The sequence below is a fragment of the Wickerhamomyces ciferrii genome, contig 00014, assembly GCF_000313485.1.
Source record: "Wickerhamomyces ciferrii WGS project CAIF00000000 data, strain NRRL Y-1031 F-60-10, contig 00014, whole genome shotgun sequence".
NCBI lineage: Eukaryota > Fungi > Ascomycota > Saccharomycetes > Phaffomycetales > Wickerhamomycetaceae > Hansenula > Hansenula ciferrii.
This window is the reverse complement of record NW_011887726.1, coordinates 1-52,498: the sequence shown is the minus strand read 5'-3', so window position 1 is coordinate 52,498 and position 52,498 is coordinate 1. Positions and strand designations below refer to the sequence as shown.

The window sequence follows — 52,498 nt, the reverse complement described above, 5'->3', positions numbered from 1 at the left end:
GGTGATATCTTGAGGAACTTCAGAGCTGTTTGAAGAATTAGTTTTATTTATTGATATTGATGATTTATTCAAGGTTTCTTGTGATTGACTGACTGTTTGTAAAACAGTGTCTTTGTCTTGTGAAGACATTATAACTTATAATAAATTGATATTGATGAGATTGATAAGATCCTAAAGATACGATTCAAAAAAATCTAGGATTTTCACATCATTATATAGAGATCTTCAATCTCAACAAGCAGCTTCAGATTAGTTCATCGAATGCGATTAATCAATATGCATTCCTTCATCCACCTGGTTAAATTATACGTAGTACAGTGTACTTTCTTCAAAAATTGTGTGAAATTTCAAGGTCTCTAATCTTTTCTTTTCTTTTCACAATGCACTAAAACACACTTAAAAACACAACTTATAACTTGTTGTAACCAATAAGATGTGATTATACGGGTGTGTTAAGTTGTGTTTAGCTTTCCAAGTTCTTGGCTGAGTCTTTGTAAGCTTAATTCTCACGTATAAGTCTCGTGAAGTTCTTTTCCTCTTCTCTGCAGGGTTCTGTTGATATTGAGGTATCTCGGTGATTGAAAAAACGAAACAGCGGACATGAACCACATGGGCAATGGGCTTGGGCTCGAGATCTCAGGGTTTAGGCTGGTGAAGCTCTAGCTCGTTGAGCACTGGGTGGTTCATCGTACAAGCTATCGTTGTCTACTAGAGTTGTCGTTTATTATTACAATTTTCCGGTCTCCAAAAGACGATTAATTTAAATTACACCCTCGTAACAAGCCCTTGTACAGGACCGCAGGCAAGCGGACTGGGTTTCTAAAGAAAGTAAATTATTGAGCATAATATATTTTAACGGAGTTGCAAAACTTGTTTAATCATTACAGATATCTACTTGATAAAGCAGGCTTATACAGAATTACTTAGTGGCTGATGGAACTAAAAAGATCAATGAAGAGATCTAGTTGGTTAATGACGTTTAACGTTTGACGTTCATGCTTATAAGGCGAGATGGCGAGATCTTGTGATGATTTGGGTAATAGTCGACCATAACCCATTATAACAATTAGTTATATAAAGTGGGCAGTATTTAAATAATAACGTCGATTCAAGCAGAGATATGCCCATTTAATCCAAATAATTTTATAAGATCATTTAAGCTTAAACAGGTCCTAAGAATTTTGGCATGCGGACAAGATCTTTAATACAATATATTGCCATTTCTGATATTATATGTTTAGCCTAGCAGGCACTGGACATTAAGGGACATATACAATTAAGATCTTTGAATCTTTAAACGTCTTGGTATGAAAGTCAATTTGTTTCATATATGAGTTTTGACATACTTTGACCAATGTTTTTAAGGCCGTTTGGCATAACACTTATAATAGATGCTATTGATAACTTAACTTAATCATCAATCATTTGTAACTATGAACTAAATGATATAGCTAGAAAATGCCGAATGTACGTTGGTACTCAATATAAGTAAAGTTCTAGCATTTAATTCAATTCAAGTTCATGAGTATACATACACCTTACACCATGGTGCTATTGTCCATGGCTATGTGAATTTTGTATTTAAATAGCACCAAGTCAAGATATTTTGACAGAATATTTATCGAAGTGTGTATTCTATTATACAAAATCATGATATTGCTCGTCTGAGCAATCTTTACTTTTGTTATTTTGTACTCAAATCTTGCTTATATATGACAGAATCTATGTGTCACTATTAACTACTGGGATTACATAATCTATATAAAAATGAAAACGCGCGAAATTTAAAATTAAAAAAAAAAATATTAAAAAAGACGCGTATTTTTACCAAAATTTTAAACGTGAATTTATTAAATACTCATAGACATTATCCTTTAATTAATCAAAAGATCACATCTATTATTTGCTATCATACACAGTGGAAATAATGTCTGGTGCTAATACTAAAAGAACACTTGTGGAAATAGAGAACTCTGCTGATCCTCACAAGAAGGCAAAAGTAATTGCTGGATCAGATTCAACACCACAAGGAACAATTGAAAATTTACATCATGAAGCTCATTCTTTACCTGTTGCCTTACAATCAAGTCAAGATGATCAACATATTCATCAATCACAAAGTTTCAAAGCTAAGAATGCTATGGCTCAAGTGGAACCTTCTAAATTTGAAAAAGAATTACTTTCAATGAGTAATGATATAAATATTAAAAATCAAACTGCTGAAGATCAAATATGGGAAAGACCAACTTTACCTGTGGATTGGAAACCTGAAACCCATGATATCACATTCCAACAATTAGATGCTGAAGAAGCTTTAACTGAAGGTTCATCAGCTGTAAGATTCTTTGGTGTTACTCAAGAAGGTTATTCAGTTCTTTGTAATGTTACTGGATTTTTACATTATTTTTATGTACCTGCACCATTAAATTTTAGAAAAGAACATTTATTAAGTTTTAAAAATTATTTACAGCAAAGTTTTGAAGGTGTATTGGATATAGAATTATGTTTTAAAGAATCTATTTGGGGTTTTAATGGGAATCAAAAAGTTTGCTTTTTGAAAATTATTGGTGTAAATGCTAAAGATATACCCAAAATTAGATCTGGTTTTGAAAAAGGTATGGTTTCATGGAATGGGATGTTTAATTCAAATGGTGATGGGACAATGACTTATGATAATATTCAATATTTATTAAGATTAATGATTGATTGTAAAATTACCGGTATGAGTTGGATTACATTACCAAAAGGAACATATACCCCAGTGGAAACTGGTTTGAAAACTTCAAGATGTCAATTAGAAGTCAACATTGATTATAAAAGTTTAATTTCACATCCTCCAGAAGGTGAATGGCTTAAAATGGCTCCTTTACGTATTTTATCATTTGATATTGAATGTGCTGGTAGAAAGGGGATTTTTCCTGAAGCTGAACATGATTCAATCATTCAAATTGCAAATGTTGTATCAAGATCAGGTGAATCAAGACCTTTTGTTCGTAATGTTTTCACTGTTAATTCATGTTCTCCAATCACAGGTTCTGAAATCTTTGCACATGAAGATGAAAGAGATATGTTATTAGAATGGAAAGATTTTGTTAATAAAGTTGATCCTGATGTTATTATTGGTTATAATACCACAAATTTTGATTTACCATATTTATTGGATCGTGCTAAGGCTCTTGGGTTAAGAGATTTCCCATATTTTGGTAGATTAATAAATATCAAACAAGAGGCAAAAGATTCTGTTTTCAGTTCAAAAGCTTATGGTACAAGAGAATCAAAATCTATAAATATTGATGGTAGAATGCAATTAGACTTATTACAATTCATCCAAAGAGAATATAAATTAAGATCTTATACATTAAATTCAGTTTCTGCACATTTTTTAAATGAACAAAAAGAAGAAGTTCAACATTCAATTATTACAGATTTACAAAACGGTAATAGTGAAACAAGAAGAAGATTAGCTGTTTATTGTTTAAAAGATGCTTATTTACCAATGAGATTATTAGAAAAATTAATGTGTCTTGTTAATTATACTGAAATGGCAAGAGTTACTGGTGTTCCATTCTCTTTCTTATTAACAAGAGGTCAACAAATTAAAGTTATTTCTCAATTATTTAGAAAATGTTTAGAAATTGATCTTGTTGTTCCAAATTTACAACAAGGTGGATCTTCTGATGTTCAATATGAAGGTGCCACTGTTATTGAACCTCATAGAGGTTATTATGATGTCCCAATTGCAACTTTAGATTTCAGTTCTTTATATCCAAGTATTATGATGGCACATAATTTATGTTATACAACATTATTGAATAAACCAACTATTGAAAGACTAAAATTAGAAAAAGATAAAGATTATACTGTTTCTCCATCTGGTGATTTTTTCGTTAAAACTTCACAAAGAAAGGGAATTTTACCAATAATTTTAGAAGAATTATTAAGTGCAAGAAAAAAAGCCAAAAAAGATATGAAAACTGAAACTGATCCTTTTAAAAGAGATGTTTTAAATGGTAGACAATTAGCTTTAAAAATTTCTGCAAATTCTGTTTATGGGTTTACAGGTGCTACTATTGGTAAATTACCATGTTTAGCTATTTCTTCATCAGTTACTGCTTTTGGTAGAGGTATGATTGAAAAAACTAAACAAGAAGTTCAAGATAAATATACCATTGCAAATGGTTATGATTATGATTCTGAAGTTATTTATGGTGATACTGATTCTGTTATGGTTAAATTTGGTTATAAAGATTTAGAAACTTGTATGAAATTAGGTGAAGAAGCTGCAGATTTTGTTTCAACTAAATTTTTAAATCCAATTAAATTAGAATTTGAAAAAGTTTATTTCCCATATTTATTAATTAATAAAAAAAGATATGCTGGGTTATATTGGACAAATACTGAAAAATTTGACAAGATGGATACAAAAGGTATTGAAACTGTTAGAAGAGATAATTGTCGTTTAGTTTCAAATGTTATTACTAAAATTCTTGAACTTATCTTGGAGAAAAGAGATGTTAAATCAGCTGAAAATTTTGTTAAACAAACCATTGCTGATTTATTACAAGATCGTGTTGATATGCAACAACTAGTCATTACAAAAGCTTTATCAAGATCTGATTATGCAAATAAACAACCTCATGTGGAATTAGCTGATAGAATGAGAAAAAGAGATGCTGGTTCAGCTCCAACTATTGGTGATCGTGTTGCTTATGTTATTATAAAAACTGCAGGTAATAAAAGTTATGAAAAATCTGAAGATCCATTATATGTTTTAGAACATAATTTACCAATTGATTCAAAATATTATTTAGAAAATCAATTAGCAAATCCTTTAACAAGAATTTTTGAACCTATATTAGGTGAAAAAAAGGCAAAAGAATTATTAACGGGTTCACATACAAGAACAGTTACAATGGCATCAGCAACAACAGGTGGATTAATGAGATTTGTTAAAAAAGTTGAAACTTGTAAAGGTTGTAAAAATCCATTACCAAAAAATAATCATGGTGCCTTATGTGATAATTGTAAACCAAAAGCTGGTAAATTATATAGTGAAGCTTTAGCAGGAATGAATGCTCTACAAGTTAAATTTGCAAGATTATGGACAAATTGTCAAAGATGTCAAGGTTCTTTACATCAAGATGTTTTATGTTCAAATAAAGATTGTCCAATTTTTTATATGAGAAAAAAGGCACAAAAAGATGTTATTGCCCAATCTTTAGAACTTCAAAAATGGAATGATACGTTATGGTAATGAGTTTATATATATTATTTAGGTTATGTTTTTTCTAATTCATATTTATTTATAATGATTTGCAAAACATTTTGTACAATATAATTAAATCGCTATACTATTTAAGCCTGGGCTACAAATGAAAAATTATCTATAATACATATTTATTATTTCACATTAATTCGTAACTAATTGGGCCTATTTGGAGGTCTATCATTTCTGCGCAGCAATGGTATATCATCATCATCAACCACTGGAGTATTTAGATAGTTGTTTCTTTTCAGTAGAGGTGTATCATCGTCATCTTCACCATCACTAGTTAAATCAATTACTGTTGAATTCACTCTTGCCAATTGTGGATATTTAGGTTCATGTGATTGTGCTAAAGATGAAGTTGGGTTTGGTGCGATGTTAGGTTGAGGCGCTGATGGGTTATTTAATGTTGTTCCTTGTACTGGTGGTAATTGTTGTGATGGTTTTTGAATAGTTGGTGATTGTTGTTGTGACCTTTTAACATTTTCTGGAGCACTTTGATTTGAAACTTTTCTCTTCTCTCCAGACATTGGACGTTTTGATGGAAGGAAAACATTAGGCATAGTACGTGATTTTGAAATTTGATTTGATTGATTATTAATGACATTATCAGCCTTCTTTTTAAATAGACTGTTGGTATCAACACTTATACCCAAAATCCCGCTGGTTGTAGGTGGTGGAGTTGGAGTTGGGTTACCAGATAAAGTTGGTGTGGCATTTGCAACATGAGGACTTGATTTATTTGATGGATTTGATGAAGCTGGGTTTGAATTACCAGTAGAGTTAATACCTTGGTCTTGTGGTGGAGCAAATCTAGATGGTGAGAAAGCTGTACTGTTTGATCTTAACAGACTGTTATTTGACCAGCTTGGTATATTAACGGAAGGTAAAGGAGCGCTATTAACTTTTGTAGCAGATGATGAGCTTTCTATCTTTTCAGCGTCAGGGTCAACAAATAAACTTCTAATTTGTGGTGACTTCCTTGTCTCCTGAGGGTTTGATTGTTGTTGCTGTTGTTGATCTTTTTGTTGAGGTTGTACAGATGGTTGAGATGATTGAGCTGGTTGAGGTTGTTCATTAGGCTGGTTAGCTTGAACTGGTTGTGGTTGAGATTGAAGACTATGTTGTTGAGGTTGTTGTTGAGGTTGAGTTTTAGGCTCTGAACTTGGATTTTGACTTGTGGAGATTGGTGCACTGTCAACTTTCTTAGCTAAATCATCAGTTTGATGAGATTGGTAATTTTGTACTTGATTTGATGATTCATTGGTTTGAGCTTGAACTCTGGATTCAGGTCTAGATACTGGACCATTTGAATTTGAAACACTTGGTCTATTATTCAAATTTTCTCTCAGTTTTTGAACATTTTGTAGAGCACCTGGATGGCCGTAATTTGGAGGAGTATTAATAGTATTAGCTCTATTCAAACCATGTTTCTGTTGATAATCATCCAAACTAGCTTTTAAAGATGATTGTTGAGCAGTTTGGCCTAAAGAATGATCTGGATTTGACAAAACTCTTCTTTGATTGATACCTTGTGTATTGTTAACCTTAGGTGCAAGATCTGGCAGCTTTCTAGCCGCTTGGTTTTGAACTGTTGAACCATTACTTCCATCTGCAACATTCAATGGTGATGGTATTTGAGGTCTTTGTGACTGTTGATTTGGTTGTTGATGGACTTGCGGTTGTTGATGTTGCTGTGGTTGCTGTTGAGCACCATGTAAAGGATATGTTGCTCTTGAAGTTTGATTAACACTAAATTGATGAGTACTTTGTCCTTGTGTATCAACACGCTGTTGGTTCTGTGGGCCAGTATTCATCAAATAATTGAATTCTTGATTTCCATATAATGAAGGTGCAGGACCTTGAAAGTAACCTCTCAGACCTCCACGTTGTTGATTATAAGCATGTTGGGTATGCATTGGATTAATAGGTCTAAACAGGTCTGGTTGAGGATTTGTAGATAATCTATCAAATCTTTGATGAGGTGGTAAAGCTGGTGGTAAAGATGGACTAGGTCTTGAAATTGGAGTTCTACCAGCTCTATGGATTCTTTGTTTCAACTGTTCAAGTTCTTTCATTTCTTGTTCATAAATGTCCAGTGGTCTTGTAGGTTGTCGAGGTGCAGAAATTTGAGGTGAAGTTGAAGTAGTAGTTTGAACCGGTGAATTTTGAGCGTTCAATGGAGATGCTGCTGATGATGAACTATCACCATTCCTTTGTATTTGAGCATTGTTATTCACTTGTGGAGCTTGATTCAGTGGAGAGTTAACATTATTGGTTGAAGCTTGACCACTTGATCCTGGAGATCCCGATTGTGTAGTTGATTGAGCTGGAGCAGTTTCAGTGTTATGAGCTAATGGAGATGATAATGAAGTATTATTTATAGTAGCAGCGTTATTTTGCAATGGTGGTGATTGAGGTGGTGCCTTTCTTATCAATGGATTGTGTTGCTGTTGAGTGTGTTGAGGATTACTTTGAACTCTAAAAACAGTTGATGGTACAGGGGCTTGTTGTGGTGAATTAATATTAGAAGGTGATTGAGGTGATAAGGGAACTTGATTTTGAGGAAGTGAATGGCTCAGTATATCAAATTGACGTTGTTGAGCAGAAGGTTGAACTGATGGTGGTAACTGTTGTGATTGAATATCTGATTGTGGTTGTGGTAATATCCTTGATGCATTGGATTGATTATTGGGGCTTTGGTTCCCATTATTATTATTATTTGAGACAACATTATTCTGGTGTGTAGAATTACCTGTAGGAGCCTGAATAACTCTAGATGTTATATTATTTTGATGTTGAAGCTGAGATTCACCAGGTTGAGTAGATTGAGCAGGTTGAACAGTCTGCGCAGGACGTTGAGTTTGTTGATGTTGATGTTGAGCTTGTGCAGGAGCTTCACCTACTTGAGCTCGAAAAGGCTGTTGAGAATGCTGAGGTACTTGATGTTGTTGAGGTACTTGCTGTTGTTGATGTTGCTGTTGAGGTTGTTGAGGTCCCGCATGTTGAAACGTTTGAAGCTGAGGAGCTTGAGATCGTGGAGCTTGATGTTGTTGTTGAGCATTCTGATGAGATAATTGACTCTGTTGTTGAGGCTGTTGATGTTGTTGTTGTTGAGGTACATGATGTTGAAATGTCTGAAGTTGAGGACCTTGGGACGGTGTTCCTTGGTGGTGCTGTTGAGGTGCTTGCTGTTGATGAGGTTGTTGTTGTTGTTGATGTTGATGCTGTTGAACGTTATGATGTGCACCTTGTTGTTGTTGAGCTTGATTATTATTTATATTATTTGGTGTTGTTGATGGTGGAACCTGTGATTGTGGAGCTGGTTGTGGAGCTGGCTGTGCCTCTGGTACAGGTCTATGTTGAGGACCTGGAGTTGGAACTGATACTGGTGTTGGTTGTTCATCTTCATCTTCATCACTATCTAGAGAAATAATTTCTGGTTCATTAGCAGGAGTTGGAGCTTTTGAAGCATTTTTAGATTCTTGTTTAATATGATCATTTGGTGAAGCTGATCCTGGACCTTGTGATTGTTTTTTATGGTTTGGACCTTCATCTTCTTCATAAATTGGTTTCCAAGAACCATCTAAATCAATTTCAACAGTTTCAACATCTTCACTTGTATTTTTCATAATCTCCATGACATAATCATCTATTGCAATATCTTTAACTTTTACAGGTATTGAACAAACTGGACAAGTCCAAGTTGATGCTTGTTCTTGTAAATAAATAAATGATAAAGCATCAAAACATGGAACATGTTTACATGCGATTGATTTAGCTGGATATTTAAATCTTGTGAATGATAATGGACATTTTAATGATAATCTTGTTGAAACTTCTTGAATATCATCATCATCACCTTCATTTTGGAAATCTTTTAAAGTTTTCTCTTTAACAATATGAGGATTTGATAGAATTTTTTGTAAAATTTTATCAGGTGAAACTTCTTCAATTAAATAACAAAAAATTAAATAATCAGTCTTAGTGAAAGCATAAACCATATTCAGTGAATTTTGATGTTTTGGAGGTGAAATATGTGGTGTTAAATTAGCAGGTCTTGCAGTACCTGGTTTATTTTTCAATCCTTTAACATTATCTTTTATTTGAACTCCATTAAAATGAATTTCCAGTGGTTGTGGGAATTCAACCACAGTATCAGTTGAAGGTTTATTTTTATCATAAGCACCACAAAGTAAAAAAAGTTTAAATTTAGAAGATTGTTTTAATAATTCACAATCTTGTTCACTTAATTGAAATGATACATGACCTGTACCTCTTGAATTTGGAGCTTTTAAACAAACACCAGCATTTGGAGTAACTAATTTTTTCAAAACGAAAAATGGATTTTCTTTGAAAAATAACCATGGTTTCCTTGGATTAGTTTGGGATCTGGGTAGTGAATCTTGTGATGTATTAAATTGTTGATTTGAATTAGATTGAGATGATCTTGGACTCATTAAATTTAATGAACCATAAACGGTTTCATAATTTGGTACATTTTCTTGTCTAAATGCAATTTCCACTATTTTCCCAATGGCTCGTACTCTATTTACATCACCACTTTCTTTACCAATTTGTAAATATCTTTTAATTCTATCAGAAACATCAGCTTTCCTACCAGCTTGTGCAACGGAAAGAGCTCTAGCTACCAGTTTCAAATCACTAAGCCGCAAAGAGTTGATATAATTTAGAATATTCTATTAAGAAAGCATATGTTAGTAAATATCCCATAACTATGACCTATCATTGATAAAACCCAATAAAAACCTTCAATAACTCTATACTTACATTGTATTCTTGATCAGTTATTGGACCAGCGCCTGGCTGACTCATCTTGCTGTGGCTCTAAGAATCGTGGAGCAGGTGTAATCTATGGAGCGCTTTCAGCCTTCAGCACGCTATGAGCTTCTTAACAATTGAACAATGGTTCGTTCTGATGAGATTTGATCAATTTTCACGTTAAATTTTAAGGTATTCATTTAATTTTTTGATTAACCTCACTATATTTTTCTAAAATAAAAAAAAAGCGCGCTTCAAAATTTAAGAAAATGACAGATTATGTAATGATTATGTGATCATCAAAAGATTATGTAATATATTAATAAACTAAATAAACTATGTAGAATTGAAAAAATATTGTATATATCCCTAAATAAACCCCTTTTCTATTAATTGTAAATGTACTGATAATCAAAAACTGATTGTGGATCAGTTTGTTTCCTTTTCCATGAAGTAATTTCCATTTTTTCTGAATTAATTCTGAAAAATCGAACTCTTCTTTCAAAATTTATATCTTTATTACCATAACCACCTTCACCTGTTGCACCTCCATAACACATCCATAATGGGTTCAGATTATTACCATTTTCATTATCTTCACCATGGATACAACATTCATTTGTATGTTCATATCCAACAGACATTGCATTAACATTTAAATCACTTAATGTTTTCCTTAAATTAGAATCTGAATTAATGTTTAATTTACCCTTTTCATTATATTTCCCCACAATCGCAAATGCTGATTTTGGTCTATATTCTTGAATTGGTTGATGTTGGAATTCTAATGAAAATTTTGGTTTATCTTGTAATTCATTATAAAAATTATATAAAAATTTAGATTGTTCATTTGTTTCTTGATCACCTTGGAACAAATCCAAGACATAAATAACAGATTGTAAATGTTCATTTTGACTATCAAACACTTTAAATGCATAATTATTTTCAAATCCAATTATTGAATTATGATGTTGTTGTTTTTCATTAATTCCATCCATCATTGACATTGGTAAATCTGATATAAATTTAATAATTTCATATTTGGAGGCAAATTCATTAACATCATTATCTCCAAAAGCTATAGCAAATGGTATAGATCTTTTAATTAATGGATTCAAAGCTTTTAAAATGGCAGTTTGATAATCTTGAACTTGGAACCCATCTAATAAATCACCTGTTATTATTGCAAAATCTGGAGTTTCAATATCTAATACTTCATTTATGAAATTTAAAGTTTTTGAATCAGCTTTACATGGTATTGCACCATTTTCATTGAATTGATCTTTACAATCTCCTGATTTAGAATTGAAATGTAAATCTGATATTTGTATAATTTTGAATTCATTATTTATCTCGGTTAATATTGGAACTTGCCTTCTAATTTCACCTTTAGAATTTAATGAACCTCTATGTATAGATAAATAAGCTCTTGATCTCAATTTCCCATTTAATAATTTCCAATCTTGTCTTGGATCAACAACATTATTACCAAAAAAATATTGAATATTATTTAAAACATCTTCAGAATTTGCACGATCATATTTGGCCCATATACCATCAGATTTTAATTCCCAATTTTTATAATTGAAAGTGGCATCTAATCTTGATTTTGGTTTTGTAATTCTTGTTTGAGCATCATTAACAACATAAAAAGGTGGATCTTTTGACATTGGATCACCAAGTGCTAAATCTACTATAGCTCTCCCTGTAGAGCCAAATCTTCCCTTGTTGGGTATATGAACATAAAGATATTCTGTATATATTGACCAAAAATTTGGTGGTTGACCATAAATATCTAAATTTTTTTCCACCCTGTTCCAAATTAATTCATTGCCATCAGAATCATAACCTTCCATAATTTGATTACATTGTTTATACCATTTATAACATTTTAATATTCTTAAATCATCAAATATTCCAGTTTTATATGATTGATTTGAATTAATTGGTGTTGTGTTGAAAATATTCCTTGTATGAAATTGGAAAAATGTAAGTAATAGATAAGCTAATATTACAAAGGGGATCAACACTCTTTTGAATACTCTTTGCATTTTGATAAACTTTAGCATAACTTTTCAAGTCAGCCTATAGAATAATGAATTCAATAGAGATCAAGATCTCTGAAAAAACCCAAATTAAGCAGCACTAAGGGGTATGAGAGAGGTTGTTGGTTTGATGGATTTGAAGTGGCTGCTATTTTGAAATTAAGCCTTCACAAAGAAGTGTAGTAGGATGAAGATGAGCTTGATAAGTAAAGGTTGGAGATGAGTCTGGGTAGGGACTTGTTGGAGAAGGTTGCCATGAGGCTTTATGAGAATGTGGTGTCAGAATTTTTGAAGATGTTTTAATTCAAATGGTATAAAAGATTTATTTTAAAAGTACTTGTAATTAAAGTTTCAAATCAGTGTTTGGTGATGCAAAAAATTAATTTACAAGTGAAATTTTAAAAAATGATCTGGAACAGGCAGACAGCAGGCAGGAATTAGACGGGCACCGGGCAGGCCACTGGACAGGGTACAAGGAAGGGGTTAGGCAGGGGTTAGGCAGAGAAGAGCTCCTGAACAACCTAAGCTTAGAACGATGAGATGAGGTCTATGAAGATACTCAAGTGTTCAGTGTTCAATGATTCAATGAGTTCTTTCTCTGCTAATTCTCAAATGCGTATATTTGCTGATCGCTTATTCAGGTACAAATTGTGGAAATGCAGGTGAACTAAATCTGATTTCTCAACCTATACAGTCGCATTTTTATACGTCAAAGGGACTAAAATTATATTAAAATTATATTAATTTGCTTTAAATTTAGATCAAATTCCATTTACTTAAAGAGTCAGGTTATATATTTACATATGATCACAAGGTGGTTATGATTATTGCCTTTACTTTAGTACCCTTTGTCAATACCCCTGAACTCACTTCTTTACTTGAAGGTAATACCAATAAAGCATTGGCACCGGCAATACTTCCAACTCTACTACTTCTTTGGAATCCAGTGGTATCAGCTACTAAACGATCACCCTGCTGATGAATAAAAGCTCTTTGATATTCAGGTCTTGGATCTAATTTAGTATCTTTTGTTAAATAAACATCGATTTCTGATAATGTTGGTAAACTTTCAGATGATTTAATATTAATATAACCTGAAAATTTCCTTAATGAAGGTAATAAAAATAAATGAGCTGTAACGCTAGCAGATGCTGGATTTCCTGGTAATGCAAACATGATTTTTCTTTTCCCATTATATATTTCAGGTTTATCAATTGTAGCAAATGTTGTTGGTTTACCAGGTTTCATTGCAACTCTACCAAAATGAATTATACCACCTAATTTTTGTTCAATTGTGGGTTTTAATAAATCTAATTCTCCCATTGAAACACCACCTGTTGTAACTATATAATCAACATTTAAATTTTTAAACGCCTTGTGTAACTTATCCTCTGTTGCCTGTGAAGAATCATTTGCTATACCTAAATCAACAACTTCAAATCCCCAATTTTGTAAAGTTTGTAATAATAATGGTCTATTAGTATCAAATATTTGACCATGTTTTAATTGGAAATTTGGACAATTTGCACTTAAATCAACCAATTCATCACCTGTAGAAAGTACACCAATTATTGGTTTTTGATAAACTTTAACAGAGGTCTTACCAATACTTGCTAAAACACCAATTTCTCCACCAACTGGTGATATAATTGTTCCTTTCCTCAAGACTAATTCACCTTTACTAATATCAGAACCAGATTTTCTAACATTATCACCAACTTCAACCCCCTTGGCTAATATCTTAATCTCATCTTCTTCTTCTCCATTATTCTTTGTTGAAACCAATTCTGTTTCTTCAACCATAATAACAGCATTTGCCCCCTGTGGTATAGGAGCACCAGTGGTAACTCTTGCAATTTCCCCAGGTTTTAAAAAATTTGGTAAAGAAGGTGATGCATGAGAAACTTGAACAACTTTATAAATACCAGGACCATCTGTATTAATAACTGCATAACCATCAACTATACTTGCTTCAAAATTTGGGACATTAATATCTGCATAAATATCTTCAGCAAGGATATAACCAGTTATTGATGGATCATTGATTTGTTTTATGATAATTTCTGATTTTGGAGTATGTTTGTTTATTAATTCCAATGCTTCTGAAACTTCAATCATTGGATATGGTGATGATCTTGCTCTTTGAGTTATTGGTTTATTCAAATCATTTGAAATTATATGACGTTTAACACCATGTCCTGAATGTCCTGAATGTCCATGATGATGGTGGTGATGACCATGACCATGACTATGACTTTCTGTCTTTGGTGTATCAGGGATTTTAGTAATCTCTGGATTTTCAACCTTGTGTAAACTTCTTGAACTATCATTACCAATTTGTTTTAAAGCATGACCTAAAACACCAATTATACCTTCAATATTTTCCACTGCACCTTTTGGCGAACCTGGTATTGTAATGATCAAACTTTTATTCTTGATACCTGCTACAGGTCTTGACATCATTGCAAAAGGTGTAATTTTTAAAGAATATGATAACATTGTATGTATAATCCCACTTGCTTCTTTTTCTAACAATGGTTTAACAGCTTCTGGTGTTATATCTTTATCACTAAACCCAGTTCCACCAGAGGTTAAGATTAATTTTAAATCATCATTTTCAGTCCATTGTTTTAATTTTAATTGAATTTGTTCAATTGAATCAGGTACTATATCTTTTTTAATTATTTTATAACCTGGGTTTTGTTCAAGATTATTGAAAAATTCTTCAATTTTTGATGTGGAACGATCTTGTGAATTATCCTGGAATGCTGTGTCTGATACAATCAATAGACCAACATTATATGGACTCATTATAAATGTACCCTCTTTGAGGTTTGAATTGTGTGATTGTTGAAGTTGTAAAGTTGTTGTTGTAACTTTTGTACTGGTTAAATCTCGGTGAAAGATTCAAGTATGAATAATCTCCGCGCAATATTGATAAGGAATTTTATATAAGCACATCTCAAATTTACAAAATCTACAACAAAATTGTGAGAAAATTCAACTAATAAACTGCATTTATATCATAACTTCCTAAATAACTAATCTCTGAATGGATTATTACTATGAAGATTCTCCTTATTCTCCTTATTCTCTTTGGAAATATCATCACTATTAGCACTATCCGAATACCTTAACCCTTCTAAATCATTTGTTTCCTCTGGTGTTAGTTCAAGCTCAACATGTTCAACATGTGTAGCATCAACATCTGAATCTGAATCTGAATCTGAAATATTATCATCACTTTCTTCACCTGAACTTGGAACCAATAGTTCAAGACTTTTACCAAGTTCTTCAATATCTTTTTGAATAAATTGTTTAACAGATTCTGATCTTTCATAATCAGTTTTAGAATTCCATGTTGATTCTTTAACATAAATCAATACAATTGATGAGGCAAATTGTGTTCTTGTTAATCCATATAATGATCTTTTAATCGTTTCAAAATTTGAATATTGATGTTTTAAATCATTACATGTGGTTGGATCATATATAACATGAACCCATTGAGGATTTTCTAATTCAATTAAATCTTGTGGTTTCTTTAAAAATAAAAATTCTGTATTGTTTATGATAACACCAGTGAGTAAATATGGTTCTGGAGTTGATCCATGACGTTTCAAAATGGTGTTTATATTAAATGGATCACGAGAAGTTTTACTTTCTGTAATCAAATCTTGTTTAGCTAATAATTCCCCAATTTTATCCTTACTTGAATCTTTAATGGAACTTAAATCTTTTAATGCATCTGAAAGTTCTTTATCATCTTTATTTGATTCAGATTCTGATGATAAAAATTCAACTGAAGTATCTAACAATGCAGTAACATTTTTACCTTGATACACCCTAAGTTTCATCAATTCTTTGGAAATTTCACGTCTTTCCCTTTCGGTACTTTCCTTCTCTTTAACAAGTGTATTGATAGTCTCTTGGAAATCTTTGGTATAAATTTGGGGATAAAAAACCTCTGGAATCTCAATTCCAAATGGGGCATGATGGAAAGATGGTTCAAAAGAAATAGTGACAACATCTGAAACTGAAGTTAAAATACGTTCTGTACTTTCAAAATCTTCACCCCAAAGTATGGTATGTATGGTTTTATATAAATCACTTTTCAGCTCTTCAGCTTCCACATGGAACATACCAAATGATTTTTCTTTTTCAGTTTCATCATAATATAATTTACTTTCAAAAAATTGATGTACATCATCAGCACCAACAGCTTCCAATTGTTTAATTAAGACTTTATAGAAAACTTCATAAGCTTCATAAATACTCTCAACATTATGGAATTCTTTTTGTGCCTCTTTAGGGAAAGCTTTAAGGAAATTCAAAATGGAGGAAAATGATCTTAATGAATCACCATCTAAAAATGCAAATAATCTTTGAACTTCTAATAACAATTTTAAATCAACTTCATGACCTTCTTTAACTTTTGTTGCAGCACCTTCAGGTATCTTTATTGGTTCACCTCTATACCAACGTGGATGGAACCCTAAAGTATCAAATTGTTGTTCATAAATTGCCTTACGGAAGCTTGGAATTTCATGTAAAATTGTTAAAAGTGGATTCAAATAACTTTCCAAAACACCATTTCTAACTGGCATTAATAAAGGTGGTGCACTTTCAGATCTTTGGAATTTTGTAGCATCATTATAAATTGAATAATCTTGTCTAGCTTGTTGTTGATAATTATATTGATGTAATCTATTTGTCTCGGTATCTGGTAAATAACCAGAGTCTGATAATGAAACTTGACTATTTGAAAATTCTGCATTTTCAATATGAATTGAATTGAATTGATTATCTCTTGATGGAACTGGAGGTGGTATAGATTCATGATTATATGATGGTGGTAATTTATCTTGTAAAATCCCAGGTTCTATTTGTGCGCTACCTGATTTTTCCTCTTCAATTGGATATTCATAATTACCTTGATCATACGCTGGTGCATCTTGTGGTTGTTGAGTAAGGTCACCCCCTTGAAAAATGAATTCTAAAGCACTTTGTACGTTACCATTTGAAACCTATTCCCCAATTATGTTAGTGTTGATGATTTTGATGATACTTTTTGCCCTCAAATAAAACTCACTTGTAAAGCCTGAACTGCTTGCTCTTCAGAGATCCCCATGTCTGTGATCTGTTTCACTGCCTTTAGATTAATATCATCTTGACCCATTTTCGTTTAATTGCGATTCAAAAGTTGGACTCTGTGATCTATTTGATCTATGTTTTATTGATTCTGTCTTGTTTTGTAACGCCATTAGAATCTGAATTATAACAACCTAAAAAATTCTGTCAATTTTTACTGTGTAACTTAAAAATATATAAAGGCATAACCTTGATATTTAAAATGAATAAATCATGAATTTATGAAAAAGCATTGCCCAAGTATATTTTATTTGAATGCCTTGACTTATTCCTTTTAAGTGGCAAATTTCAGTGGGATTATTGTCAAAGTGGTGCCTTCTTGAAAGTAAAAAAAAAATTGAAATTAATCTACAAATCAATGGTCATTAAATTTAATGCTCCAAATTCATATCAACTTATAATATACAATGAATAGTAAACAACTTTCCTTAGCTTAAAACACATCTGGCAATCTTTCTATCACATAAGAATGAGCACCAACACTCATTATAGGAACACCTGGAACTTTTCTAATACGACGTTTTAAATCAGCATCATTTGTGGCCACAATAAAACATTTATGTTGCATAACTCTATGAACTAAACAATCATCCGCATAAGTACCTTTATGAGAACAACTTAATCTCTGTATTCTTGGATCTTTGGCTAATTTTAATGCAATACGGTATTTTGGACCTAATTTTTCCAATTCTGCCATGACACAATCTGTAATTAATGGAATACATTTAGCATAAAGGGAATCCATCATACCTCTGACTATATCTATTTTCTTTTGAATGGAGAAATTTATAAAATTGGTATCGATTAAAATTTGATATGGTGGTTTTATAGCTTCATTAAATTGGAAAAATAATGCACTTGAAACTTGTGGACTAATGATCCTGTTAGTACATATATTCATTTTTTAATCAATATTTATGATACATACATGTTTCTTGCAAGTTCTGGATCATCTTTATTCTTTACTTCTTTTTCATTGTTTTTTTTTCTAAATAGATGTGTTAGTAAATTGAATCAGCTTTGATGAGAATACTCTTTACAATAACTCCAAGAGTGAATACCACACTTACATTCTTTGATCTTTGTTGGAAATGATACGTTTAGTTTGAGCAAACTTTCTTGTCTTCTTCACTTTACCCATTTTAACTGGTTGTTTATACTTAGGTTACTTAAAGCACTTACACAGTAAAAATAGTCTCTTCTACTTTTTCTATCTATGTTTCTAATTAAATTTTTTCGGATGGGTTCGCGCAACAAAATGCGATGAGATTACACCAAAAAAATTAGAAATTTAAAAAATTGCCTAAACTCAGTACTGTTTGTATTATAATGGTAAATAAAAAGATATAATATCACTAAAATAACTTCGAACATTCACATTAGCTACTTTAAACCTTCAAATGATGTAGTTCGCCCAATAAAAAAGCTGCAAAAAAATGGCGTTACAGACAGGATTCGAACCTGCGAAGGTAAAACCCAATGCCTAACAGCTACACGAAATAGCAGGGCATCGCCTTAACCACTCGGCCACTGTAACCGGTGTTTAGGTCATTTTTTAGGATGGTTTAACAAGTTGTGCCATAGAAAATGCAATTTCAAAACGCAAAATTTTGATTTTTTGTACTTAAATGGCTTTCAATTGAATCCAAAATAATCATTTATTGATTATTGATTTTAAATCTTCATGCATTATTAGTTTTAGATAATTTTAACAACTATTGAATGTTTTATATTCGTTTGAACTTTGATGCAAAAAAATGTTATCTAATGTGTGCCGGGATTTGAAAGATTGATAATTGAAGAATAAAACCTTGTATTATTTAGATCTTAATTAGCTGAGAGTATAATTGAAGATTCGAAGATTATTTTCTTATGCATTTTTTAGTCTTTTAATTCAAAAATTAAATTTTGAAATTTTTATTATTTTTTTTAATGGTAACCTCATAAATTTTATTTTTAATTCAAAATTATCAAGATTGAGAACTGATTAAAATTTTTTCTTCAAAAAACGAACAAATAAATATCAAAATGAATTATTTGGGCTTCAAATAGAATTTTCATTAAATTAAATTGATATGTTTACTGCAGAAAATTTCGAATAAAACTAAGATTAAAATAATTAAAATTAAACAATATAATTGATAAGGGACACATCATAATAAGCTTTGTGTCAAGATTTTATTCAATGTTAAAAGACTAATGTAATAAACAACATTAAAGAGATCGAGGATATAAGTTTTATATAATTCGTTGAGTAGAACTAATATTAATGTGATCTAAATATCTCGCGATATTATTATCATTGGTTCAAGTTACTCATTTTTTTAGATTTACAGATCTGAAGATAAAAAACTTTATGTATATATATTTTACAATGAATTATAATTTAAACTATTTACTCTTGTTTAACTACCCTTACATTCTGTCAACTGGAGTTAAACCTAATAAGGTCATACCGTTATACAAGACTTGACGAGCAGCAGAATATAATGCAAGACGAGCAGTTGCTAATTCTTCAGTTTGACCAGCAACCCATAAGACATCATAACATGATGAAACTTGATGAGTTAATTTGAACAAATAAGTAACAATAGTTGATGGTTCATGAGTTTTAGAAGCATTTCTTAAAGCATCTGGATATTGACCTAATAAACGGATTAATAATTCAGCTTGTGGTTCAACTAATAATGAGAAATCAGCATTTGCTAATTTTTCAGTTGAAATACCAGATTTTCTTTCAACTGATCTTAAACGTGAATGAGCATATTGTAAGTATGGACCAGTATCACCTTCAAATGAAGTCATACGTTCCCATTTGAATTCATAATTATTGATACGTTTAGATTGCATATCTTGAATCATAACAGCTGAAATACCAATTAAATCAGCAACTTCATCTGGATTTTCAATTTGAGCGTATTTAGCTTCATTTTTCTTCATAACTTCATGCATTTTTTCTTTGGTTTCTTCTAAAATGTTATCCAAGAAAACAACAGTACCTTTTCTAGTTGACATACCTTGAACCATACCGAAATTGATATGTAATAAGTTTTTAGCCCATTCGAAACCCATTTGTTTTAAGATTTCAAAGAATTGTGCAACATGTAAATCTTGTTGAGATGCAACAACATAAATAGATTTATCATACTTGTATTTTTCATAACGTTGAATAGCTTCACCAACATCTCTTGTTAAGTATAAAGTAGTACCATCAGATTTTTGAACAATACATTTACCTAATTTCTTATTGAATTTTTTCAAATCAATTAAAAGAGCACCTCTATCTTCATGAGTTAAACCTTTTTCTTTAAAGATTTCTAAAGCTTTATTCATTAATTCTTGAGGAACTTGAGACTCACCTGAATAAACATCATATTGAATATTTAAACGTTTATAAGTACTGATATATTTTTCAATTGATAAAGCTCTAAATCTTTCCCAATGTTTTAAAGCAGTTGGATCTTGATCTTCCATTCTTTTAAAGAAAGCACGAGCTTGACCATTGGTTGATTCTTCTTCTGGTAATGAATCACCTTCATTTTCAACATCTTTGTTAACTTTAACATAAACTTCAAATAAATGATTAATTGGATCTTTAGCTAATTGTTCTTCACTACCATATCTTTCAAAACCAACAGCTAAAAGACCAAATTGTTTACCCCAATCACCTAAATAATTGATACGGGTGACATCCCAACCAAGTTTTTCGTATAAATTAGATAAGAAACCACCGATAATAGTGGAACGTAAATGACCAGCATGGAATGGTTTAGCAATATTTGGAGAAGAGAATTCAACACAAACTCTTTTATTTTGACCAATAGGAGATGAACCATAATCTCCTTTACGAGTTAAAACATCTTTAATAACGACGTTGAATAAGAATTTTGGAGCAAAATGGAATTGAATGAAAGCACCATTAGCTTCAACTTTTGATAAGTATTCACCTAATGGAAAATTTTCAGCCCATTCAACGGCTAAATCTTGTGGTTTAGCACCTTTGATACGTAATCTTGGAACTGGGATTAATAAATCACCACGATCTAAAGTATTTGTCCATTCTAAAGCTGGGAAAATTAAAGATGGGTCAACACCAGAAATTTTTGATAATTCTTGAGTGATGTAATTTCTTAAAAGATCAACAGTGTTGTATTCTGGGAAAGAACCTTCATAAGTGGTTGGTTCTTTTAATGACAATTTAGCCAATGAATCGTTAATTGTAGTAGCCATTGTATCAAAATTCACTTTAAAATTGACTTCTTTATTATAATTTAAAGTTTTGCTTTGCTCTTTAAAAGAATTTGATTGAAATTGAAGATTTGTTGATGATAAGAATCTATTATATCCACAAACTTTAACTGTTTGGTTTTTAAATGCAAAGTTTTTGAAAGAAATGAATGGTTTGGAATTTAAGTGTCTAAAACCTATAAGCATCCATATACTTCTCAAAATAATGTGAGTGTCAATTCAAAAAGAGATATAAATTTCCTTTCTAGTATAACATTCGATGGTTCAATATCATATGAAAAAAGTGACTCTAAATTTCGATGTTCGCGAACAAAAAAAATTTTTGTGTCGGTTCGGGAAGCATCGGAACTTCAAATTATATAATCTTTACATAATCCAAGTTTTTCCGTTCAATTAAACTTTGTTGTTTTTGTGATTTGAATTTGTACATCTTTGACACAAAAATGATAAGTTAATTAAATATAATTCATTATTTCAAAGATATTGAAAACTTAAATTATGGAACTGGCTTTGATACTGTTAACTGGCTGTGTGCTCTTTTTCTGAGTGGATTTAGGTCTCATAGATATCCAAAGATGTCAGAAGCAAGATCTTTAAGAGGGTTTAGAAAATCCATTGATGGAACTCCAAGAAGACGCTTGAGATCTGCTGGTGGACCAGGTGCTGGTAATGGGGATTCCAGTGTTCCAGGGTATGCACAACCTACTATTTCATCTTCATACCGTATGACAAATGATAATACTGGTAAAATTCTGACTTTAAAAGCTGGTGCTTCCAAATCAAGACCCACAACAAAATCAAATATTAGAACAAGTTCAAAACCTCCTACTGCAGTTAGTCAAAATAGAGCTGGTCAAACTTTAACTGGGTTATTTCAAAATGGTAACAGTAACCAAGGTACACCAAAATCAAAATCTTCTGTTACATCCCTTAATAAGAATAGATCATCATTTTCTAGTCCAACAAAGAACAGTGATAATCCATATTTAAATAAAGAAAATGATTATGATGATAATAGTGATATCCAATATGGAACATTGAATTTGAAAAAGAATGTTAAGACTGGAAGTTATAGATCCCCTTCATTAGCTAGAAAAGTTCAATCTGAAAAATTAGATGGATCATTTTTTGATATAAATTCCAAGGTTGCCAATGATGATGATGAAGAATTCACAAAATTGATTCAAGAGACTGAAAATTTAATTTTTGATCATGATAATCCAAAAACTGAATTGAGTCGCGTCTTCGATAAATATGAACTTTTAGGTATTACAAACGGTAGAGAATATATTCCAGTGAACGAATGGGAAAGTCTTGTTGAATATCATAGTATTGTTATTGATAACTATCAAAAGAAATTGTCAAAAGATTCCCAATTAGTATTCAAAATATTAGAGTTGAACAGAAGAGCTGCATTAGAATCTGATAAATACAAGAAGCAATTGAAAACAGCTGAACAAGAGATTGAAATTCTTAGATCAACTTTAAACCTTGTTTATAAAGAAAATTTAAAGTATGAACAACAGGAATCAATTAACGTCAAATCAATCAATAATGATGATATCACTCCACTATCAGGAAACCTTTTCAATTATATGAACTTGGAATTAAATAAGGAACAAGAATATAAATCACTGTTTAACAGTCCATCAGTATTAAACTCTTTAGCCAATGATGTTTCAAACAATGTCAAATCTTCAACCCTGAATGACGGTCATAATATCAACAAAAATTCTGATGATTTAAATGAAACAGACGCGGATGTGAATGATTTAAGTTCAAATACAAGTGAAGTTTTACCACCAGTTCCTAATGAATATGTCAGTAATTCAGCATTGAACAGAGTTCAAAATTATTTTAGTTCAATAATGTCCCCATCACCTTTACCTTCATCCGTCTCACCATCAAACCCAACCAGTTCCAAGATTTATGATGATATATATCAAGTTTTAGCACGTCCACAATGATCTGAAAATTTACAATCAATCAAGTAAAAGAATAATATATTTCAAGCAAACTCTTCAATATGCCATCCTCCAAAAACACAAAACTATATGGGAACAATAGAGGTATTTTTATATTGGTTATGTATGTGACTATTCGCTTCTCATGAATTATTACATCTCAAGTAAATGTAGGTATTTGTAAACAAGTCGACTAAATCACTTTATTATTTAGCATCAATAACAATTGGTTTAATTTTGGAGATTGATCAAAATTATTCTACACTACAACCGGAACCCTAATAATTTGTATCTATTTCATTCTGACTGATGATTTGAAATATTTTGAACAGCTTTGAAATCGTTGTATATGAGCCCATTATTGTTACTTTCAATATGATACGATTAATTCTAGCCTATATGAATCATGTTTGAAACCTTTTATATCGAGATATGGAACGCCTTGACTAGATAGTAGATAGTAGATAGATGGTTCATATTGTAATGAAATATAAGTATACCATTGATCTATTGTAATGAAATATTACTAGTTTAATTAATCAAAGTTCAAGAGGTAAGTTTTAGTCTAGAGTAGATTCAATTGATTTTCACTCGTAATTTGTAGGAATCATGAATAAAAAAATTGGGGCCCCACGGAGAAACTTGAATTCTCAAGGCTACATTCTTTATAATTTCACCGAGTGCTTGTACACATCTAATTGTTCAAAACTACAGTTCATAGGCACCTTCACAGAACTAAGGCTACTTACATGAGGTACATAAATCCGGAACCTAAGCTGGAACAACTTTTTTAACCAATAGGATTTATTGATGGGTGTGAGGTGATGTTAATTTGTTGAGTTTTCACGTTTTTACATACTAAGTTTATCCATTATTTTTTCCATGCTTTAATTGGGTTGATAGCTTGTAGCCTTGCAGTGCGCTTGTAAGTTGTACAATGAATGTGCTGAGTTTTATTGGTTTGCAAATTGCAGGTTTCAACACTTGAATTAGTTAGCTGCTGTTATAAAATAATCCTTAGTTACGGAAAAATACCTCAAGCTGTTCCTGAAATCAAATGAAGCATAACTTAGATCCAAGTTATAAAAGTTCTTAATTTCGAATACAGCTTTGAGCGACGAGCCTGTTAACGAATTATATGCGTTTCAGTATCATTCTATTATGTAGTACTATGGTTATACTTCAAGAGATGAAATAAGAAATTATAAGTCATCAACGGTTATTAGTAGATTGAAGATTCGATGCCTAGATGCTAAGACTAGAACAATAAAACGATAATTTGTGAATTACTACACCGTACGACGTCCGACATGTTGAACGCATCATAAATATGATGGACAATTGGAAATGAAATGATCTACATTATTGTACGAGTTAGAACTTAGAAGTTAGCACGATCCTTGTATAATCTTCATATCTACGTTGAGCTCTTTTGAACATCAGATGGCTCCCGTCCTTACCGTCCAACCGATATCTTTTTAATTGATTAATTAGATAGACACGTAGACACGTAGAACAAATAGTTGAAAACTTCAAGATACAAGATGCCGCAAAAGCCATATAACAGATCAACTAACGGGAATAACTATGATGATTATTGGTTAAATTTATCCGCATATTTTACTTCGTACAGCTCACTTATTCATACGATTTGTTACATTTGAACGGTTGGTTAATTTTTCCGTGGGGCGATTTATTGTTTAATTACAGTTTATTACTGGTTGGAAAAACAAAAGACGTGCAGGCAGGTGAAAAATTTTTCCTGGGGCGTCCCCGGATAATTTCTGCAAGTATTTGGGGGTGATTTTAGGCAGAGAAAGGGATAATTTAGAGACAAATTTAGACAAAACCGGCTCAGCGAGCCTGGCAAAATGACACTGGGAGCAGTCATGTCAGCCCATAATCACCAGTTTTTTTTGACGGAGGATAAATTGCAAGGCTAAAAAGAAAGGTCTCCATGGGGAAGTACATGAGATTCAAGGAAGAAACCTGGAGTGCAACTTTCGTAAAATGGGAGTGAACATGATACACTACGTAGTTATTAGTTAGTCATAAAGCTCATGTTAATGGTACCATTGAGTTCATAAAGCTTTAGGCTACACATAGAATATTTAACCGTAAGCCAAGTGCGTCTTCTGACGCCAAAATCTCACATTAATTGATATCCTGTTGTAGCCGATTCGCAGTCTAATTTTGGTAAAGAAATAATTTTTTAAGCGCAGAAATTTTAAGCTTTTAATCATGAGAAAGTCTAGGGCAGATAATTTGTTAAGTTTCCCCGTGGAGTGGTACCTGTTGTGCATGAGTAACATACGTTCTGAAGATCTAATAATGAACATTGAACTGTATGTGCGTGAGAGCACCCAGGGCGTTGGTATAGGTTTGGAAAATTATCTATAAAAGGATATGAATCCCCATAGTTTAGAAGTTGAAATTAATTATGTTTTCTTTTATCATCAGCAATTACTTTATAGTATAAGCTATATCAATTTACAAAGTTATTTTAATTACAAATGTCTACTGAAACATCAGGTCAACAAACACCTGTTGATGTTCTTTCAGATGATCATGAAAAGATAGAAAATTCCTCTTTAGAAGGAAATGAAAATCAACATCATGCTGGTATTCCAGAAAAACCAGTTAAAGAATATGTCTTCATTAGTATCTTATGTTTGATGGTTGCCTTTGGTGGTTTCGTTTTCGGTTGGGATACAGGTACCATTGGTGGTTTCGTTAACCATACCGATTTCATTAGAAGATTTGGTCAAATGAATTCTGAAGGTGATTATTTCTTATCAAAAGTTCGTGTCGGTTTAATTGTCTCTATATTCAACATTGGTTGTGCTTTCGGTGGTATTCTTTTAGCTCCTTTAGGTGATAGATTAGGTCGTCGTATTGGTTTGATGGTTGTCATGGTTGTTTACATCGTTGGTATTTTGATCCAAATCACTTCAACTACCAAATGGTTCCAATATTTCATTGGTCGTATCATTTCAGGTCTTGGTGTTGGTGCTATTGCCGTTTTATCACCAATGTTAATTTCAGAAACTGCTCCAAAAGCTTTAAGAGGTACATTGGTCTCATGTTATCAATTGATGATTACTTTTGGTATCTTTTTAGGTTATTGTACTAATTTTGGTACTAAAACTTACAGCAATTCTGCTCAATGGAGAATTCCATTAGGTTTATGTTTCTTCTGGGCTCTTTTGATGATCTTTGGTATGACTTTAATGCCAGAATCTCCACGTTATTTAATTGAAGTTGGTCGTATCGAAGAAGCTCAAGTTTCCATTGCTAAATCAAATAAAATTTCCGTTGATGATCCATCAGTTTTCGGTGAAGTTGAAATTATCCAAGCAGGTATTGATAAAGAAAAAGCTGCTGGTACTGCATCATGGGGTGAATTATTTACTGGTAAACCAAGAATTTTATATCGTGTTATCATGGGTATTATGTTACAATCTTTACAACAATTGACTGGTGATAATTATTTCTTCTATTATGGTACCACTATTTTCAACGCTGTTGGTATGAAAGATTCTTTCCAAACTGCTATTGTCTTAGGTATTGTTAATTTCGTCTCAACTTTTGCAGGTTTATACGCTGTTGAAAGATTTGGTAGAAGAAAATCATTATTAGGTGGTGCTGCTGGTATGATTGCATGTTTCGCAGTTTTCGCTTCTGTCGGTGTCACAAAATTATATTTAAACCCAGAACATACTGAATCATCAAAAGGTGCAGGTAATGCTATGATTGTTTTCGCATGTATTTACATTTTCTTCTTTGCTTCAACTTGGGGTCCAATTATTTTCGTTGTTATCAGTGAAACTTATCCAATTAGAATCAAATCAAAAGCTATGGGTTTAGCTACTGCTGCCAATTGGTTATGGGGTTTCTTAATTGGTTTCTTTACACCATTTATCACATCAGCTATTAACTTCTACTATGGTTATGTTTTCTTGGGTTGTTTGGTCTTTGCATTCTTATATGTCTTTTTCTTTGTCGCTGAAACTAAAGGTTTGACTTTAGAAGAAGTTAATGAAATGTACGCTGAAAAAGTCTTACCATGGAAATCATCATCATGGGTTCCACCTGCACAAAGAACAGCTGCTCAACAAGCTCAACAAGCTGAAGAAACTACAGATGATGCTCCAAAATTCTTAAAAAGATTCTTTTAATCAACAAACATTTAATACCTTTATTTAATCATGATGACTAGATGTGTTTGTGGTAATTTAAATCTAGTCATTCAAGTTATGTGTATATGAATTATGAAACTTATAATATATTATAGATCAATAGATTGTTATAACAATTACGGATTAATTTTTAGTAACGTAAACAGATCTAAAGTTCAAACGAACAATTAACGTCATCTGGTGATTAACGCGGTTTAATTCTAAACAGGACAAATTAAAATTGAAGTTAAATTCGGACATTGGACAAAACCGCATTTTATGTCTGACATTTTCTTTTGACTCCGGAACTTCGGGACATGAAGGTTTGCAAAATTGTTCAAGTGAATTTTGTTTAAAATTACAACAGCTGTTGGTACTATGATTGAGACACAAACAATCAACTGATGATTTATATTCTGGAGTCAGATGGGATGTGTTATTCTCAGGTAATTACGATTCACTCTTCTTGGATCGGATAGAGTTGTATTGAAGCATTACATCACGATATGAACTTTTAGCGATAAACAGCTTGCTAAAGTCGTTCGATCTATGAATCAGAATTTGTTTTCATAAAGGTCTCTCCAGTGTCCACACCCACAGCTACATGTCCTGCATTTAAAATGTTGTGTAATTTATTTGGCTGGAGATTTCACGTTTCCCCATGGGCGAATTTTAAGCAAACGCTGTTACGCGAATGAAAAGAATACTTTATGTACCCTCGAGGCCTAGAGCGCTAATTATACACCAGCTTGAAAATTGGAATCTTTCTGTAACCTTAAATTCTTCTATAGAGGTTAAACTTTTTTCCTTATACCGTATACGCCCAAATGTTGAAATAGCACGCTATGCTGTTAGCTTTATGCTCTCTTAGGTGAAACGTCTGATAACCGTTGCAAACTTAATTTAGAATTCATGAGATTGCTTAGAATAATCAGAAATCAGGGTACGTTGGACTACGTAGAGCTCTAGGATCAGATCAGTCAGGAGTCAGGAGGTAACTTCATGATATATCAATGTATCTTAGAAGTTATGTACTATATCCCACTTTTATGCCTTTATGGAGTACGTATATTAAGCTACCTAGCTTTAGGTTGTTTGATTAGGACAAAAGTTCTATAGATACAACTCACAAAACGATTCTTCACGGTCAATCTGCTTATCGAAACCGCAGTATAATTGTAACATATTGCATAATAACCATATAGTACTCCATATAAACTTAATTTGCAGACGACGTACTAAGTACAATTTGTAATACAGGTAATAATTGTAAACCGGCCAGCTAAAGCGCCATATGAAATCGATATAAGCTAATTAATGAGCTGACAGTGGCTATATCATTAAATATTACTAGCTCTCATGATGTACTGGTTGATCAGCTGAATATTTCTTTAATTGTCATGTTAATAATCTAGTAGAGCTGTTAAATACAATAAATATAGCTTATCTAACTACCATGAAGGTTATTGAATTACATGGATACTAATTGTTAGTATTTATATCGAAAGCTTACGTATGTATTTTTTGCTCTAGAATCATAAGCATCAATACTATGAATGACATGATCAGATCGTAGACCTTAATTGATTCTTTACATCTATCCGAAGTTTCCATCAGATGGTTTTGTTTGAAACATTAATAAAATCTCATTAAAAGCAATTTATGATTAGCTTGAGGCCACTTTAAACACGATGTATAGACTCTAGAGTCATAGACCTCTAGTTAAATTACTGTTGGATCAACGAATGCGAAATTTGAACTTTAAAATTTCTTATCGATCAATAATTTTCCCGCCAGCGAGAGTTTTTCCGGATCGAATTATAAATTTATATCGCTTGCAAAATTCCTGTGTAGGCCGAACTAAAACTTTCATAGTCAAAAATCAACAACTTTGAATACACCGGCTACTACTTAAGAGCTAACAGTAATTGTACGACCCTACTCTAACGCTAAAGGTACCTTGTTGCAGATATACGTCGCATAGATGTATACTATACTTAATTTCAGGCGCTATATAAGATTATAATTGTCAAGTTTCGAGATCACAATTCTACATCCTTAATATACCATCCTTTTTTATAACGCCTATCCCTTATAAGTTATAAGCAGAACAAAGTACGATATAATTTACTCGAATCGTATCAAGTTCCAACTTCGTTATATTGTCGGTGTGAAATTAAATGTTGTATTCAGATTGTCTGAAAAGTTTCCAAGATACGAAGTTATTCGTTACTCGGTCTCCTTATTTTTAATTGCAATTTGAATTTTAACTGGCTGAAAATGCTCCCCAACTTCCAACTTCCAAGCTTCTCCAGAGTCCAGGCTGGGGATTACAAATTATTAAGCCCAGCTAACAATTGGAACGCGTTCTCCACTGATTTTCCTTGTTAATCTGGTGATAACTTTTTTTATTCGTCAAAGTTCGGACAAACTTGCAAGAAAATTTAATCCGAGAATGACGCACTGACGCAGCTTCAACTGGACATCTCTCAAAAAGTCGTCCCAAAAGGGTCAAATGTCCAAACCTAAAATCAAAACAAACATAAAAAGTTTTTCCTTGGAAAGATGTTTTTGCGGGAGCGCTCGACGTTGAAAAGAAAAGACCACATACACAAGTTCAACTCGTTCGTCCGATTTTCACCATAATTCCAAAAGAAAGAAAGAACCCTGACCTGAAACAATTCGTTATTGAACGACTTTCTTTGTGTAAATACGAAATGTAGTTTAATCAACGCAACAGCAACAAATACAACACATTCAAGTATAGATGACTTCACACTTGTAATACTTTCCTATTTCCCACAACTAGGTCTACGGATTAACTGGATTAACATCGCCAGATTCTTCAAATTTGCACGCATATTTGTCCGGAAAAACCAAGGCTTCAACTTCTGATTTTGGCCCAAAAAGCAATGATCGCAGCAGAAATTCCTAGAAAAAAAGTAACGAGCAATGCGGAACAACCAACCATCACTCGATTTAGACGAAATTATTCGAAAAGAATTGTGTCCCATGGGGTTTCAGTCCCCCATAACTGTCTCACCCAAAACACATCATAAACAAAAAAAGTAATTGTTCCTGGGACTTTTTCAGAAGAGAAAAATTCTCATGAATTTATATAAATATAGACCTGATTCCCAGATAAATTCGAAATGTTGGTAGGTAATTTAGTTCTTCATTATACATTTGAAGTATTAATCAAACATTAACATTTCAATAATGTCAGCTATAAATAATCAAGAAGATGATCAACATCTTCAAACTCCACAAGTTAATTCTTCTGGTGTTTTAACTCCAGAAACAAATGATTCATTAAAACATAATGAATCTGATGAATATCAAGTTGATAAATCAGCCCCAGAACTTCCAACAAAACCAGCTTCAGCTTATATCTTGATTTGTGCTTTATGTTTTATGATTGCCTTTGGTGGTTTCGTTTTCGGCTGGGATACTGGTACCATTTCTGGTTTCGTTAACATGGATGATTTCGTTAGAAGATTCGGTCAAGTGAATTCTGAAGGTGAACATTATCTATCAAAAGTCCGTATGGGTTTAATTGTCTCTATTTTTAACATTGGTTGTGCTTTTGGTGCTATTTTCTTATCAAAATTTGCTGATATCTATGGTCGTCGTATTGCTTTAATGATTATGATGGTTATTTACATTGTCGGTATTTTGGTCCAAATCACTTCAATTTCAAAATGGTACCAATACTTCATTGGTCGTATCATTTCAGGTTTAGCTGTTGGTGCCATTGGTGTTATTTCCCCATTATTCATCTCAGAATCTGCTCCAAAACATTTAAGAGGTGCTTTAGTTTCATCATATCAATTGATGATTACTTTCGGTATTTTCTTAGGTTACTGTACCAACTACGGTGCTAAAAACTATACCTCATCAGCTCAATGGAGAATTGGTCTTGGTTTATGTTTCTTCTGGGCTATTTTAATGATCATTGCTATGATTTCTATGCCTGAATCCCCACGTTACTTGATTAGAAAAGGTAGATTAGATGATGCTAGAAGATCAATTGCTATTTCTAACAGAGTTCCACAAGATGATCCATCAGTCTTTGCTTTAGTTGAAGAATTAGATGCTGCTATTCAAAAAGAAGAATCTGCTGGTACTGCTTCATGGACAGAATTAGTTACTGGTAAACCAAAGATTTTCTACAGATTGATGTGTGGTATTATGATCCAAGCTTTACAACAATTGACTGGTAACAATTATTTCTTCTACTATGGTACCACTGTTTTCAAAGCTGTTGGTTTATCAGATTCTTTCCAAACATCAATTGTTTTAGGTATTGTTAATTTCGCTTCCACTATCCTTTCTCTTTACTCTGTTAACAAATTAGGTGGTCGTCGTTCATTATTATACGGGGCTGCTGGTATGGTTTGTTGTTACGTTGTCTATGCTACTATCGGTGTTACCGCATTATACACAAACTCAGATCACACTGAATCATCCAAATCTGCAGGTTCAGCTATGATTGCATTTGCTTGTTTCTTCATTTTCTTCTTTGCCACTACTTGGGGTCCAGTTGCTTTCGTTGTTGTCTCAGAATTATACCCAATCAGAATCAAATCTAAGGGTATGGGTCTTGCTACTGCTGCCAATTGGTTATGGGGTTTCTTAATTGGTTTCTTCACTCCATTCATCACTGGTGCTATTAACTTCTACTACGGTTACGTTTTCTTAGGATGTTGTTTATTCGCTTTTGTTTTCGTTTACTTAAACATTCCACACACCAATGGTTTGTCATTAGAAGAAGTTGATGAATTATACGCTTCAGGTGTTAAAGCATGGCAATCAAAGAACTGGACTCCAACCAGAAGATACACACAAGATGCTGCTTTCTCTAAAGCTCAAACTGCTCAGGTTGAAAATGCTGAAGAAAAAGCTGAAGAAGTTGCATAAATTTAAACATTTACCTTATACCACTTGTTTTTTAATGAATATTTAATGAAATTTGTAAAAGTCATATTAGGCATATATAATAACTGTAAATTATAGAATATATATTACACTTTGTTTTATGAATTTGAGTTGTAGAATTAAAATTGGATTGAAATAAATATTGGATCTTATTCAACTTCATGAAGAATTGACCGGATATCTATTTACAAGACCACTTTCGAGGGCATTATATTCAATATAGAGTTAACTGATATCTGAGTTTCCATTAATTCGATTAAGGAAAAGCATATCGATTAGCTTGATAATTGTCAATTAAATCTAAACAATATCTCCATATTACTTTCAAAATCAATCAAAATTTACTTGTTACTTGACCTCAAATTGAGCTCAGTTATAACTTATATCGTATAAATTTACTCGTTTCCAAGTCAACAGCGGTGCGCTAAAAGTTGAAAAAACCAGTTCACAACAATAAATTAGTAGGAAAACGTTAGAATACCAACAAGTGAGGAGGGATACAATATTTAAGAAACTGCACATATTTTGTCAAACCTTTGAAAATTGAGCGGACCATAATATTCATTTTGATAACAGAGCCCCCAACAACTAAATACGTTACGAGGATAGGTTTTTACTCCCTTATAATTTGAAATTCGAAAAAGGGTTCAACTTTTATGATCAGCTGTCATTAGCCAGAAGCAAAGATATCATATCACTTGGAACTTACAGATCGAGGATCCTTGGGAAAATTTTGGTAGATGCTCTTGTCGATAAAGTCCTAAACCAATATTTAATTACACACAAGTTCAATTGTCAACATGAGTTTCTCAGCTCCAACATCATTAGAAGATCCTGCTACAGCATTGAGAAACAAGAAATCAAGAATAATACCCCCAGAAAGAAGGAAAAAAGTTGCAAAAGCTTGTGATTCATGTAAGAGAAGAAAACAAAAGTGTAATGGTGATTTACCATGTGGTCTTTGTACTCAAAAGAATTTTGATTGTACTTATACAGGTGTCGATAAGCGGAATTTGAAACCTTCAAGAAAATCATCAGAAGTCCATAACGATGATCAACATGGTGCAAAGAAAGTACAATATAACAAAGTCAACATCAAGGAAGAAGGTAGTCAAAGGCCCAACGTGATACCACCTTCACTTCAACCTTTATTCCACTTCCCAATAGATGTTGAATCAACTGAAGATGCAGTAGAAGAATCAGGAGATCAAGAGAATAAGAATGAAGATATAACTTTAGTACCAGAAGAAGAAGGATTGAACTCAAGACTGCTTTACGATACAACTGGTCATTTACGTTATATTGGTGAATCATCACCAGGTCCTTTCTTAGCACAATGTCGAAGAGTTTTTTCCAAAATTTTAGGTGTGTCAAAATTTACCCATGACCCAGAAAGATTTAGTATTGTTGATTCTTTGACACCAAGAGATGTTGGTGTTTCTGTCAAATTACCAGAGAAACAATATGCAGATTATTTAGTACAATTGTTCAAAACTAATGTTAGTGAAATAATTTATGTTCTCAATGATGATTTCTTTGATCAAGAGATTTACAAAAAAACTTTTGAAAATCCCCAAAATGCTAAACCTCAACATTTATGCTTACTTTATTTAATTTTGGCTATTGGATCTTTATATTGGGATATTGAATTGAGAAGAAATCTTTCAAAATTCTCACGTGAACATTTCGTTCAACCTCAACTATACTATCACAAAGCTTTGAAAATATTACATGAACATCAAAGTGATTGTAATTTATGGTTAGTTGAAGCTCATTTGTTAATGTGTTTTTATGACGAATTAAGTATGACCAGAAATTCATCATGGATCAATTTAGGTATTTCAATACGGTATGCTCAAGGTTTAGGTATGCATAGGAAATATGTCAACGATGCTTATAAAGAACCTGGATACGCTTTACATAGAAGAAAACTTTTTAGAAGTTTATACATCATGGATAGGGCCAGCTCAACTCATCTTGGTAGATCATTGACTATTAGTGATTTGGAATGGGATGATAAAGATTCATTAATCCATATTGATGATTTACAAAATGAGATGCTTAAAGTGAGTAACCTTTCTGGGAAGATTTTATCAAAAGTTTATTATAACCCATCAATTGGTATGAAGAATGCATTGAAATTAGCAGTGGAAATGAAGAATTTCACAATTAATAGTTCTATTGGGAAAAATTTAGATTTTAGAAATGGTAATAATTATGATAATAATTCAGGATTATTATTGGTTCATGTTAATCACTTAAACAGTGTTATATTACTTTCAAGACCTTTTTTTTTCTTTGTCATATTAATCAAGTTGAAATTCATAAAATTTGATGAAAAATCCAAAAATTTTGCTAAATTGATGAATTTTTACCAATCCTGTATAAAAGCATCCACTCTATTAATCAAGCTTGTTGAATATCATTTTAATAACAAATCAAATCCATTAAAGGCTTATACAGTGACATCTTCATTATTACATGCTGGTGCAATGCTAGGATTGGTCTTATTATTACAATCTCAAGATATTAATGATGAATTTTATGGAAACGATCAAGATAAGGCTCAAGCCCCAGAGAGTTCAAAAGTTGTTTGTGTGAGTTCAATGAAATCAGTTATTAAGATATTGGCATATTATGGTGAAATTGATCCAACACCAAAAAGATATTCAGAAATTTTAGCCAATATGTTGGACGCTACGAAAGTTCATCGTCACATTACTGTTCAAGAATCTGCAAGAAGACAACAACAACAGCAACAACAACATCAAGAACAATATCAACAACAGCAACACCAGCTTCACCCACAATTTAAACCTTTACCACAACAACCTCTCCCACAACAGGCACAATCACAACCTAATACCATACCATACCCAGGTCAATTTCCACCACAAGGGAATATTCATAGTAATCTCTCATATTCTCAACCTCAAAATTCAACTCCAACACCATATCAACAAAACTTTCAGGCACCTATAATTCAACACCAACAACAACAGCAGCAAATTAATCAACTACCAGTTAATCCACAACCAACATTACCTCAACCAATACCTACACAACAACTTCCAGAAGCACGATTCAGTCAACCACAACCACAACCACAACCAAGCCAAGGTGTTGAAGTTGATATAACTAACCTTATGGGATCAAATACAAATAAAATGTTCAGTTCAAATACAAATCAAAGATTTGAAGATTGGTTATTTCCAAAATTTGATAGTTTCCAAGAAAGTTCAGTTCGTACATCAAGACCAACACCTCATCAAAACCTTGGTATTTCACCATCTAACTCATCAAGCTCTTCGGATCGTTATCATTCAGATGATTTGATAAAAGATTTATCATCATTGAATAACATTTCAAATACAGGTTTAGGTAATCAGTTCATAGATGATTTTTTGTTCAATGTTATTGAGAATAATGATGGACCAAAATAAAAAAGACAATTGCCCATGTATATTCAACGTAATTTAATCAATTAATTTTTAATTATTTCAAAATCACATTTTATACGTAGTTAATTGTAATTCCTTATATGCTCATTCCGAAAATAGCCAATTTCCTAATACGGGTATTTTACAACTATTTTTCGGACCTTTTCGAAAAATGTTGATTATATACTGGGGAAAAGGCTTTTGATAAACAGTAGTCAACAATTGACAACTACAAAATTAGGATCAAGCCAAATTGTTATTGATTATATGGAAATATGAGTGAGAAGAGTACTAAGAAGGTCACAAAAGAGCGAAACCATCAACTTCCTTTCGCAGATGCTCCAAGTATAGGTGAGTATAGAGTTAGGCTAATTTTTGTATTATGTTTACTAACAAATTAATGAAAAGTACGAGCTCACCAAAAGGATTCATATTTTGAAAGTACATTAAGACAAAAGATACAAGATACTATACAGATATTCACGGGTCAAAGATTTATACATACTCATCCAGAAGAAATCACCGTTTTGGCAAAATTCTTATATTTAGCATTGACTACATTAGCTGGATCAAGAACATTAGGAGAGGAATATACTGATTTAATTTATGTTTCAAGAAATGGTAGGAAAATACCCAAATTGTTAAGAAGGTTGGGATTTATTTTATCTTATGCTATATTACCATATTTCATATCAAAATTTCTTAGAAGACAATTCAAAACAGATGATAATGCTACATTAAAAGAAGAAAATTCATGGAGGAATAAATTATCTAACATTTCATATTCATCAGTTATGGATTCATTAATCAATGCACATTTAGCCATTTTTTATTTAACAGGATCATATTATCAATTATCCAAAAGAATATTTGGTTTAAGATATGCATTTGGCCATAAAATTAAAACAGAAGAAGGTGTATCAAGTGGAGGTTATGAATTATTAGGTGGTATAATCTTTTCACAAATTTTATTCAAAAGTATAAATAAATTAACAGATTTGTTATCATCAAATACAACACAAGATGAATCAAACGAGAAAACTAAAGATGAAGGAATACTTACCCATGTACCAGACGTAAAAGATTATGAAAATATTGATCTTTCAAATCCAAAATTATTACCATACATCCCGGAAAATTCAAGAAAATGTATGCTTTGTCTTTCATACATGATTAATCCAAGTTGTGCACCATGTGGTCATGTTTTTTGCTGGTCATGTATATTAGATTGGAGTCGTGAACATCCAGAATGTCCATTATGTAGACAAGCATTAACTGAACAAACATTATTACCATTACATTAATTAATACTAAGATATGCTAAATTTCTATATATACAAAATTCACATTTAATGAGTTATGGATATCTATATTGATGTAAGTTTATATTAGTATATATGTGAGTTTACAAGGATCTAATTACCACCCATTGAAAATAAAATTTGTTTCTTCTTTTTATTTTTCTTACCACCATTCCCATTATTTGTTGGTAAAGCATTACCCAATTCATTTAGGTTTAATGATGATGAAGCACTTGATGATGGATTTGAACTTGATCCAACATCCCAAGCACCATTACCAGCAGGGACAGGATTAACTCTCGGTATAACTTTCTTTGGTGCAGCACTTGGTAAAGCAGGAAATTGTGAATCATTTAATTTTGGTTTTTGTGTAGCTCTTGATGTTGGAGGTGTTGATGTTTTTGGTTTTGGTGCTAAATAATTTGGTACATAGTTTGATGGAGTTGAATTGATTGTAACTTGTGTCTTAGTTTTTGGTTTTAAAACAGTTCTATACCTTACATTTGTTTGTGCAGGGGTATATGTTGGGACTGATGAACTTGAAGGTAATGCAGGAAATTGATCATCTAATGATGCCTTTTTCTTTGTTTTGGAAAGATTTGAATTTGAGTTTGATCTTGAACCTGAACCACCAGCACCCCATGAAGCACCAAAAACATTTAATGAATTTGAAGAACCTGGTAATGCTGGGAAGTCCATTATATCTTTATTACGATTTTCATGATCTTTAACAATCTTGGATAATTCTAACCGTTCTGGGGATTTTTGTGGATATAATTCAGATAATTCAAATAATAATAAATAAACATCATTTTCTGGATTTGATTTAAATAATGCTTGATATGATAATAATAATTGTGATGATGATAATTCATGATTTTTGAAAAGTTGATTCAAATCTTGAAATTCTTTGAATTCATTTGTGGAATAATTTAAATAATGTCTTGCTCTTTCTTCAAGACGCATACGTTTAGTTTCAATTGAATCGTTTTGATCCTGTGATGATCCACCATTATTATTTCTATTATTGTTATTACTTTGATTATTGTTATTATTTCTATTATTATTAACAGGACGAAATGTTGATAATTGTGAATGATATCTATTATTATTGGTTTCTCTAAAGTTAGCACCCACCACCATATTAGTACCAAATACACCACCATGTTCACTAATCATATGAGCTTGTAATTCAAATTCATCTCCAAAAACAACAAATTTCTTATCAAGACATGCTTGAACATTACAAATGTAATGATCACTTCTGAAATGATCTTCTAAAGCTGGATAATTTTTAAAATATTGAGGATTTGAAGAATCTAATTGATCACAAACATGACATCTTTCATGACGTTCTCTCATATGGATTAATAATTCATCTTCAGAGTAAAATCTTTTCCCTTTACAAAAACGACACGCTGGATGACCATCAAATCCCTTTTCATCACCTCTTGTTTGATGATTTTGTAATTGTTTAGCACTATATATTTTGAATTCTGTTGGAAATGCCTTTTTATTTGTTGAACAAATTGTACAGAAAAATCTTTCATGATCATCTTTAACATGTTCTTCTAATTGATTAAAATTTTGAAATATTTCATCACATAATAAACATTTATTTTGTAATAAACCTAAAGTTAAATCAGCAGCAAATTGGGAAGTAAATTCAATACCAAATTTTTCATCAAATTTAACAAAATCACCATTTGAAAACTCATTAAATTGTTTAGAAACATTTTCAGTGAATATCAATTTTGAATTTTCAGTTCTACAAACCAAACATGATTTCTTATCATATAAAGCCCTTTGACGGAAAGTACAAACATGACATGTAACATGATTACAACCGGATTTTGCAGCGACTTCAATCTTATTAGCACAAATGACACATTGTTCAGTTTCATCTAAATCTTCATCTTCATCTGCTTTAGGACCATCTCTAGCAAAAGTACGTTTCCATGAACCATTTTTTTGATTTTTGTTTTGTTGATTCTCTGGTCTTCTAGGTTTATTGAATTGACGTCTTGATTTTGTTGGTGGAGCTGAAGTGGAAGAACTCATCGTTTGTATAAATGAAGCGGACTTTCTCTAAACCTGTTTAAATTTGCTCTATTTATGGAGATCTCTATAGCGGGTGAAAGCTCTTGAGCCTTGATGTCCTGTTCTCCTATCCTTTGAACCCTAAAAGCACACTGACCCTAAGCGGACTTCAAACTGTGATGAGTTTATCAAATGTGAGTAAAAATGTTGACCATTTTCGGACAGATTTTTTTTTGACTGTTAGCGAATTTGCGTGTGGAAACCGGCTCATCGAAAGTTGAATTGTAGAGATTAAACAGAGATTTATCCGGAAATGCGTTGGAAATAGGTTCTTTTTATATATTCTACTGAAATATTCAACTCATATTATACCAATCACTCAAAATTCCAGATTAAAACGCGTAGAAACACACTTTGATTCACAAATTTCACTATTGCTTCCACTTAAAATTCACTGACACGGGTCGTTGGCAGAGCATGTTTTGATTTTTTTTTGCTTAACTATGGGAAAGCTCAGTGCTAACAAAGACAAGATCAAAGATCAACAAGTACAAGAAGAGAATTGAAAAGCTTTTGATAATGAACGTCAGTGCTACTTTGAACGTGTTCAGGCTGCTCTTTAGTCCAAGTTATTGCATTCCTCATCTCACAGTGTCTTCATTTGACAAGCTTCCTATACCTCTAGTATTTCCGAATCATAAACCAAATATTAGAGCCATTGTGTTGGATAAGGATAACTGTTTTGCTAAAGCTCATGATGACAAAGTATGGCCAGCGTATGAAGTATGTTGCTTTTAGTGTTACTGCTACAATATGTTCTATTACTAACTTTTAGCAGGAAACTTGGGCTAGACTACGTAAACAATATCCCGATGCTAGTCTTTTAATCGTTAGTAACTCTGCTGGTACAAATGATGATAAACACCATGAACAAGCAAAGATCTTGGAGGAAAGAACTGGCGTATCAGTACTTAGACATACAACAAAGAAACCGGGCTGTCATACTGAAATTATGGATTATTTCATTCAAAATAAGATTGTATCAGATCCTGAAGAAGTCGCCGTGATTGGAGATCGATTATTTACAGATATCTTGATGGCAAATATGATGGGATCATGGGGGATTTGGATTAGTGAAGGTGTTATAAGGTCTGAAAGCTTAATTTGTAAGATTGAACGTGGTGTTCATTCTCAATTAACAGGATCTAACAAACCTTTATTACCTCCGATTCCTAAAATTAAGGTATAATGTTATATTCATGAGTATAGTTTACAAAAATAATAGATGGTCATTAATTCATAATCATTCTTAAGAATGTACCATATAATCCTTTATGCCAATTGTTATCATGGTGAGAGGAGTATGTTTCTGTTTTTGCATACATTTTGGAAAATTTTAAGACGTTACACAAAAACAAAAAAGTATCAACATTTCATATTATTTAGGAAAATTTCTCAGATTAACATCAATAAATATCAATAATGTCAAGCTGAATCCAAAGATAACACTAATTCATAATGGACCAAGAACCTGATTCCCCAGATTTATTACCAAGAGAACCTTCAAAATCAGTTTTTGAAAATTTGCCAGTCCAGTCATATTATGGAATGAAACCAGATCAAAGAGATGAGATCATATTTTCATCTGAAAGAAATGGATTGATTAAAGATATTGAACTGTTGTATTCAACTAAAAGCTTCAAAATTATTTCTAATGTCTATATGATTGCATTGATTGGTGAATATTGTCTTATTTTCATTACTTTACCTTTTGAAACTGTCAATGGAAGACCAAGTATTTGTGTTATTCAAACATTTTATTTTATGTTTCTGGTATGTCTTTTCTTATAGTCTCTAGTATATTGGAGTATACTAACATTCCTTCTCTAGTGTTTTTGTGGGTTTTGTCTTTTCGTTAGAGGTTCTGCTATTGTTCCAAATAAATGGTCTTATCTGGCTAATATCTGGTCGGTTATCATCCAACTCATTGCAATGATTCTTACAATTATAACGTTTGTTCTGCTAAAGGCTTCAAAAGATATGTTTATAATTTCTCAGTCTGGTGATGTTATTTCTGTTATTGATATGACTGATTTTTTAATCTGGGTTTCATTAGCTTGTGTTATCATCACTTGTATTTCATTGTATGTTTTTGATACCAAACTTTCATATTAACTAGTATATCTTGGATAATTCTGACACGAAATTTTAGTATTTCCACTTTAATAATGACAATGATATATGCTAGGGGGTATTATAGGCTTTCCAATCGGATCTATAGACTTACAACAAAAGTGATGCTTCATAAAAGACAGTTTAATGGTGGTGGTGAAGATTTGATGAAGAATGGAGAATATTCAGCATTTGATCAGAATATTGAACGTCAAACGATAACTCAAGAAATTGAAGATCTCATTGCAACCCGTTTTAACTAAGACATTTCAATTCGAAAGTGCTTTAAACCGCTTTAAAGTTGGTTTAAAATTGGTTATACAGTGTTGATGTAGTGCCCTTACCGGAGATGCTTATAATTTTTTTTTATAGTGTATATGAAAATTTAATTTATTATAATTCTAGATCTTTCTCATAGAATTTTAAAGGAACGTAAATAACCAAACTAGAACTAAGACACACAGAGTACCAAGATGGATAAATTCATAGAGGATAGTGATGATGAAAATGAAGATTTGAGAAGTGTGGGATCAGAAGACGAACTTAATACTAAACCAACAAGACTCGATGATTCCGAATCAGAAGATGAGGAAATTGACACAAAGAAAACAACATCTAAAAAGAGTACATTTGATGCTTTTAATGATAATGATGACGATGAAGATGATGATATGCTATCAGATGAAGAAGAATCAAATGAATCAACAACTAATAAATCATCAGGTTCAGATGAACAAAAAAATATAAATGAATTATTTAGAAAATCAAAATTACATAAATTGAAAACCAAAAAGCCAAAAGGTAAAACTGGTGTTGTTTATCTTTCTAAAATTCCTCCATATATGAAACCTGCTAAAATGAGACAAATCTTGACTAGATTTGGTGAAGTTGATAGATTATTTTTGAAGAAAGAACAACAACATAAATATAAACAACGTTTAGTACAAGGTGGTAATAAGAAAATAAAGTATGAAGAAGGTTGGGCTGAATTCATTAGAAAGAAAGATGCTAAGATGTGTGCTGATACATTGAATGGTAATAAACTTGGTGGTAAAAAGGGAAATTTCTATTATGATGATATAATGAATGTTAAATATTTATCAGGTTTCAAATGGGCTGATTTGACTGCTCAAATTTCAGCAGAAAATGAAGCAAGACAATCTAAATTACAAATGGAAATTTCTCAAGCCAATAAATTAAACAAGACATTTATTAGAAATATTGAAAAATCAAAGATGATTGAAAATATTAAAAATAAAAAGAAAGATCAGAGTTCAAAAGATGATGATGAACCAAGAAGAACTTTCGAACAAAGAAAAGTCACCTCAACAAGAGCCGATGCTCCTGCTAGTTTGAAACAAAAACATGATGCTAAACTTGAAGGTGTCCTTTCTAGCATTTTCTGAATAGATCGTAGTTTAATGTACATATATTATAATGAATGGTATAAACGTAGAAATTTACAAGAGCACCGTATATTTCTGGAAAACCAGTCAGCGAAATTCTATCTATACCTGAGGTTATATTTCCGAGGGCTCATCGCAGACCATCGGATATAACCACCTCGTAACTTACCATTTTTAGAAATCCCACAATGAAAAATAAAAAAAATTTTTTTTATAGTAAAGATTTCTTTTACAAAATTTTTTTAGTTAAGATAGTGAACTATTTCTAATTGTTTTCATTCAACAACTAGGAATTGTCCCTCATTTATCACATATAATCAATCAAGATGGGTACACAAAAGAAGGAAAAAGAACGTAGAGTTCGTGAAAATGATGTTAGAGATGGTAACCTTCGAGTTAAAGGTGAAAATTTTTACCGTGATGCTAAAAAAGTTAATCATTTGAATATGTACAAAAAAGGTCGTGCTATTCGTAATAAAAAAGGTGAAATTATTAAAGCTGCTGATTTACAAGATACAAAATTACCAACTGCAAGAGTTGATCCAAATCGTCGTTGGTTTGGTAATACAAGAGTTATTTCACAAGATGCCCTAACACATTTTAGAGATGCTCTTGGTGAAAAAAAACAAGATTCTTATCAATTTTTATTAAGAAGAAATAAATTACCAATGTCATTATTAGATGAAAAAGATACTACAGAATCTCCAACAAGTAAGATTTTGGAAACTGAATCTTACGAAAGTACATTTGGTCCAAAAGCTCAACGTAAAAGACCAAGAATGGCTGTTTCATCTTTAGAAGAATTAGCTGATATTACTGATAAAGATCAAACAAAATTTGATGAAAAGAAAGAACTTGATTCAACTTTAGGTTTGATGGGTAATGTTGATACTGATGGTTGGACTGCTGAAGCTAAAGAAGCTATTTTCCATAAAGGTCAATCCAAACGTATTTGGAATGAATTATATAAAGTTATTGATTCTTCAGATGTTGTTATTCATGTTTTAGATGCTAGAGATCCTTTAGGTACAAGATGTGAATCTGTTGAACAATATATTAAAAAAGAAGCTGCTCATAAACATTTGATTTTTGTTTTAAACAAGTGTGATTTAGTTCCAACTTGGGTTGCCGTAAGTTAAAGAAAATTATCATATTACTAACAATCATAATATTATAGTGTCATAAGCGCATTTGGATTCATTACTGTTTCATTTTTATTTCTTTACCAAATCTTGAACCCAAAGTTTTTTGTCAGGACATTTTTCTTTTATATTATCTACAAAATTGTCTGTTACAACTTTGGAAGAACAATAGTATTTCGCTTCCTGAATTCACGTTTTGTGTTTTCAGATCTTGAATCATCGTTTTGATGTATTCAAATAGGATTACGGAGGATCTTATGAGTTGAACTCGGAATCACTTTATGTGAAATTTTTCTGGATGATGTTCGTAGTAAAGAACCTCATATTTTAATACCTTTTTTATAGTTTATATAGTTACATCAAGATTTGGAGAGAAGATTTTGAAACAAAAGATCTAAATTTGGCTTAAATGACATGGAAAAAATATTTGATTGGCTTGTGATGATATCATTTTTTGAATGATAAACTAACAATTTTATTTTTTTAGGCTGCTTGGGTTAAACATTTATCAAAAGATCATCCAACTTTAGCATTCCATGCTTCAATTACCAATTCATTTGGTAAAGGTTCATTGATTCAATTATTGCGTCAATTTTCCGTTTTACATCCAGATCGTAAACAAATTTCTGTTGGTTTTATTGGTTATCCAAATACTGGTAAATCAAGTATTATTAACACATTAAGAAGAAAGAAGGTCTGTACCGTGGCTCCTATTCCAGGTGAAACTAAAGTTTGGCAATATATTACATTAATGAAGAAAATTTTCTTAATTGATTGTCCAGGTATTGTTCCACCTTCATCAAAAGATTCAGAAGAAGATATTCTTTTTAGAGGTGTTGTTAGAGTTGAACATGTTACACATGCAGAACAATATATTCCAGGTGTGCTGAATAGATGTAAAAGACAACATTTGGAAAGAACTTATGAAATTTCTGGATGGAAAAATAGTACTGAATTTATTGAATTATTAGCTAGAAAACATGGTAGATTATTGAAAGGTGGTGAACCAGATGAACAAGGTATTGCTAAATTAGTTATCAATGATTTCAACAGAGGTAAAATTCCATGGTTTGTTCCACCTCCAGAAGATGAAGAAAGATCATCAAAGAGAGCTCGTACTGAAGATAATTCAGAAGATAAGGAAAGTAAATCTGAACAAAAAGAAGACGAAGAAGAAGCTGATGAAGCAACAGAAGAAGCTGTTGAAGGTGATAAAAAGGAAGAAGCTGGTGAATCCAAATGGAACGGATTCACTGATTAAATTGTTCAAAGATCTACTGGTTAATGATTTTGTTAATGGGTTTTATAATTTCGATTGGGTATATACTGCATTTTTTCACATTGTACAATAGTATTGATTTATTTAAAGGGCACTTGTTATAATAGATTCTGTATCCATTCTCACTTTTGGAGATTTGGCTTATTTAATTGGGAAATTGGGACTGATTTTTGTAGTTTTACTAGTAAATTTTGGCTATAATATTCTATATGTATTATGTAATAGAGCACGGTAGGGGACGCGAAACGTAAACACGTCGAATAAAAATTATATCCATTATATCAAGAAAAGGTTGACATTCTAAGAGATTTTGGAAAAGTTAAATAAATAAAGTACTTTCGCAGACACAATGGAGGCTGATGAGATACGAGTTGCTAAGATTGCCAATGAGCTTCACCAAGAAATAACAAATCAAATAGAGCTAAATTCCAAATCACAACAATCAAACGTCTCAAGTTTAGTGAACAGTATCAATCAATTCTTACCATGTCCTCAACTTCTTGATAAACATTTGAAGAACTATGTTGATTCACTGCTAGCTCTATATATTGATCAAGGTGATAAATGGACTACAGAGGTATTTTATACATTTGGGAAGGTCGTATCGAGTAAGAAAATGTTGAACTTTATGAAGACTGATATTAGTCTTATACCCACAATTTTATCAAAGTTTACAGATTCATACGAGAAACATTGGCATGAAGAATATTTGCTACTCTGTTGGTTATCAGTGCTTTGTATAGCTCCATTTAAGCTAGATACATTGAGAAAAGATAGTAAAGAAGAAATTTTTGATATCGGGTTGAAATATTCCAAAAATGCAGGACCATTACAACCATTAGGATCAAGGGTATTAGCATCATTGATAATGAGATCTGATAGTGAAGAGCAGTTCCATAAGTTTATTCAATTAATCACATCAAATTATAATAAAGCTTCATTGACTGAACAATTTGGCTATCTACAAACCTTAAATCTAGCACTACAAAAAGATTCGAATATGTTATTTAAACCAATATTACCCCAATTAACAGAATTCTTGAAATCTAATGAAGGAAATGAAGGGTCTTTGGATATGATCATCAAAATTTATTCCAAGATTGTGACTTATCTAGTCGATATTGATGATTATGATCAAATTGAAGATATAATTTCCTTCTTCTTAGACAATTTTGCAAGTAAAAACACTGAAACAAGATTTTTAATTGCTAGAAAATTTGTGAAAATTGTCAAGATTTTAGATACTTGTATGGGTATTGAAATAGTGATGGATATTATAGAATCTATTATTGAACTATTAAAAGAATCTTTTGAAACAATAAATTCAGATAAACTTCATACATATCTTTTAACCATTGCAGAGTTTTTAAGACTTTCAATCATAGATTTTGGTGATTTCAAAGAAATTGAACATATTCTTTCCAAGACATTATTCTTCCAACAATCAAGAATCACATTTGTCGCAGGATCAAATATCCGTGATGCTTCAAATTTTATTTGTTGGTCATTATTCAAATATAACAAAGATGTTGATTTGAAAATTGCACACTCTATTTTCCTTAATTTATTATTAGTTGCTTGTTTTGATAAAGAAATCATGATTAGACGTTCATCTACTGCTGCATTACAAGAATTAATTGGTCGTTATGGTAATAAAATATGGAATGAATTCTATCCAAATGAAGAAAACTCAGCAAAAAATATCAAAAGTATTGAAATTTTGGATTATGTTGATCTTGGATCTATTGATAAATCATATTTTGATATACCATCCAACATTTTAAAATTGTTCCCATCATTAAAACAAAAATTTATCAAATTTTTATCTTCAAATGTTTATAATGTTGATTATGATCTTGTTAAGTTAAGTTCAAAGGGACTTAAAATATTACTTGGAGACTCTACACAATCAGAAATTGATGAAATAATTTCAGAACATATTGAAACACCTAAAAGCAGATTTAATACCTTTATTGTTCTTTCTGAAATTCTACCACTATCAAAATCTACCAGCCATAATCAAGCGTTAATACCAAAATTTCAAGATGTTAAGATTAATCATCATAAAGATCTTGTTTTTGTCATATCATCTTATCTTTCATTATTTGGGACATTATTATCCTTAGGTTATGAACCTTTAGAAAATGATTTTGAAAATTTATTCAATGCTATAAGAATAGAACATGAAGATATTAGAAAACAACTAGTACAATTAGCTTCAAATTTATCATTAAGTCCTGAATATTGGTCCAAATGGATTTACTATATGAAAAACAATAATAAGAATACAGCTGCTAATGTTGGTCTATTACCAGATTTTAATCAAAAATCGGGAGATGTCTTGAATTTATTATCAAGTGGTATTGATGCTGATACAAGATCATTAATCATAAAATCAGTTTCTCAATATCTTGTAAAAGGTGGAGAGTTATCAAAGGATTCATTGATAATTTTGATTGAACAATTAGATGATTATACAATTTCTGAACATGGTGATGTTGGTAATAAGATAAGATCTGCCAATATTCAATTAATTAATTCAAATATTGAAAAATTCCTTGATCAGAATCTTCGTGTACATGTTGAACATAGATTATTAAGAATTTCAGGTGAACCAATTGATAAAACTAGATATGAAAGTTTTAAATTATTGAATAAATTCTTAGGGAAAGAAACATTAGAAACAAGATCTTTAGATGAATATTTCAGTAATTTGCTTGAGATTTTTAAATCTCATTATTTCAAGGAAAGAGAGATAAGTGTTGAATTTTGGAGAGGTTATATATTTAGTTGTGGTGCATTGAAGGCAACAGATTCATTAATTGTTTCCACTTTAAAAACATTCTTAAAGTTTTATTCTTCATTAAATGATCTAGATCAAAAAGAAGTATTATTACAGTTAGCATCAGTTATTAAATTAGAACCCGAAAAGTTAAAAGGTACTAGCTCCAAATCTCAAAGATTAAACAAGACAATTCTTGTTGGATTACAATTTTGGTCAAGAATCTTAGAAGCAAATATCTCAATACCAGAAATTTTTCCATTGAAAGGTCTTTATGTCCGTATTTATAATTTACATTTAAATACTAATAGTATTACTAGATTAAGTACATCAATCAAAATATTTGGTCAATTATCACTTATGGGACTTGAAGAGTCTTTAAAAAGATTATGTTGGTTAACTGTGAATCATCCAATTGCAAGAGCTCGTGTGTTAGCTAGTGAGGAATTATTTAATTATTATAATGAAAAGTTGTTAACTTCAATGGATGATCCATTGAAAACTAAGATTGAAACTTCATTAAAAATTATAGTTGATACTGATTGGAGTAAAGATCATAAATTACATAAAGTGGATGAAATACTTATAATTTAATATAATAATGCTCATTTAATTGTTCTATCAAATATTTTTGTAAATATTGATACAGTTTCTTTCTGTAGATCATTCTTCAACAGAATTGTAATATAAATCATGTCTTTTCCTTAATTGATTTGAGTCTCTGGAATCGTAAGGGTTTTGATGTTTTTTATCAATAGGATCATAATAATATTCAAAATATTCATCTATACTCATTTTTTTAGGATCAAAATCATTAAAATGCATTGAATTAATCACATCTTTTGATCTTAATGAATCTAATAAATCAATTGGATCCATTAGAATTTCTTTATCATGAGCTAATAAAATTTTGGCAATTTCTTCATATTTTGTATATCTTGATCTTCTTAATGAATTATCTTTTAAATCTCTCACATCACTATCTATTGATTCTATATGGATTAATTCATAAATCTTGTTATCTAAAGTTGTGGTTTTAAGTTTTGTAAAATAATTATATAAATAATAAACCAATTGTTTTAAATCAAAATCATCTCTTTTCAAATTAAAACAATTATTAATTAATATTGCATATTCTTTTGATGTGAATTGTAATTTACAATAATTATGAGCAAATCTGAAAATTTCACTTGAAGTTTCTGGATGATTCATTGGATTTGCAGAGAATGAGTTTAAAATTATTTGGAAAGTTTCTAAGTTTGCTAAAGCTAATGGTAATTGACAATAAGCATCTATAACACCTGATGAATTTGTTAATTTAGTTATAGCCTTGAGGTATAAATTCATGTATAATGTCTTGACGTTATCATTCAATTCCGAATTTTCAATGATTGAAAAATCAAATGATTCGATAACATCTAATACTTGTAATTTGGGTAAGTTGATTAATGGTTCTTTTATCCATTTAACTAAAAATTCATAATCACGAGTCACCAAATTTTCTTCTTTATTGGATAAATAATTTACCAATTTGAAAATATCATGGATTGGTAAATCACAATTATAGAAAACTTCCACAATTTGTGATTTTTCCAATGGGGTATTACTAGTTTTATCATATTTGAACACTTTGAAAAAACCATCAATATCACCTTTTGAAGCATATAATCTTGCCAACTGAATTTTTTGCAATTGAGAAATTCCTTGAGCCATTGAGGCAAACTTCCCAGTTGATAATAATCTTAAAATCATTTCATATTCTGAAGATTGTAATGAAGCATTAAACAAATTATGGAACTCTTCAGGTGAAATTTTAGTATAATTTGTTGTTAAGATCTCCCAAAATGAATCAATTTTTTCAAGATCCATGGTCTCTATAGACATGGTTAATGTATCCACAAGATCTTGTTTCAATGTCTTGAGATATTTTTCATGTTGATAATTCTCCATTGAATTCATATCAATGAATTTTAAAGCATTTTCTATAGTTTGAACCCTTGTTAAATAATTTGATTTTTTCATTGGTGTTATGAATGGTTTATAAACAATTTGTAAAATATCCTTTGGGTTTAACTTGTCAAAATAACGCCTTGATTCTAGCATCTCCAATACTAATTTATAATTGACCAATAGTCTAAACTCTAGTTTCAAATCTTTGGATATGAAAGCTTTGGACAATTCAATTAATATTGCCTTATCAATGATATGATTTGGGTTATTTTCCACAATATAAACCATCAAGTTGAGCAATAATTCATGACCCCCAGGACCCAATTGAACATTAACATTCTCCAAAAAATCTTTCAAATGGAAATAATCTCTTGAATACAACGGTCTGTAATTTTCCAATTTCCTTTGAAGTTTATAGAAATATTCAGTTATTCTGAAATCTCTCTTGTAAGCATTTGAATCATGAACTGCTTTAATCCCTAGCAACACATTACCAGCACTGTCTCTTGGGAACCTGTTGACTGAACTGGGTCTGACCAAGTCGTACAAAGGACCTGCTTTGACCTGGATCTCATGTTTACCTTCATCTTGTTCCTGTGGGATGGGCCGTAGCTTGTTTCTGAGTGCGTTTCTCTTGGGCACAACCACTGGTAGGCTAGCTGGCAGTCTATTTCCTAGTCTGAGCGCCTGCCGTATTGAATTGAGAAGCAGCATTCCTAGTTTTGTTGGCGGCTAATTCTGGTGATGTTTTTATTGTTTGATAGATTCCCCATACAAAATGATTTTTAGAGCTTTTGTATTTTTTTTTTCATCGGGAATAAATTTAAACAACTTCACCACTTTTGAAAGAGCACCATCACCACAAGGAGTCAGAAGAGATTGGATAAAGGAAATAGATATCAAGAAATGAGTCAATTGATCAGGAATACATTGGTCAAATTACCAGGACCAATTGTTCCCCGGAGATTCTATGCTAGTAAACCATATGAAGTGTTCAATAGATCTGTCAAACTAACCCAAAGAGATCATATGGCACAATTATCCAAATCTGAAAATGTCGAATATTTAAGAGATCAAGCTGCTTTGAAAACAATTGAGAGATTGGCATTCATCAAGAGGAGAATGCCCAAAGTACTAGATCTTGGTTGTCATTCCGGGAATTTCGAATTGGCATTATGTGATAAAGCTGAAGATGCATCATTAGAACAAGATAGACAACTTGTACGAGATAAAATTGATGAAATTTTAATGGTTGATGGAAGTGACAAAATGCTGCATAGATGGGATGATGAAGATTATAATAGAGAATTGAAAGTAAATAAAATTGTTGTTGATGAGGAAAAATTAAATCATCCACTTTTGAAGAAGAATGAATTTGATGCTGTAATATCAAATTTATCATTACATTGGATTAATGAATTACCACAAACTTTAGTGAAAATTAATAATTTGTTAAAACCTGATGGTCTTTTCCTTGCAAGTATGATTTGTGAAGATTCTATATTTGAATTAAGAACTTCATTACAATTAGCTGAATTAGAACGTAAGAATGGTATATCAATGGGTCGTATATCACCAATGATTAAAGTTGATGATATGACAAATCTATTAAAACAAGCAAAATTTAATATGGTTACAATTGATGTGGAGGAAATTATTATTAATTATCCAAATATTTTCACAATAATGGAGGATTTACAATTAATGGGTGAAAATAGTGCAAATAAAATTTCAAATGATATTTTAAGTAAAGAAGTTTTATTAAGTGCACAGGCAATTTATGAAAAATTTCATGGTGAATATGATGATGTAAGTGGTAAAACTTATTTACCTTTAACTTTTAGATTAATGTTTATGATTGGTTGGAAAGAAAGTTCAAATCAACCAAAACCTTTAGAAAGAGGTTCTGGTGACATCAATTTAAAAGATATTTTGCAATAGTCGGATTGATTATTATTTATATATTTATACTTATTTATTAATACAACTTATTTATATATACTATATATATTAATTATTATAATATTATAGTTAATTATTTATCCACAATTTCAATAGACATCATATTGTGTTATATAATATAATATTAATCGAATATTGTCTCAACAGTATACAGGCTAGACCCTACCATCGGTGTGCAAGAGCTCCACAGGTTTGATATTGGTCGAGTCATTGATGTACAGATCTATCCATATACTTAAACAGCATATGTTATATAATATATTATTTAAAAATTGGTACAAAAAAAAAAGAACTAAAGTAATACAATGACTCTTGTAACAATAAATGAACTTTCAAAAAAATTTATATGCCAAAATAGCAAAAATATGAGCGGTACGGGAATCGAACCCGTGCCTAGTGCTTGGAAGGCACTTATTCTACCACTGAACTAACCGCCCGCGCTTTTTGTTATT

The 52,498-nt window shown here is 31.5% G+C and overlaps 20 protein-coding genes across 20 annotated transcripts; 12 read left to right on the top strand and 8 right to left on the bottom strand.

Annotated features, from left to right (window-relative positions):
* Nucleotides 1–1,927: 1,927 nt before the first annotated feature.
* Nucleotides 1,928–5,254, top strand: POL3 (DNA-directed DNA polymerase delta POL3; the record flags this gene model as incomplete). The annotated part of the gene is made up of 1 exon (XM_011278580.1): nt 1,928–5,254. One exon carries the CDS (start codon nt 1,928–1,930, stop codon nt 5,252–5,254), a length of 3,327 nt encoding a protein of 1,108 aa, XP_011276882.1.
* Nucleotides 5,255–5,421: 167 nt separating this feature from the next.
* On the bottom strand, nt 5,422–10,102 carry BN7_815 (E3 SUMO-protein ligase; the record flags this gene model as incomplete). Its single annotated transcript, XM_011278579.1, has 2 exons — nt 5,422–9,966; nt 10,058–10,102. The coding sequence occupies 2 exons, from the start codon at nt 10,100–10,102 to the stop codon at nt 5,422–5,424; spliced, it is 4,590 nt and encodes a 1,529-aa protein (XP_011276881.1).
* A 335-nt stretch (nt 10,103–10,437) lies between these two features.
* On the bottom strand, nt 10,438–12,099 carry SIA1 (Sia1p; the record flags this gene model as incomplete). Its single annotated transcript, XM_011278578.1, has 1 exon — nt 10,438–12,099. One exon carries the CDS (start codon nt 12,097–12,099, stop codon nt 10,438–10,440), a length of 1,662 nt encoding a protein of 553 aa, XP_011276880.1.
* An 801-nt stretch (nt 12,100–12,900) lies between these two features.
* Nucleotides 12,901–14,904, bottom strand: BN7_813b (bifunctional molybdopterin adenylyltransferase MobB/molybdopterin molybdotransferase MoeA family protein; the record flags this gene model as incomplete). The annotated part of the gene is made up of 1 exon (XM_011278577.1): nt 12,901–14,904. The coding sequence occupies one exon, from the start codon at nt 14,902–14,904 to the stop codon at nt 12,901–12,903; it is 2,004 nt and encodes a 667-aa protein (XP_011276879.1).
* A 230-nt stretch (nt 14,905–15,134) lies between these two features.
* Nucleotides 15,135–16,700, bottom strand: RUP1 (Rup1p; the record flags this gene model as incomplete). The annotated part of the gene is made up of 1 exon (XM_011278576.1): nt 15,135–16,700. One exon carries the CDS (start codon nt 16,698–16,700, stop codon nt 15,135–15,137), a length of 1,566 nt encoding a protein of 521 aa, XP_011276878.1.
* Nucleotides 16,701–17,677: 977 nt separating this feature from the next.
* On the bottom strand, nt 17,678–18,145 carry FCF1 (rRNA-processing protein FCF1; the record flags this gene model as incomplete). Its single annotated transcript, XM_011278575.1, has 1 exon — nt 17,678–18,145. One exon carries the CDS (start codon nt 18,143–18,145, stop codon nt 17,678–17,680), a length of 468 nt encoding a protein of 155 aa, XP_011276877.1.
* Nucleotides 18,146–19,659: 1,514 nt separating this feature from the next.
* Nucleotides 19,660–21,678, bottom strand: SYR1 (arginine--tRNA ligase; the record flags this gene model as incomplete). Its single annotated transcript, XM_011278574.1, has 1 exon — nt 19,660–21,678. One exon carries the CDS (start codon nt 21,676–21,678, stop codon nt 19,660–19,662), a length of 2,019 nt encoding a protein of 672 aa, XP_011276876.1.
* A 389-nt stretch (nt 21,679–22,067) lies between these two features.
* BN7_810 (uncharacterized protein) lies at nt 22,068–23,459 on the top strand (the record flags this gene model as incomplete). Its single annotated transcript, XM_011278573.1, has 1 exon — nt 22,068–23,459. One exon carries the CDS (start codon nt 22,068–22,070, stop codon nt 23,457–23,459), a length of 1,392 nt encoding a protein of 463 aa, XP_011276875.1.
* A 2,510-nt stretch (nt 23,460–25,969) lies between these two features.
* On the top strand, nt 25,970–27,634 carry HXT5 (sugar porter family MFS transporter; the record flags this gene model as incomplete). Its single annotated transcript, XM_011278572.1, has 1 exon — nt 25,970–27,634. One exon carries the CDS (start codon nt 25,970–25,972, stop codon nt 27,632–27,634), a length of 1,665 nt encoding a protein of 554 aa, XP_011276874.1.
* A 3,219-nt stretch (nt 27,635–30,853) lies between these two features.
* KHT5 (sugar porter family MFS transporter) lies at nt 30,854–32,554 on the top strand (the record flags this gene model as incomplete). Its single annotated transcript, XM_011278571.1, has 1 exon — nt 30,854–32,554. One exon carries the CDS (start codon nt 30,854–30,856, stop codon nt 32,552–32,554), a length of 1,701 nt encoding a protein of 566 aa, XP_011276873.1.
* Nucleotides 32,555–33,372: 818 nt separating this feature from the next.
* On the top strand, nt 33,373–36,015 carry BN7_807 (Zn(II)2Cys6 transcription factor; the record flags this gene model as incomplete). Its single annotated transcript, XM_011278570.1, has 1 exon — nt 33,373–36,015. The coding sequence occupies one exon, from the start codon at nt 33,373–33,375 to the stop codon at nt 36,013–36,015; it is 2,643 nt and encodes an 880-aa protein (XP_011276872.1).
* Nucleotides 36,016–36,287: 272 nt separating this feature from the next.
* On the top strand, nt 36,288–37,316 carry PEX10 (ubiquitin-protein ligase peroxin 10; the record flags this gene model as incomplete). The annotated part of the gene is made up of 2 exons (XM_011278569.1): nt 36,288–36,357; nt 36,427–37,316. 2 exons carry the CDS (start codon nt 36,288–36,290, stop codon nt 37,314–37,316), a joined length of 960 nt encoding a protein of 319 aa, XP_011276871.1.
* A 111-nt stretch (nt 37,317–37,427) lies between these two features.
* Nucleotides 37,428–39,374, bottom strand: HEL2 (E3 ubiquitin-protein ligase HEL2; the record flags this gene model as incomplete). The annotated part of the gene is made up of 1 exon (XM_011278568.1): nt 37,428–39,374. One exon carries the CDS (start codon nt 39,372–39,374, stop codon nt 37,428–37,430), a length of 1,947 nt encoding a protein of 648 aa, XP_011276870.1.
* A 558-nt stretch (nt 39,375–39,932) lies between these two features.
* On the top strand, nt 39,933–40,602 carry GEP4 (phosphatidylglycerophosphatase; the record flags this gene model as incomplete). Its single annotated transcript, XM_011278567.1, has 2 exons — nt 39,933–40,118; nt 40,192–40,602. The coding sequence occupies 2 exons, from the start codon at nt 39,933–39,935 to the stop codon at nt 40,600–40,602; spliced, it is 597 nt and encodes a 198-aa protein (XP_011276869.1).
* Nucleotides 40,603–40,871: 269 nt separating this feature from the next.
* Nucleotides 40,872–41,528, top strand: BN7_803 (uncharacterized protein; the record flags this gene model as incomplete). The annotated part of the gene is made up of 2 exons (XM_011278566.1): nt 40,872–41,148; nt 41,275–41,528. The coding sequence occupies 2 exons, from the start codon at nt 40,872–40,874 to the stop codon at nt 41,526–41,528; spliced, it is 531 nt and encodes a 176-aa protein (XP_011276868.1).
* Nucleotides 41,529–41,998: 470 nt separating this feature from the next.
* On the top strand, nt 41,999–42,931 carry ESF2 (RNA-binding ATPase activator ESF2; the record flags this gene model as incomplete). Its single annotated transcript, XM_011278565.1, has 1 exon — nt 41,999–42,931. One exon carries the CDS (start codon nt 41,999–42,001, stop codon nt 42,929–42,931), a length of 933 nt encoding a protein of 310 aa, XP_011276867.1.
* Nucleotides 42,932–43,257: 326 nt separating this feature from the next.
* NOG2 (putative GTPase NOG2) lies at nt 43,258–45,334 on the top strand (the record flags this gene model as incomplete). The annotated part of the gene is made up of 2 exons (XM_011278564.1): nt 43,258–44,061; nt 44,561–45,334. The coding sequence occupies 2 exons, from the start codon at nt 43,258–43,260 to the stop codon at nt 45,332–45,334; spliced, it is 1,578 nt and encodes a 525-aa protein (XP_011276866.1).
* Nucleotides 45,335–45,701: 367 nt separating this feature from the next.
* CIN1 (Cin1p) lies at nt 45,702–48,728 on the top strand (the record flags this gene model as incomplete). The annotated part of the gene is made up of 1 exon (XM_011278563.1): nt 45,702–48,728. One exon carries the CDS (start codon nt 45,702–45,704, stop codon nt 48,726–48,728), a length of 3,027 nt encoding a protein of 1,008 aa, XP_011276865.1.
* A 69-nt stretch (nt 48,729–48,797) lies between these two features.
* Nucleotides 48,798–50,798, bottom strand: BN7_799 (uncharacterized protein; the record flags this gene model as incomplete). The annotated part of the gene is made up of 1 exon (XM_011278562.1): nt 48,798–50,798. One exon carries the CDS (start codon nt 50,796–50,798, stop codon nt 48,798–48,800), a length of 2,001 nt encoding a protein of 666 aa, XP_011276864.1.
* Nucleotides 50,799–50,990: 192 nt separating this feature from the next.
* On the top strand, nt 50,991–52,025 carry BN7_798 (putative methyltransferase; the record flags this gene model as incomplete). The annotated part of the gene is made up of 1 exon (XM_011278561.1): nt 50,991–52,025. The coding sequence occupies one exon, from the start codon at nt 50,991–50,993 to the stop codon at nt 52,023–52,025; it is 1,035 nt and encodes a 344-aa protein (XP_011276863.1).
* Nucleotides 52,026–52,498: the final 473 nt, after the last annotated feature.